The following is a 66,043-nucleotide window of genomic DNA, read 5'->3' on the forward strand; positions in this document are numbered from 1 at the left end:
AAGTTTTCCTCGGGGCACGGTTAAATCAGCGTTACGTTGCAAGTACTGTACTAGCAAGTGAAAGTACAGTTTAAAGTTAAACCGTCATGAATATACTCACACCAGTACATCTGCTCAGGCTGAGCCTCCTAAATTATCTACTCCGTAAAAGGATTGTATTTGCTCTGAATGTGGAAAGCAATATAAAACGGGTGAAGGTCTTCGACAACATATCAATCGAGACCACAAACAGCAGATTCGCTTTACATGCGGGGTATACCAAACAAAGCTATAATAGTCTTTAGAAATACAGAGGACACCTTCCGGCACACGATAAGGCCCTAGAAGAAAGTTGTCCCAAATGCAAGGCAACTTTCAGGTTCAAAAGCAGCTCAATTAGTCACTCAAAGCTGTATGGAAGTACCGAACAAAGAGAGAAATTTAACTGCACTGTCTGTTGAACGAAGTATCTGTTCGTTGATAAATTTTGGATGTGTCGGCCGATTTCAACTCCACTTTTGTTATATTTGGTTTGGTTATTCCTGATAAACGTTGATAGTTGCTTTGGTTTCCTAAGTCACCCACCCTGCCGGTGCAATATAGGGAAGAAACATTATGTAGAATGGCAACAATGCGTCCCAAATCGTCAATAAGGTTCAGTGTGCGTGCAAAACACGATTCCAGTCGATACATGTTTGTTTTGAAAGCACTTGCAAATGAATAGTTATTCTTTGTTGTATCATTGATACACATTTTTCCAGCTTTTCCAAGGATATAACGCTTTTGTATTTGATAGGTCTTAGTTCTTTCAACCGATGACTAAGAGTTGTAATTATCTTTTGGGCATTTGTGACGACATTTTCTTTTATATCTTCTGATGAATCTGTTAAACTACACAATTCTCTACATTCACATGATAAAACAATAGTCTCCAATTCTTAAACAAGTTTCATGTCATCGTTGAAAGCCATTTGTTTATGTGATAATGTCGGAGGACCTTCGTATTTCCACAAATTGATATATCCCATATCCCCACTGTGAATGCCACCTTCTTGCCATCAAAACACACTTCGTTTTCAGCAGCTGTTCGTACAAAAACGCCCATTATTTCAACAGCTGCCCGTACAACTTTCTGTCGCATGAGCATGTTTTTGATATCTTAATACTCATATTTTAAATCACAACATGCATGCACTTTTTTGTTAAATATATCTTAACATAATTACGGAACGGATTCCGGTGTTTATGAATGTCTAAAATCATTCGTTCTTTTCTCAATATGAGCTGTTCCCTGGTATGAGTGGTTTTTGGCCATGAGTTTTTTGGGTCAGAAGAGATACATGTATTTTATGTGAGATACATAACTTACGTGGCTAAGAACTAAGTAAGTGATACATACATTATCTATCTTCATACTATGATAAGCTTTTTTAATTGGTACACAAGAAGTCATATAATAAGCGTTTAACTTGCCTGTGTCCATCTTTTCACCGCTTCTTAACTCACAGCTACGCATACAAGCGTACACACTCAAATTTCGTAGCTTATACACTGTTCGTCAAATTAAAGCTGTAACTGATTAAATGTACGTCATAGCGGTTGATGATTAAAGGTCTGGCATAGCGTTCAATCGTTAAAAGATTGACATAGCAGTTTTGCCATATCAGGTAATGATTAAAGGTCTGTCATAGCAATTCATGAGTAATGGTCCGTAATAGCGGTCAATAATCAATGGTCTGTAATAGCGGTTAGTGTTTCATAGTTAATGAGTCTTGCATTTTTTTCCTCAGAATAGCATGTCATATCGGTTCTATGGCAAACTTGCTGACTACATTTTCTCTGTAGTGCATAAATAAAGCTGGACAATGATTAACTATATATATTAAAATATTCACATTATTTGTCATTATTTGAAGTAAATGGTACATTTTTGTAACTGATATGAAATCGGACAAAAAATATCTGGGGGACTATTTTTGCCAAATTATACCAAGATAATGTTTAGCGCTATTTCAACATACGAAGATTTCCTACACTAGCGAGCATGGGTCCCCATCGTAGTTTTGCTGACGTCGAGGACGCATATCGGAAACAGACACCTATTTCTTTCTTGTCATAACAGAAGGCTATGACTGAGTGAACAGTTTGGTGGTCGTGGTGCCGGTATTCTCTCCTTTACATGAACATCTAGACTCATTGTCAAAATCAAAATATATTAGTTTATAATCGGTCTTGGAGTTATAAACGTGCTAAGCACCTATGTGTTAACATTAACCGTTGCGACTACACAACAACTGGATATTTATATATATATTGACATAAGTAGGTGATCTGACCACGCATGGACAATGTACAATACTTACTTGCCAAAATATATGCAATTCAATTTCCAATCCCAGCCACCAGCGGCACCTTCCAGACGTCATGTTTGTTGTTTACATCACTAGAATTAGAGCAAATGCGCGTTTAAAAAAGCTAGTACTGCGAAGCTTCAAAACGATCATGCCCAAAATCACACTCTCTAAGGCAGAGTTAGTTGATAAATTCTGTATCAATTGTTTCCTTCCGTTTCTTTTCTATACCACGATGATTTAATCATAAAGAATTAAATTGAATTTTCCCCTTCAAAAAAAAATCTTCCAAAAGTCAAAACACTATTTTGGGGGAAAATAACATGCTGGTTTTGAGGTTATGTTAAAACGTCGTCTGCCTCGCAAACATGTAGATATCTAGATTAAGAATTTTTTTTCGCAATATGTTTTTAAAGAAAAATCTAGATTTCATGGCACAGTGTATTGAAACATGCATGATATAGATGTCTATATGGAAGATGAAAAGATAGGCCGGTTTTGTTGATAAATTTCGAGTGGATGGAGCGCAGATGTTTTGTTGAGAGTTGACCAGTTCGATCCTAGCATCATATTTTGATTTATCTATGTATTTTGATTTATCTATGTATATATATTCTTATGTAAACTCGGTATTCGCAATATATGTACACATGTTACATGCAAATGAAGTACAAAAACAAAATTTTAAATTATGGCACGGGAAGGATGTCATAATTAAATAGTTTTGCCTTAGCAAAAATAAAATAATGCCTAGGCAGAAATATTTCAGCCTAGGCAATATTCGATTTTTGCCTAGGCAAAAATAATTTTGTTTCGATTATTACCTAGGCAGAATGTTTAATTATGACATCCTTCTTGCGCCACAATAAATTTCCATTTAACGTCCATTCACGGTTCTATTCATCTAGTTTCTTTTTTAGTAGAAGTATATGTTTATACGTAAACGTTGATTAAGAAGAAAATTAAATATAATATTTCCTATACACTGTAATTATTTATCTGAAACACATTAAAAAGCTCTAAAAATTAAGTCACTGTTAGCACTGTGGAACTTTATATAAATTGACATGTACACTTATCAGGCGCGGATCCAGGAACTTGAAAAAGTGTGTGTGTGTGGGTGGGGGGGGGGGGGTGTCCAGAATTGTTTTGGCGAGGGGTTTGAGAGCAAAATTTTCGGAAAATGAAAATCATTTTAGCAAATGCAATATTTTCGATAAGAAGGGGGGGGGGGTTGTTTGGCATATATAGGTTTACAGGCTTTTAGGGTTTTTTTAAGGTTATAAAAAAAAATTCCTCGTCCCAAAAGTGTGTGGGGGGGGGGGGGGGGGGGGGGGGTCCTCACTCTATTTCAAATGTTACACAATGTACAGAACATATAAAACGACATGTTGCCTCGAGCAGTTAGATGACAATGTGTACAGGACGACTACTCTAAAACACTCTAAAAAGCACACACAAACACGTGAGTTTTGACCTTATGAAGCTGGCCAGGGTTTTAGACTTCTAGGCTTAAGATGTTCCACAAAGTCACTGATACATTTCCAAAGCAACGGTTACCGTATGTCACAGTACGAGAGCTTTGAACAAATTTTCCTGATTGGTTTAGAATTCAGACAGTATTTTCTGAGTCCCAGTACGGACCCCTGAGGAACCCGAAGTCTAAAGTTTTGTCGTCCTAAACAATGGCCACCCCGTCGTTGTTCTCCGAGGAAGGACCGGATCCAACGGAGTGCATCACCAGACTGGAGGACTTAACATTTCGCAGAATTTTTGGAAGCTGGCCTCCTTACAAGTTTTGGTTTACTACAATTTAGTGGCCGTGGCATAGATAGCAAGATGATCACCAGATGGGTTTCCCTTAACATGCTAATGATCTTTTAAAGAATGTTTTAACCCTAGTTGTATCACGATTTCTGTTTAAAATGCCTATGGATGCACCGAAAAAATATACAGTACATGACATCAGAGGTTACAGGTTGATTATTAACATGGGGGCGTTTTTGGTAGACACCATTATCTCATTTGGAAATGTTCTCATTCCCCGTGCGGTATAAAGTTAGGCATGTTCGGCGCCCATTGATATGCCTAGTGCCTGGCGTTACCGGTGTCACGACCCGTCTCTCCCTTTGAGGACGTTACATCCTGCATTTGACCTACATTTGTATGGCGGGTGTCGAAGACGGGACAGAAGACGCTTTCCCTTCTCGAACATCCGTGTCTTGTTCTTCTGGATTTCATTGTGTGGGTTTCATCTGTTTTAAGATGGTATTCTCGGTTTGTCAGCTGTTGTTTCATAAGCGAATACCAAAACGTGCTTTGTTGAGCACCGTGCTCTGTATCCAGGGGAAAGCACGCCAATGTACTATGTGTGATAAGTACTTTTGTCAACAACATCACTGTTGAGTTTGGGGTAAAAACATTTTCACAGACAATGCTTGTGGTGATTACACAAATGTACTCTGGCTTTTTTGAAAACAGGATTTGAACAAATGATAATAAAGAAAATGTGTAGAATACAATTTGGTTTTATCCACTCTATTCATTTTAAGGTGTCATTCTCTCCTTCCATAACGAGAGTAGAACTCATTAACTTAACTTAGACATGAAGACCTCCTGGTCAGTTTCCGGACTTCATATATATCAGTGTTGTATGGCCACTTCTTCACCAGCCGCATGACAGCTGTCATTAACTTACCTTTTCACAGCAGCAACACAACTTATCTGACTTACAGAATTTAAGTAAGTCATTACTGAGTCACTACTGAGTTGCTATTGAGTTTGTGTAAACGCTATATGTGTACTACCTGCTTTGTAAGTCAACCTAACAATGTAGTTACATCAGTCAGTCATAAGCATTATAGAATATATAACCTACTTTATGATGTACTCCAAATTTTATTTCAGCAAGATTCTGCCTCTCTTTGAATCATGCTATTTCCATATATTTGTATTGAAGGCCACATTGCATAACATCACAGCAACTGCCATATTCCTTTGTCATATACATTTTGTACAAGTAGTTGTATTCTGCACTCACATATATTTATCAAGATAATCGTTATCCCACGTCGTCCAACGTTTCCTAAAAACGGCTATTAGTCATAAATAACTCGGTGGAGTTTGACAAAAGGCGAAAGCATCCTTGGGTGAAAGAGATGGCGCCACCGAAATTTGCTAAAATCATTGCATTTTCTGAAATTTTGGACCCCAAACCCCTCGCCAAAAAAATGTGGCACTCGCATTACCACTAAATTACTAAATTCCTTTTCAAATCCTGGATCCGCGCCTGCCTTGGATGAAAGGTAACTAAAGTTTGTATATAATGTAGGCTGCCCCTAGGGGCCTGAGGGGCAGGAATGGATTGGGGAAATTTTGCAAATTCTTCAAAAAAAATTCTGTAGAATTGTAGAATGTTGTGAAATGTCCAGGTGAGCATTTTTTTTTAAAATTATTACTACTTAAGAAATTTTACTGGCAATTTGTATGGCTAAATGCAGTGTTCAAAACTGAAGGTCCTCCTTATCCGTTCAAAATAAAGAGGGCTGGCAAGTATGGATGAGGGATTGCAGTTACTTGTTCAATTATTGTGTTCAAGAACTGTTGAGGAATCATAATAGTAATGGAACGACAAAAGTTTGAAATAATAACAAGCAAATCATTCAAATGATTCACTCAATATTTTAATGAAACGCAGATGCAGTCAGCATTTGTGGAAACACACAACAAAATATAGGTAACATAACATTTAAAACATGTGTACATTCTCTCCCTCCCTCCCTCCCTCTTTCTCTCATATCTTCTTCACCTCTTACATCTCTCTTTACCTCCTCTCTACCTTTCTATCATTATTTTACACCCGCCATCTCCACCACATTGTATCGCGCCTATATAATCTCAATAACAGTCATGTCGGACAGTTTTACACATATAAATAATTTAGCTACTTACAATCAATTATCAAAAAAAAACTTGATACTTGACAAGAGGCCTAGAGGGCCTGTATCACTCACCTGGCTTATTTGAGCAAACATCAAAATAATGTTCATGTTCCATTTGCTAATAGATTTATTTGTTGTTGTATGATTATGTTGTGGGGATCTCAACTGCTTCAAAGACATGATAACCCAGAAATGAAGTCAAGATTCAATATGATTGTATTTAAAGAAAATATAAGTCCCTTGGGGTGGGGAAAGAACCCTGAGCCTATTTCTACATCAGAATTGGGTTCATCTCTTGATGCCCTGAGTGAGCAAGGCTATATAGGATTATGGGGTAGTTTAAACAAAAGAAAGATGTCTTCATGGGTGGAGAGAGACCCCAAACCAATGGGGTTGGGGGTGGGGGGTGTTGACCTCACTATTCGTATAAATTTGAATCCCAACCTCCAGGGGATGTTACCACTAAATATCAATGTCATACATTGCTTAGTCCCAGAGAAGAAGACATTAATATCAATATTGCCAGTTGGACCCCTTTTGGCGCCGGAGGCCCCCAAAGGGGTCAGCTCCACCATTCGTACAATTTTGAATCCCTACCCCATAATTATAATATAAGGATGCTACCAGTCAAATAGGAGTGATATTAATTGCTTAGTTCCATAAAGAAGAAGTTGTTTACATGAATCTAGCCAAACTGACCCCTTTTGGCCCCACCCTCTGGCCCCTGGGGAGTCACCATTTGTACAATTTCTAATCCCCACCCCATAATGATGCTAGTCAAATTTTGTTCAATTCTGATCAGCTGTTATGAAAAAGAAGTCGATTGTTGATGGACGGACAACAGACGACGGACGCCACGGTATGGCATGAGCCATTACAAGTCTTTTTTTTACCCACCAAACTTTGTTTTAGGAACACCTGCATTCATCATTATAATGATGACAGTATTTATACATAGGTGACTTAACAATTGTATTTAGGAAACTTGTATAAACAAGTTTGATAAATTTAATATCACATCAGCACAACTCTTAGATTTTAGCTATCATATAACTTGAGAAAAAATATGCTGACAAATTTATCTTCATTGTTTCTCTATAAACGACAAAATTTGACACTAGACCCAGATGCCATATACACAATACTTTGACATCATGTAGTATATGAGATCAGAGGTTAATCCAGACCGAAATTACGTAGTGTTCCCCATTGATGGTGTTTTCCCCTTTGACCAAAAACGAATTCCCCATCAAGAAAAAAATCACATAAAAACAGGCGTAAATACTCCCAAACAGGGGAATTCCCCTGTATTTTGATGAAATATGTAAGAATTATAGCAAAGAATAGCTGCAAAATGTTGAAATTTAAAGAATAATTCAAGACCATTCATTTCCCCTTAATTTCATAATGGATAGTATTCCCTACATCCTAGATTAACCCCTGGAGAAAAACACATCAAAAAGCATCGGTTATATATTCAAAAAGCAAAACAAGAGGCCCATTGGGCCTGTATCGCTCACCTGGTTGGATTTGACCAAATGTCAAAATAATGTTCATGTTCAATTTGTTAATACATATACAAAAATGTACTCTCTGAAAGACCATATGGATGATTTTTACACCATAATGGTGTTTAAAGAAACTAAGATGGATTATTTTTACACCATAATGGTGTTTAAAGAAACTAAGTCCCTTAGGGTGGGGAAAACCCTTTGGCCTATTTTTACATAAGAATTGTGTTTATCCCTTAATGCCCAGCGATACTATACATATTTATGGGATTGAGGGTCACAGTAACCATTTATGCAAAATCTGTTCCCCCATCACCACGGATGTTTCTGACCAAATTGGGTTCAAATCCATTTATAACTTTATGACTAGTAGCGATTTAAAGGATTAACCCTATTTCCCCTATTTGGCCCCGCCCCTCAGGCCCCTGGGGGTTCAGAGTAAAAATGTATACAAACTCTGTTCACCCTCTGCCAAGGATGTTCCTGACCAAATTTGGTTTAAATTCATTCAAAACTTTAAGACTAGTAGCAATTTAAAGAAAAAGACGCCGGACGACGGACGGACGACAGACGCTGCACCATGGCATAAGCTCACCGGCCCTTCGGGCCAGGTGAGCTAAAAATGCAAACTGAGTATCGCTAGACCAATACATGTCCCGGCCCCTACCAGCCCCCGCTTATAATAACAGTGACCTTGACCTTGAGCCAAAAACCCTGATACTTGAATTTGTCTAAGATATCATGGTCCTCTATCAATGTATGTAGTTTTATTAAAACAAGGAATGAAGCCGTTAAAGTGATCACAAACTTTGTCGTTACGACTATAGGGCAACAGAGAGGAAACCTATAGTCCCCACCAGTTTATACACACTTATTTAACAAGGGAGATTCATGCCTCCTCCAGTTCCACCAGAACACCATTACAATCCTTAGGATGTAGAAACACTACAAGTTTACCGTGCGCCCCTATCTTGGCTTCTGAACTCAACAGTCTAATTCCTTTGGCTTTCACATCCTTCATCGCCTCGGTTATGTTGTCCACCTTTAAAACATACAAAAAAAACACAAGTGAAAAGAACCTCTAAATCTTAATTAATAAAAGATATGATATGGGCCAGACAATGGGACACCTGCATCGTATAGCTGTTATGTGGGTTTTTTTTTTTTTTTTTTTAATACACATTTGCATGTAATGTCCCTGAAAATTGATATATCAAAGCCTTAGCATTTTGATATAATTCTGATGAAAGTAAAAGTTCTTGTTTGTGAATATATTGTGTATGGTGGCTATATTAGAATGCTGACCTTGTGATTTAGATGACCTATAGTTTATATATGGTATATGTTTTACCTCAATACAGATGTGGTGCATTCCTCCATTTTTGTTTTTATCCAAGAAGTTCTGTATCGGGCTGTTGTCTCCCATAGGATTCAGTAACTAGGTACAAAATATAAAGATATTGTCATTGGTATATAATACAGTTCATGGAAATATAGTTCTATCCTAGCATAGAAGCGCTCTCTGAAAGTAAGGGGATGGTAGTGTTGGGTCACACTATGACAAGAAATCAAAATAGAAGAAAATTGGACCAAACTTAAATTTTAACAAATCAGAGATTACAATAGCCATCTAAGAAGTGAAACGTCGTCTGTGACTCTTTAAAGCTTTATCTGACTTTGGAAAGAAGATAGTTTGACTCGATCACAAAGGAAATTCAGAAAAGCTTGACACGATCACAACGGAAATTCAGACAAGCTTGACTATAGAGCAAAAAGAAAATTCAGACAAGCTTGACTATAGAGCAAAAAGAAAATTCAGAAAAGCTTGATTCGATCAAAAAAACAGAACAACATTAAATTCAACAAATTTGAAAACAGAAGCAAAAAATAAATCCACAAAAAGTACTTAAATGATAATGAACTTGTTTACAGATCCTGCAGCAATATTAGATATAACATTAAATTAACTGCTGCTAGTATAATGTAATGAATTTAAATTTTTGGTATTGCTGTATATAATGTACAAACCTCTAATTTTGTATCTCCAAGTTCAATAAATACTGTATACACACCGTGGTCAGGTTGGGGCTGTAAGAACCACATAAAAACATAAACAATAAACAAATTACAAGAGAGAAATCTTGGCACCCATCATTGAATGATCTTTATCAGTTCTATGTCTGACTGATCTTCTCTCTACTTTTCCCTTTTGTCTTTTTCCTAGGGTTAATATTCTGATAACAAGAACAAGTGGAACCTACATGTGAAGTATGAGAAACATCCCTTCCGTTCTTTTAAAGAATAAAGTGAAAAGTAACTTCAATTCCCAAAATCTAAGATAGCCGTCTTTTAGGGACCAAGGGCAACCTGCTCAGTACTCCTGTTTGAGAAATATCCCTCCACTTTTTTTTCAAGAAATAGTGATATCAGACTTCAAGTCTCAAAATCCAAGATGGCTGCCTGTCAGCCATTTTGTTTTCCTGATCAATAATCTAAATTAAATTTGCACAACTAAGGACTAAGGGGAGCTTACTCATCATATTTTAGAAATATCCCTCTTGAACTTTTCAAGAAATAGAGATAACAAACATCAATTCTCAAAATAGAAGATGACTGACTGCCATATTTCATTTCCTTACCAGATGAAAAATCTCCAATTTGCACAACTAGGGACCAAGGGTAACTTACATATGGAGTTTGAGGAATATCCCTCCAGCACTTTTCAAGAAAAAACAATAACAATGATTGTTTCCAGACAGGCAGATGAAAGACGGACCACAGACCATGGACGCAGGGCAATTTAAATAGCCCACCATCTGATGATCATAGGCTCATTAACATTACAGGTTACATTAGATTGACTGCCAAATTTGTTTTCAATTCACCATCTGGCTTCACTTCAAAAATGAACAAGAAATGGTCTTAATTAAGTTACCTGGGTAGGTAATCCAGTCTAATGATAAATAACATTAAATATCTGATTCTGGTGATGAAAATTTGTTCAATGTCCAATAGAATCCTGATGACATCATGTTTGGGGTGAATTCTATGTCTAAGGCTGTAGAGTGGTCTTAATGGTATGCCTTCAGCCAAAACAAAGAAACTAAATTTAATAGCACCAGTGATTCAATTAACCAAAATAAGACAGATTATATTTTTTAACCGAGACAGAAAACATGCTCGATTTGCTTGACTATCTGTACCAACTCACATGCTTATCACTGACGTTGGCTCCCAGGACATCCCTGAACAGTGCAGTGGCCTTGTCCATGTCAGGAACAGCTACAGCCACATGGTTTATTTTACCAATCTTCCAGTTCTGACAAAGATTCAAATGCAAATTATGTTACTCTGGTATTTAAAGCATTTTGATACATTATGTGATCTTAAATTTATAGATTACACAAACAGAGTATATAATTTTATTCTTTATAATTTCTAAATGCTACCATTATAATCCCTATATAGATAAGACTGATCATATATATGGTTCTAGGGGAGGAGGAGGGAGGAAGAGTGAGGAGAGGAGAAAGAAGGAGGGAGGGAGGAGGATATGGAGTGAGGGAGGAGAAGGAAAGAGGGAAGGAGGGGAGGAGAATGAAGGAGGGAGAGAGGAGGAGAGGGAGGAGAATGAGGGAAGGGGAGAATGAAGGAGGCAGGGAGGAGGATATGGAGTGAGGGAGGAGAGGGAGAGAAGGAAGGAGGGGAAACGGAGAATAAAAGAGGGAGGGAGGAGGATATGGAAGGAAGGAGGGAGGGAGAAGGATAAGGAGTGAGGGAGGAGAGGGAGGGAAGGAAGGAGGTGAAGAAGGAGTAAGAGGGAGAAGATAAATGGAGAGAGGGAAGAGGAGTGAAGGAAGGAGGAAAAGGGGAGAAAGGAGAGTCAATCATCCCCTCCTTATAGAAATAATATACGTACTGCTGCATATGCTGCCCTCCCTGTATGCAACAGCTTGTCTTGTGTCCTTACCTACAATTTACAATTTGCAGACAAATCAAAACATCATTAGGCAAATAACATCATTTTAAATATTTAACCATTACGTCTTGCGGTACGCTACATGGTTCAATACATGGTGCAAAATTATAAATCGTCACAATCAAACGTTCCTGAATATTACAGTGTTGACACCAAATATCACATTTGTCATTTTAACCGAAAGTGATCAATCAAAGGTAAAGTGAAAGTAGAAATGTCAAAATAGATGAAGCAGAGGCATAAACTGCATACAATAAATAAATGAAGACAACCTGCTGACAATTTTCTGCTCATCTTACCAATGTAAAGGCCCGTCTTGATATGTGTTTTAGCAAGCAAGTCATTGTGGTATTGCTACAGTATAAGGCAGATTAATGTTGACCTTAACAATCTAAACATGTTACAAGTGTTTGCGCATGCGTCGAATAATTGTTGGAACTAGATAACTCTCTCTGTTAGGCTATATCATGTAACTGAAATCACATAATAAACAAACAATGAAACAAAAGAATGACACTTGGTAAAGATTTCTTTCTTTTCGAACCATTGCCTTGCCTGTTTCTGCGTATCGTTGACCCGAAAGTTTTAATCGAACGCACCGGAACTCAAACCGGAAGCTGTGATAAAATTCACACATGTGTTGCAACAGATCAAAATGGCCTTTCATGCTTTAAGAGCCGGTACGCGACAGAAAGCGGCAATACAACAGGTATGTATGCTATTCATTTCCACATCAATGATGCAATATAGTTTTGAATATTAGCATCGCACGTTGTCAATTTGAATGCCAAAACACTTCGTTCAGAGTGCGAAAAATGACAAGGTTACCGAAATCAACGGAGCAAGTGTGGCAGAAGGTTAAAATTATCCAGTTATAAAACAACGGTTATCTGTTAATAATGAATGCAAACCTGGCTTAAAACAATGTGTAATACGTGTATCATACTGGCAATGATCCCCGGATGTGGTGTGAACTCTCACGTACACCTCTTTATTGATGGGAAATCTTTTTTGCTTCGAATTTAGGCACAGCAATGTTTCGGAAAAGGGGAGGGCCTTGTCAAATATATATATATAATGTTTTCACTACCATTTGTCAATGTTCCTTGGACTTTTTTTGACAGAAAATCTCTATTATTGAAATTCGATTGGATGATTATAATATTCAATCAGGTTGGGGAAAAACACCTTCGATATCGAGGTATAGTTTTGTTACTAAAAATAGCCAAAATCACTCTAAAGTTAACTTTTTGAAAATATCCGTCCAAGTCGCATATATTTAGTCTACTCCAACAATGTAAGTGGATAACATGGCGAGAAACTTATGACAGGCGCCGTGTAACCTCTAACTTCAATTCCCAAGGCAGATTTACACCGGCAGAACGATTTACCCAAAAACATCCAAAAACTACACAAAAACATCTGACAACATCAACACATTACATGAAATCGTCATTAGAAATTGATATGTATATATTACATATCAAATACAGCTATTGATACCTTCTTTTGTTGACTTATCGGTGAGTAGGGTTTTGACGGTGAGGGAGATAACTCTGTATTGTGATCTTGACCGATATCTACATAATAATTATGAGTAACTATATTTGTGCCAATTCATTGGCAATTCACCTATGTCATAATTGTTGTGACATATTATGTACTGAATAAACATGATATCAACTGGCCCATGGATATATATAGTTCTTTCCGCGTGGTCGGTTTTATTGTATGACTGTTTGTAAGAGTTATCTCCCTCGCCGTCAAAACCCTACTCACCGATAAGTCATTGAATGAAGCTACAATCAGCTGTATTTGATATTTAATATATACATATCAATTTCTAACATTGTTTCTATGTAATGTGTTGATGTTGTGAGATGTTTTTGGGTGTTTTTGGGTAGTTTCTGGGTTAATCGTTACACTGCACAGAATATGTCAAATTTTTAAAGTCAGGATTTTGATCATGTCAAGCAGCTAATCCACAAAAATAGCACTCAATGACAGACAATCACGATTATTTACATTTCCAGGCTTCATTCCGGTAACAACTCGGATTTAAAATAGCAGCCTGGTAAATGCAAAACTGCAATATAAAGTGCAAAAATAAACAAAAGCTATTTGCTTTGCGCTTTATATTTGCTCCGCTTGGTACACACATTCCGTATTTTTTACAACCAATACGGCCATGTTCGAAACAGGTTACGGGGAAGCGATGACCCGGTGCAGTAAAGTGTTTTGTGTAAAAGTAAAATTTGGTGTGAATTAGTGATTTGACTTTTTAAATGGGATATATAATACCTAAACTGTAAGTACACACCGTTGTCACCAAGTTTATTAGCTCACCTGGTCCGAAGGACCAAGGTGAGCTTATGCCATACTGTGGCGTCCGTCGTCCGCCGTCCGTCCGTCCATCAACAATTGACTTCTTCTTCATAACCAATGATCAGAATTTGATGAAATTTTGTCAGAAGCATCCCTATGGGGTGTGCACTCAAAATATTTGTAGTGGGGCTGACCACTTTGGAACCAAGCAAAGGATATCGCTCTTATTTGCCTGGTAGCATCACTATGGGGTGAGGATTCAAAATTGTACAAATGGTGGGGCTGACCCCCTGGGGGCCTGAGGGCGGGGCCAAAATGGGTCAATATACCTATATTTATATTAACGACTTCTTCTCTGAAACCAAGCAATGTATATCAGTCATATTTGCCTGGTAGCATCACTATGCGGTGGGAATTAAAAAATTGTACAAATTATGGGGCTGACCCCCTGGGGGCCTGAGGGGCGGGGCCAAATGTGGTCAATTGGGCTATATTGATATTTAATAAACGACTTCTTCTCTGAAACAGAGCAATGTATATTGCTTATATTTGCCTGGTACCATCACTATTGAGTGGGGATTCAAAATTGTACAAATGACTGGGCTAACCCCCAAGGGGCCTGAGGGGCGGGGCCAAATGTGGTCAATTGGGCTATATTGATATAAACGACTTCTTCTCTGAAACCGAGCAATGGATATTGCTCATATTTGCCTGGTAGCATCACTATGGGGTGGGGATTGAAAATTGTAAAAATGGTGTCTATTGGTGAGGCTGACCCCACGGGGGCCTGAGGGGCGGGGCCAAGAGGGGTCAATTTGGCTAAATTGATATGAACAACTTCTCCTCTGAAATCAAGCGATGGATATTGCTCGTATTTGACTGTGAGCATCTCTTTGGGGGTCAGGGTTTAAAATTGTACAAATGGTGGGGCCGACCTCCATGGCTGCTGAGGGGCGGGGCCATAAGGGGTCAATTTGGCTAAATTGATATGAACAATTTCTCCTCTGAAACCAAGCAATAGATATTGCTCATATTTGACTGAGCATCCCTTTGGGGCCAAGATTCAAAATTGTACAAATGATGGGGCCGACCTACCTGGGGCCTGAGGGGCGGGGTCAATTTGGCTAAATTGATATAAACAACTTCTCTGAAACTAAGCTAAGGATATCGTTCATATTTGCCTGGTACAACCACCTGGGTAGGGATTCAAAACTGTATACCGGGGGTATATAACAGAGCTGACCCCGGGGAGCTAAGAGGCAGGGCCAAAAGGGGTCATTTTGGCAGAATTGATATAAACAACTTCTTCTCTGAAACTAAGCAATGGATATCACTCACATTTGTATGGTAGCATGGTCATGGGGTGGGGATTCAAAATTGTACAAATTTTGGGGTTGACCCCCCTTCCACCCCCCCCCCCCCCCCCCCCGCCCCCACCCCCCCCCCGCCCCCAGGGGACTAAGGGGTGGGGTCAAAAAGGGTCAATTTGGCTAAATTGATATGAACAACATCTTCTTCTATGAAACAGCTCATATTTGACTGGTAGCATCCTTTTGGGTAGGGATTCAAAATTTTACAACGGAAGGAACTGACCCCTGGGTGCAGAGGGTACCCCGGGGTCAAAAGGGGTCAGTTGGTTTAAACAACTTCTTTTCTGAAACTAAGCAATGGATATCACTCACATTTGTGTGGTAGCATCTAGGATTGCGCCAAAAGTCAATTTCATTTCATGAATTATTGCATTTTTTGGCATAAAAACCTCATGTACCCATATAAAATGACTATGATATATTGACATAGCAATACCAGTGACAAATTATATACTTAGTCATCATTCTTGTTTCATATCTCATGAAATCCAGGTGAGCGATACAGACCCTCTGGGCCTCTTGTATATATATACTTATACAAATGTATGAATACCGATATTTTTAGCCCACCATCATCAGATGGTGGGCTATTCAAATCGCCCTGCGTCCGTGGTCCGTCGTCCGTCCGTCCGTCCCTCCGTCCGTCCGTAAACAATTCTTGTTATCGCTAATCCTCAGAAAGTACTGAAGGGATCTTTCTCAAATTTCATATGTGGGTTCCCCTTGGTGCCTAGTTATGCATATTGCATTTTGAGACCAATCGTAAAACAACATGGCCGACAGGCAGCCATCTTGGATTTTGACAATTGAAGTTTGTTATCGCTATTTCTGAGAAAGTACTCAAGGGATCTTTCTCAAATTTCATCTGTAGATTCCTTGGTGCCTAGTTATGCATATTGCATTTTGAGACCAATCGGAAAACAACATGGCCGACAGGCAGCCATCTTGGATTTTGACAATTAAAGTTTGTTATCGCTATTTCTGAGAAGGTACTGAAGGGATCTTTCTCAAATTTCATATGTAGGTTTCCCTTAGTGCTTAGTTATGCATATTGCATTTTGAGACCAATCGGAAAACAACATGGCCGACAGGCAGCCATCTTGGATTTTGACAATTGAAGTTTGTTATCACTATTTCTGAGAAAGTACTGAAGGGATCTTTCTCAGATTTCGTATGTAGATTCCCCTTGGTGCCTAGTTATGCATATTGCATTTTGAGACCAATTAGAAAACAACATGGCCGACAGGCAGCCATCTTGGATTTTGACAATTGAAGTTTGTTATCGCTATTTCTGAGAAAGTACTGAATGGATCTTTCTCAAATTTCATATGTTGGTTTCCCTTGGTGCCTAGTTATGCATATTGCATTTTGAGACCTATCAGAAAACAACATGGCCGACAGGCAGCCATCTTGGATTTTGACAATTGAAGTTTGTTATCGCTATTTCTCAGAAAGTGCTGAAGGGATCTTTCTCAAATTTCATATATAGGTTCCCCTTGGTGCCTAGTTATGCATATTACATTTTAAGACCTATCAGAAAACAACATGGCCGACAGGCAGCCATCTTAGATTTTGACAATTGAAGTTTGTTATCGCTATTTCTCAGAAAGTAATGAAGGGATCTTTCTCAAATTTCATATTGAGGTTCCCCTCGGTGCCTAGTTATGCATATTGCATTTTGAGACTAATCGTAAAACAACATGGCCGACAGGCAGCCATCTTAGATTTTGACAATTGAAACTTATTATCGCTATTTTTCAGAAAGTACTGAAGGGATCTTTCTCAAACATTTTTATAAGTTCCCCTTGGTCTGTAGTTCTGCATATTGCATCTTGGGACCAATAGGAAAACAACATGGCCGACAGGCAGCCATCTTGTATTTTGACAATTGAAGTTTGTTATCGCTATTTTACAGAAGGTACTGAAGGGATCTTTCTCAAATTTCATATGTAGGTTCCCCTTGGTCCCTGGTGTTGCATTTTGGGACCAATCCAAAAACAACAGACAGCCACTATTGCTAAATCTTAAATTTTATATATAGGTTCCCCTTGTTTGAAAAGTACTAGAGGGCTGTTTCTGAATTTACACAGATTAGTAAGACTTAGAGGAAGGGAAAAGTAGAGAAAAGATCAATCTGACATGGAACCTATAAAGATCATTCAATGGTGGGCGCCAAGATCCCTCTGGGATCTCTTGTTGTCTCTTTCTGCCCTAAAAAGGGGCGTCAGAACAAAAAAATAGTCAAGAGTCCTTTTGCTAGCCGAAGTAATATATATATATATACAGTGTACCGGTAGTCATGAAATATCACACAAATGTAAAAATAAAATTATTACATGTTGGAAAGTACCAAAAATTAATGATACTTCCAGAAGTGTAACATCAAGCTTCTAGGTAGACACAAGTTGGTGGTTTTTCCCAACCTGTGAATTGATAAGCAGAAAATATGCACCTCTACACAATACATTCAATATGACAATTAGATCCATTATAGTAGGTTTAATTTAATACTACTGGTATTTCAGCTAATCAAATGTCAGTTATGTCAAGCATCATCGGAGAGCCAACCAATGAGGACACCTCTACAAAGGGCCGGATATCTGGACTGCCGGATTCATCAACAGCAGGTGATTACTGAAAACTACCAAGTACTTTTCAAATCTACATTTCACAGAGATTAGGAAATGTTGCAGAATTATACTAGGTATAGATCATGATTATCAATGGCAATCTTTTTACTGTCTTTGAAAAACAGAATACAAAAAATAAGTATTGTGTAGAAAATGAACAAATAGAACTAGAAAATATAGTATCAGAAAGCTAAGGCTATAATGATTCAACCTGCTAACACTAAGACCTTTTATTAGGGAGACTTGATACACTTATTGAAAATTCTAAATCACATCTGGCTATCTATCATATATATGTTTCAGATGTCAAAGTTGACAAAGGGCCATACACAGAAAATATTCCAAGAAACTTTTTGATTAGAGATAAGAAAATCTAAGTGGTATCTTGAATGGATTATCATAAAGTGTAGATTTCAGTTCATTTCAATAAATCTAATATACATGTATCTATTACAGGTTAGACATATGTCAGGCCAACCACCAAACTTCTTCAAAAATGTTTGGAATGAAATAAAGGAAGGTTTACAAAAAGACCAAGAGATGAAGGTAAATTTAATTCCAAGTCTTAAATTTTTGTCATTTTACAGATCATTGTAATGATATATGCTTCACAGATTATTGGATACAAGCAGTAATTTTTTTATGTTTCACAGATTTTAGCAATAATGTTATATTTCACAGATTAAAGCAGTACACAGATTGTAGAGTGTTTTTATATTTCACAAATGACCACAATAATGTTGTTTACATATTACAGATAAATATTATAGTAATAATTTATAGATGAATATTACAGATAAATATTATAGCAATAATTTGAACTTGTTTTCTATTGGTTTTGTTCACAGAAAAACTTGAAAAAATTTCGAGAAGAAACAAAGAAATTAGAAGAATCTGATGCACTACAAAAGGCTAAGGAAAAATATGTAAGTATAAACACTTACATTTGTATGTTTTATAAAACATTTACATTTGTATGTTTAAACATTTACATTTGTAAGTATAAACATTTACATTTGTAAGTATGAAATTTAAAAATTACATTTGTAAATACAATGTATAAACATTTACCGTTGTAAGTATTTGTATATTTGTATGTATATCAACATTTACATTAAATTTTGTAGGTATAAGCGTTTATATGAATACCCCTTATTGTGCCCCATAATCACAGAGCAGAACCGCAGGGGGCGGGGTGCTAACAACAAACGTGTGAAATGATATAATTATGATATACGTTTGCTATCATTATTATATTTTATTGAATTAGTTTGATTTTTGTACTGTATTCTATACTATGTATTAATTACTTCCATAAAATTAACACTGCTTTAAAGATACAAAACTTATCCTATCAATGTCATTCCTGGACCCTGACCAGTCAAAATGGAACACTTCTCTAGACCAAACCCTCTCTAAACCACCGAATATCCATGAACCGTACATTATCTGTTTCGGGAAGTTCTACTGAACCATCATAAGTGATACATTTACCAACATTTGTGATCTATTTTCAGATGAATATCCAGAAAGAAACTGGTGAAGAGTTTGGAAAAAAGTTTGGTGAGGTCAAAGACAAATTGAGTGGTGTAAGTAATGAGATTAAGTTAATATCAGTCTACATTTATTTATGTGTGTTCATAAGTAAGTAATATAGAACAATCTTAGAAATACAAAATATATATAGAGGGTGATGCATGAGAGGCTCCGAACTCCATGTCTGGGCTATCTCAGAAATATATAGAGGGTGATGCATGAGAGGTTCCGAACACCATGTCTGGACTATCACAGAATATATATAGAGGGGAGAGGCTACAAACACCATGTCTGGACTATCACAGAGTATATATAGAGGGGAGAGGTTACAAACACCATGTCTGGACTATCTCAGTATATATATAGAGGGGAGAGGCTACAAACACCATGTCTGGACTATCTCAGTATATATATAGAGGGGAGAGGCTACAAACACCATGTCTGGACTATCACAGAGTATATATAGAGGGGAGAGGCTACAAACACCATGTCTGGACTATCTCAGTATATATATAGAGGGGAGAGGCTACAAACACCATGTCTGGACTATCTCAGAATATATATAGAGGGGAGAGGTTACAAACACCATGTCTGGACTATCTCAGTATATATATAGAGGGGAGAGGCTACAAACACCATGTCTGGACTATCACAGAATATATATAGAGGGGAGAGGCTTTGAACACCATGTCTGGACTATCTCAGTATATATATAGAGAGGAGAGGCTACAAACACCATGTCTGGGCTATCTCATAATATATATAGAGGGGAGAGGTTACAAACACCATGTCTGGACTATCACAGAATATATATAGAGGGGAGAGGCTTTGAACACCATGTCTGGACTATCTCAGTATATATATAGAGAGGAGAGGCTACAAACACCATGTCTGGGCTATCTCATAATATATATAGAGGGGAGAGGTTACAAACACCATGTCTGGACTATCACAGAATATATATAGAGGGGAGAGGCTTTGAACACCATGTCTGGACTATCTCAGAATATATATAGAGGGGAGAGGCTACAAACACCATGTCTGGGCTATCTCATAATATATATAGAGGGGAGAGGTTACAAACACCATGTCTGGACTATCACAGAATATATATATAGAGGGGTGAGGCTACAAACACCATGTCTGGACTATCACAGTATATATATAGAGGGGAGAGGTTACAAACACCATGTCTGGACTATCTCAGAATATATATAGAGGGGAGAGGCCACAAACACCATGTCCGGACTATCTCATAATATATATAGAGGGGAGAGGCTACAAACACCATGTCTGGACTATCTCAGTATATATATAGAGGGGAGAGGTTACAAACACCATGTCTGGACTATCTCAGTATATATATAGAGGGGAGAGGCTACAAACACCATGTCTGCACTATCTCAGTATATACATGTATATAGAGGGGAGAGGTTACAAACACCATGTCTGGACTATCACAGTATATATATAGAGGGGAGAGGCTACAAACACCATGTCTGGGCTATCTCAGTATATATATAGAGGGGTGAGGTTACAAACACCATGTCTGGGCTATCTCAGTATATATATATAGAGGGGTGAGGTTACAAACACCATGTCTGGACTATCTCAGTATATATATAGAGGGGAGAGGCTCCAAACACCTTGTCTGGGCTATCTCAGTATATATATAGAGGGGAGAGGTTACAAACACCATGTCTGGACTATCACAGTATATATATAGAGGGGTGAGGCTACAAACACCATGTCTGGGCTATCTCAGTATATATATAGAGGGGAGAGGTTACAAACACCATGTCTGGACTATCACAGAATATATATAGAGGGGAGAGGCTTTGAACACCATGTCTGGACTATCTCAGTATATATATAGAGAGGAGAGGCTACAAACACCATGTCTGGGCTATCTCATAATATATATAGAGGGGAGAGGTTACAAACACCATGTCTGGACTATCACAGAATATATATATAGAGGGGTGAGGCTACAAACACCATGTCTGGACTATCACAGTATATATATAGAGGGGAGAGGTTACAAACACCATGTCTGGACTATCTCAGAATATATATAGAGGGGAGAGGCCACAAACACCATGTCCGGACTATCTCATAATATATATAGAGGGGAGAGGCTACAAACACCATGTCTGCACTATCTCAGTATATACATGTATATAGAGGGGAGAGGTTACAAACACCATGTCTGGACTATCACAGTATATATATAGAGGGGTGAGGCTACAAACACCATGTCTGGGCTATCTCAGTATATATATAGAGGGGTGAGGTTACAAACACCATGTCTGGGCTATCTCAGTATATATATAGAGGGGTGAGGTTACAAACACCATGTCTGGGCTATCTCAGTATATATATATAGAGGGGTGAGGTTACAAACACCATGTCTGGACTATCTCAGTATATATATAGAGGGGAGAGGCTCCAAACACCTTGTCTGGGCTATCTCAGTATATATATAGAGGGGAGAGGTTACAAACACCATGTCTGGACTATCACAGTATATATATAGAGGGGTGAGGCTACAAACACCATGTCTGGGCTATCTCAGTATATATATAGAGGGGAGAGGTTACAAACACCATGTCTGGACTATCACAGTATATATATAGAGGGGAGAGGTTACAAACACCATGTCTGGACTATCTCATAATATATATAGAGGGGAGAGGCTACAAACACCATGTCTGGACTATCACAGTATATATATAGAGGGGTGAGGTTACAAACACCATGTCTGGACTATCTCATAATATATATAGAGGGGAGAGGTTACAAACACCATGTCTGGACTATCTCAGTATATATATAGAGGGGAGAGGTTACAAACACCATGTCTGGACTATCTCAGAATATATATAGAGGGGAGAGGCTACAAACACCATGTCTGGACTATCTCAGAATATATATAGAGGGGAGAGGCTGCAAACACCTTGTCTGGACTATCTCAGTATATATATAGAAGGTAGAGGCTCTGAACACCATGTCTGGACTATCTCAGTATATACATGTATATAGATGGGTGAGGCTACAAACATCATGTCTGGGCTGTCTGAAAGAGGCTCAAAACTCAATTTTAACATACAATTTTTAGTTAGATTTTTGTCTTTTGTTAACTTTCAGTTGATTTTTTCTTCATTTACTGTGAGTATATTCATAGTTATTTTTTATACCCATTTGCATAATATTCGTTATTTCAGACTTTGCATGAATTGTCTGAGCATGAAATGGCCAAAAAAGGGAAGGAATTCACGAAAGAAACATTCAAGTCTGCTGGTAACTTGGCGGAAACCGTGTCAAAAGGAGTTTCAAAAGGCGGACAACAATTAGGCCAGTCAAAACCTATACAAACCATATCAGAGGTAAGAAATGAAAAATAAAGTACAAAATAAGTAAAGTTGTGATGTTAAAGGATGATAATACAGTTAAACATTTAAGGAATTTCTGGTAATTTTACCTAAAAAAATGATAATTGATTTTGTTTAATGTAGCTTTGCTTAACAAATAACGGGAATTTAAGTATGTAAATAAGTGGTATTAAGTGGTTACCAAAGTGACTAAGTGCTTATCAGGTAAATTTGGTTACTTGTCATATTTCCTTTAAACTGTCAGATGAAACATTTGAAAATATGAATAAATATGCATTACAAATGATCAAATTGAGAATGAGAAAAAAAAATTCTTCCTGATTGTCAGTAAACATCATGTTTGAAAACAGGATACATTTACATGACTGTTTAATCTGATACAGGCTGTGAAAAACGAATTGAAAGACATAGATACAACTAGAGCACAATCCTACAAAAAACCAGGTAGGTTTACAAACAGGTGTCACCAGCCCAGAATATCATCAGGTCAGCCTAATACACACCATATCATATTACTCGCTGATATCATAGGGAAATGCTGGAATCTGATGTCATTTTGTTAAATTTGATAAAAAATGAATGTTTCTTTATATCGAGGCTAAAATGATGTTTAAACAATAGTATAATATCTATCAACAATAAAAGTGATTAGGGCTTTTCCAGTAAAACATCTACCCCACCCCAGGACTCCAGGTTTTGTTACAAGGGGTACCACCTATAGCATTTATTTTAACAAATTGATTAGCGGTAATAGGAAGGAAATCCAACCATGGATAGAAGTGATTTATTGTGGAATCCTGGGGTCAGGTACCAGGTAGACATTTAAATGGAATAGCCCTTAGGATATAAGAACTTTTTTTTATTCATTTACTGTTAACAACATCCTTCCACCATTGACTTCCATTGAAGGCTATGGACAGGTCAAAAAAAGGGGTTGGCAAACCTGCTACTTGTGTACACAAATTATCAAACCTTGAACTGAATTTTTACAAGCTTAAGACAAAATCTGTTTAATTTTTGGAGTTTTGATGTCCGAGAAGTTATTTTAAAAATTGATAAACTGCATTACTGAGAGAAATAGCGGGATCACAAAATGTGGACACGTTCTGGAGGAAAACCTTTGGTCCAGGATAAAATACATGTATCTCCATATCAAACATCAATGTATTGATTAACTTATCAAATAAAGGAATGTGATTCGGACTTCTAATTCATATTAGGCAGGTACTTGCACTGTGTGTGGTCATTTCATTTGATTTTTTCAGAGGTGCTTCGCATGCGAACTGAAGATTCTGTTAGCTTCACAAGGAAAGATGAAGTGGAGATAAATGAGTAAGATAGTTATTACGTCATTAATTCATGCTGCTCTGACTAAACTCCAGCTTGTCATCAATGATATTCAAAATCATGTATTTGTCACCAAAAACTATCCCTGCTTTAAATTTTACTTTTTTCTAAATTTTTTTTTTTTTTTTTAATACAATGTATTCATCTGTTATAAAAAAAAAATTTAAAAATCAATGTATTGTCTTTCATAAAAATAACGCTCTCATGTAATAAAGATAAGAATGTAACATAGTTTTGAGATTTTAGTTTAAACATTGACCTAATCACACAATGATGCTTTAATTGTGATAATGTACACTTCTTATTTTTGTCAAAATAAAAAATAAAAATGTTATGAATTGTTTCTAGAGAAGACACGGGGATGGTTCTACATAAAGACTCTAAATTCTATCAGAGTTGGACAAACTTTAAGGATAACAACCAGTATGTCAATAGTAAGTACACTGTGTTATATTTACATTTACACTGCAGCCCCACTATATAACTTTACCAAGCTCACTTGGAAGTTACGAGTCCATAACTTCCAAATCTTTATTATGACGTCATTAATATAGTGACGTCATAATTGTCACGTCGGCAATAACGAAAGATGGCTGTTGAAAAGGCTGTTCTGTCTTTGACGATAATAATTTGTTCATTCGTCGTTGGAGCAAAATTCCTGGATATAGTCTTTAAAAATCGTTGTCAAATGTAAATACAGTATAAGTATTGAACTGCTTTTAGTTGGAAGTTATGGGCTGATGAATACCAACTGGACAAAGGCAAATTCAACATGAAGCGCTAGCGCCCTTCATTAAATTTGCCTTTGTCCAGTTGGCATTAATCAGCCCATAACTTCCAACTGAAAGCAGTTCAATACTTAAATAAACTCACTGGAACTGAAAGAAATTGGTCAATTTCATAGATTGTTTCTCTACATAATAAAGCTGTTGGATCTATTAGTAGAGACAATAAATATCTCAGGAGGTAACTTTAAGTGACTTTCAACTCGAATGAAATTTGAATCATAAACCAGATCATTTGGAAACTTCCTTTATAGTCAATAGATACCATTGATACTTGTTCTGAAGAGTCAGATACACTTCTTAGCAAAGCTAATAATACTAAAAAGTTCAAAACCTGTCCCTGGTTACTGATAAGGGCTTCTCCTTGGTTACCACCTGCAGCATTCATGTATGTCCAATACTTAATATTGATAAAATAATCTTTCAAGCTTCTTTTGAACATAGATTTTTTTTTTTTTTTATGTTTTGATGTACATGTATATGTAATATGTTGCAGAAATGTTTGAGCTGAAAATGAAATACGACGAGAGTGATAATGTGATGGTACGAGTTACTCGGACATTTACAGACAAAGTTGGCAGTGTACTTGGTGAGTATTTACTGTAACGAGGCTTTATCACAAGAAAGTGAACCAGTTTGTAAATATGACATGTATTTTTTTATTTATTTTTTTTTACCTTACCTGGACCAAATTTGTCAGAAAGATCTTTGGGGTAAGGGAAACAGATTTTGCATTATTGACGATGTTGACCCCCCAAGGGGCCAGAGGAGCAGGGCCCAATAGGGGAAATAGAGAGAAATTCCTTTAAATTGCTACTTGTCATAAAGTTATGAATGGATTTGAACCCAATTCAGTCAGAAGCATCCTTGGGGAAAGGGGAACAAATTTTGCATGGATGGTGACTGACACCCACTAGTGGAGTCCCTAAGGGAATCCCGTGGGCTTTTTTTGAAGGAAGCTGGAGGTAATGATTTTATGAAAGCATATGATGTCCTTAATCAAAAAATGTTTGTTGTCATTCTGACTTCCGCGTCTAGTCGATTTAATGACGTCATCAATATGGCGGCCATAGCAACCAGATTTTTACAATAAAGGTCTGGTTTAGCAAATGAGTTTCAGACAGACATATCACAAAATACGTTTTATTAAAATATCAATTGGCGATTACATGATAGGAACTTAATTATTTGAGAGTTTTCGTCACCGGATGTGAATTCAATTAAGAAATGGACAAAATGGCGGCCATAGCAACCGATTTTTTAATCCCAATAATGACAAAAATGATACATTATGTGTTCATGCATACGGTTTTTTGCCGAAATATCTCCATAAATTGGTTGCTGTCAAATCAGGTTCAATGTAAATCCTGCAGTTTGTCATTTTTGTTAAAGTTTAGAATAAGTTAAAATGGCTGCCATAGCAACCAGCGGTACCAAAAGAACAACAAATACAAATACACAGATGTTTCGTAGAATTTGTTGATAAATGTCATATTGTGGCTTTGTGATGCAACTTATTTGAAATTATATAGCTTTCCTTCATAATTTACAAAAGTAGCAAAGATTCATATTTAGGGCAAAATGGCGTCAATTCCAAAAACAAATATTTAAAGCTAACAAAAAGGCATGACAAACACATTACCTCAATGTCCGTCTCTATTCACAACGTTATTTCTTCCATATCATTGTTTTCATACAACAAATGGCCCAATGGTGTGTTTTCACATGCCTCATCATCTGCTTCACACGCGCAAAGTTCTGTACAAACCAAATTGTTTGTTTTGCATTTGCACTTATTTGACGAGCATTGTGTTGTTTTGCACTTACAAAAAAATAAGTTCAAGCATTGCAGTTGGTGCAGGAGGTAGGGATGTCATGACTGGGACATATATATCGTGTTCCTCTTTCCATCCAAACAAAGTAGGAGATGGAAGCACGGGACAGGCAACGTCATCGTTGAACCAAATTATAGCCTGAAGCTGGGTTCGCAGGATTGACTGTTTGAGTGCTGCCCTTGTAGGCGGAAGCTTTTCAGCTTCAGCTTGCTTTTGTTTAAACATCCACCAGCGTAGATGACCAATATCCGTCAGGGATGTTTTCGGACAATATAGAGAGCATGTGAAATGTTCGATCTTCTTTTCCATGTCTTCTGTTAGTTCCAGTTGTCCAAGGTCTGCGAAAACACGCCTTATTGATTCGTCTGCAATTTGAAACACCTTCCAAAATGAGAGTTTACCTTTACCGGAAAACGTCCCAGTATTATCGGCTCCTGAAAACGCATGGAATCCAGGTAGGGCCTCTATTTCCAAAGACGAAAGACTGTGATATACTTGACCCAAATCTATTTCCCGTTGCCTATTTCCTGTTCCAGTGCAAAACTTGGTACATTTTGGAAGTCATGGGTACCTTCTCAGAAAAAGGATGAACACGTCGGTGTCGAGGGAGTGGATGGCTAGGGTAGATGTTCCTCTTTGAGTTGCGTCAAGAGCATGCAGGACGAGTTTTGTGTCCGCTTCTTCTTGAGTACTTGCCAAATGTTCAGCATCAAAAAAAGTTGACCTTACTTGATCTCTCCATGTACATACCAGGTGCAAGTTCCTTTCAGTTGCATACGCAAGTGATTGACAGGTATGTTGACAATTCATCCTTTGTAGATGAATGTGAAAGGAACTTTGCCATGGATATATTGGTGATATTGGTTTGGTCAGTCACGTGGTAAGCCACCGATTCCTTTTTACCGAGTCTTCTTTGTCTTGTGCCATCCTTCAGAGATTTCGTAACATCATACCTATCGAAAACCAGATGTACTTCGTTATATCTAAGTAGATATTTTCTTGAAATAACTTGTATGAAGTGCTCTGCTAGGTCACTGCAATCTTTTACCTAATGCGGTTTTCCATCGCTTGTACCTCCACCATACCATCTACAATCGCTGAGGCATTGTCTCCTGCGAATGGTTCGTCTGTGTTGTTAATGGCGCTATCAGTTGCTGTGTTTTCTAGGATGTTCATTAGCGGACTCTTCACTGAGCAATGCAATAAGTGACCGTCTGATGAAAATAAGGCCCTGGGAATCACAGACAATTCGTAGGTGGCAATGATGTCCTGAGCGTTCACCTCTGGTCGGGATCTTGCAGCAATTATAATCCGAGCGAACAATCCCCGATCTTCGCGGAGTTCTAATACGGTTTTATTTGCTGTAAATTCTCACTTTCTTGCAGCTTTCTTTCCATGTTTTGAGTTTGTTCTTTTTCAATACAGCCCATAAACCAACTTCGTTTGTCCTGATGCGTTCATTCAAAAATTGCTCATGCAGATGGTGTCCTTTCTCTGAAAGTGTCATCAAATCTGTCTTCACCCCTTCTGTCATAACCTCCTTGGTGACGATGTTGATGACATCTTCTCCTTCATAGGTAAACGGATTGGTAAATGTCCTCATGACTTCAGTGAGAGCCGCAACATTTTTTTCCTGTCTCGAAAGGCATGGTCAATTGTCCTGGTGATGACGAGTCTTGATAGCGTCTCGGTTTCCAGAGTCACTCGCATCGTTTACCAAATGTGTAAGCTGTGGGGAAACGAGAAAGAACCTTGACCGAGCTGTATCATTCAGTGTTATACCAACGATGCCACCGGAAACATTCATCCATCTGTTAATATACTGGTCTGGTCTAAAATGCTATTTGCCTGATAACTGACACTGTAAAATTCAATTGAACTTGAAGAGGAGCGTATTATGCATTTAGAAAATATTGTTTTTGAATCAAAATGGAATAAAAACAAGAATTACGCGTAATCATATGTCTCGCCTTTCCCGCTTTGTTAATATTTTTCTCCAAATCATGGATAGGTGTTCAGTATGATGGTATCAGTAGCCTTACCAAGTTTCAAATCAATCGGATTGCAATAACACTGTTTAAAGTGGACTTTAACGCAAATTCTCAAAATTCACTGTTTTTCCCAAAAAATAGGTGAACCTGATAATAAATCACTTCCGAATCTTGCATAGGTGTTTAGTAGGTTAGTATCAGTCACCTCACCAAGTTTCAATTCAATCGGATAACATTAACACTGTCAAAAGTGGACTTTAACGTAAATGTTGACGCCGCCTTCGCCGTCGGAAAAGCAACACCTTAGTCTCGCCTACCTCGACTATCGTCGAAGGCGAGACAAAAACAACCATTGTTTCATGGATTTCAAAGCAAATATAGCGATTAAGGCTGTATGCAGCATTGATTAGACCCGTTTATTAATTAACCTTTTTGTCCGGTGATTTTAACAATTTAATGAAAAAAATCATCAATATAAGAACATTCATAATATATACCTGATGAAGAGGGAATCGCTTTGTTCCACATTTTTGACAGAAGATGCATACATCTTTATCATATGGTCTTGTGAAACTTTTGTCGAGATCATTGTCCTCATCAAACACCACTCCTTGTCTTTTAGAAATGTCTTTTTTATATCGTTCTTTCGCTCTGTTGATTAGTGTTTTATTCACAGTGTTCTGATAGCACGAACGATGCCATGTTGCGTTGTTATCACATAGAGAATATGGAGTTTCTGATGACAGCCTGGAATAAACTTCGGGGTATATACAATCAGAGTATCCAGCTCTTTCTCTGATAACATCCAAAACTTTCTCGTGGTTTTTTGGTGCTTCTATCAAGGGCTCTTCTGTATCACTTTGACATATTATGCAAGATGTATAGTCAACTAATCGTTGCTGTTTAGAAATGACCAGATTGTCTTCAAATAGTCGTCTTTTTGACTAAAACAAAAAAAAATATTTAAAAAAAAAACCGTTATCATACGTTTTTATACTACGTTAATTACAAATGAATATACAGCTACAATCCCGATAATTTCTTTAAAACATTTAAAGAAATCCGGAATTTTATCATCTCTGACCATAATTGCTTTAATTTTACAATATCCCGGAAAATTTATTATGTGGCGCAAAGCGACATTGTAACATATGTATATTCTGTAAATGAAGTAAAATAATGCTTTTATGTAAAATAAATATGTAAACTACATCCATACAGACTTAATTTACTGAATTTATTCACAATCATATGATATTTGAGGACGTATAAAATCAAGATAGTGAGTAAACACACGGTAACATTATGGGACTGTTTCAAGTGTTATAAGCTGTATTTAATACGAATTTTTAGAAGAAAACATCAAAAATGCATTACCATTGTGTCTGCTGAGATGATCAAACTGAAGAATAGAAGTAGAAAAAGCATTCCTGGTCTGGATTTTCATATTTTCCCCGCTGAAAAACTTTGACTGGAAGTTATACTAATAAAATTTCTCGGTTGAAAAACGGTACCCGCAGTTCCGGAATTTTAATCGAAATGATTTTGTCCTTTTGATTTATTACCAATTTATATCGACAAACTCTATTTAATATGTGACATATTGATATAAATAAATAATAGATCTTTTCCTGTCCACATTTTATTGATTTAACTTGTGAATACGCCGTTTGTTTCATATTTAATCGTGCGTTTTTACAGAAATTTTAGTCCTTAAAATGTTAAAATAACCATAAACTTACACAAATAAATTTTTTTAAAGAGCAAAATATATTTTACAGTGTGCAAATACATATTTATTAACATTAATTCGTATTTAATGTTTGTTACAACAATCAAACTAATGATATAACCCAGAAAAATAGGCGAGTTTATACATGGACAGAACATTTTGACCGCCATTTTGATGACGTCATAAAAACGATAAGACGCGCATGCGCGACTGACAACAAACATTTTTTTGAAGTATACTATTTATACTATCAATTTATCATGGTCTCTTGCTTCCTTCATGAAGTGCCCACGGGAGTAAAATTTCTGCCCTTGGGGACTCCACTACACCCTAAGGGACTTAGTTTCTTTAAACACAATCATGTTGTAAAAACAATCCCTGGGGTCTTTTCACACCCCTAGGGAGTCTGGACTTCATTTCTGGGTAATATCTTTAAGTTAGGTCCCCAAGCCAAGCGATAACCATATAAAGCATTGTTCGACATCAATAAATGAAGCTATTAACAAATTGAACATGAACATTATTTTGATGTTTGGTCAAATCCAACCAGGTGAGCTATTACAATCTCTCTTGTTTTAAGATATACCATATAGCATTACACTCCATGAATTATTCCTTCAAAAAATTGTGTTATTCTGTGAAAGTGTGCTTTCAGTTTAACTAAATTACTGAAAAGTCATGATATTGCAAAAATGTTCAATCTTGAGGATTTGTAGATCATCAGCAACTATATCGACAACTGATAGACTATAAAAGCATTACTGTAAGAATAAAAAATACAATACACAATATTTTTATGATATTTAATGAATTTCTAAAAAAAAAAAAATTGCAATGTGTATTGGAACATTTGTATGCCAGTTTACAACAAGTTACCAGTCTGAAGAGAGACATGAAAGTTACCCTGGACAAAATCTACAGCTGAGCTTAGTTTCTTCTGTGCTGTTTTTAGGTTTTCAGTTTGTTCATTATAACCAATGTGTTGTCGTTTCAGGTGGTATGTTTACAACAACAGAAATGTCCGAAGTTTTAACAGAAATCTGTAAAATAGATCCAACGTTTGATAAAGAAAACTTCATCAAAATGTGCCAGTTAGATTTCATTCCAAACATATTAGAAGTAAGTAAATATTTCTCCTTGCTAATGTCTCCCTTGACAATGCCTCAATTTTTGGCGTTTGTTGAATGTTTACCCCTGTGTGGAAGGCCTTGGGTTCTGTCCCCTGGCCGAGACATACCAGAGTCTATAAAAAACCAAGTTGCTACTTCTGCTCAATAAAGTCAGCCTCAGTACCGTGTTATCACAAGGAGACAAACAATAACGTACCACAGCCTCCCACAACACACATTCACTACAAACAAGAACGTACCATAGCCTCCCACAACACACATTCACTACAAACAAGAACATATCACAGCCTCCCAAAACACACATTAACTACAAACAAGGACGTACCACAGCCTCCCAAAACACACATTCACTACAAACAAGGACATACCACAGCCTCCCAAAACACACATTTACTACAAACAAGGACATACCACAGCCTCCCAAAACACACATTCACTACAAACAAGGACATACCACAGCCTCCCAAAACACACATTCACTACAAACAAAAACATACCACAGCCTCCCAAAACACACATTCACTACAAACAAGGACATACCACAGCCTCCCAAAACACACATTCACTACAAACAAGGACATACCACAGCCTCCCAAAACACACATTAACTACAAACAAGGACATACCACAGCCTCCCAAAACACACATTAACTACAAACAAGGACGTACCACAGCCTCCCAAAACACACATTCACTACAAACAAGAACATACCACAGCCTCCCAAAACACACATTCACTACAAACAAGGACATACCACAGCCTCCCAAAACACACATTCACTACAAACAAGGACATACCACAGCCTCCCAAAACACACATTCACTACAAACAAGGACATACCACAGCCTCCCAAAACACACATTCACTACAAACAAGAACATACCACAGCCTCCCAAAACACACATTCACTACAAACAAGAACATACCACAGCCTCCCAAAACACACATTAACTACAAACAAGAACATACCACAGCCTCCCAAAACACACATTAACTACAAACAAGAACATACCACAGCCTCCCAAAACACACATTCACTACAAACAAGAACGTATCACAGCCTCCCACAACACACATTCACCACACACATGACTCTTGCACGCATGGAAGACTGACCTTAAATGACCTCAGCTGTCAGTAGGACGTTAAACTATTCAGAACCAAACCAAACATTATATTGTAGTGACTGGAGTTACCTCCCATTGTGGTCGATTTAAGAGTGGTTTTTAAATGAATAGGTAACATGATTGTAAGGGCTATTCCAGTAGATTATCTACCCAACAAACTCCAGATGTGTGAAACAGGAACCGCCAAATATTAATTTTACTGGAATAAATTTAAGTCACTAATATTGACTATTGATAGTTTATTATGATAAAAGTTGATGTCTGTTAACTTGAAAATGTGCAGTTGTCAGTCTATTAAAACTATGCATATGTAACAAAGTTCATCCTAGGAGAGGATAACAGTCTGTTTTACCGTAATTCACTTCCGGTTGAATGATTTCTCTACAACTGCTGTAGGCCTATAATATTCATATTTTTGGCTATCTTTTTGATGCTGAATTCAAATTTCTTTCAGGCAACCCTCAGTGGTAATCTTGAAATCTTAAAGGATTGGTGTTTTGAAGGGGTAAGTTCAATGATAAAGTCAAGAAAAATGCTAATGTTATTAACAAGTATGAATTTGTGTATAAATCACCAACCAGTTTTTAAAAATTGGGCCACCGTTACTATAAATAAAGTTTTGGTGTCTATGCCCTACAGACTATATTTTATCTCTGATTGCTATGATGTTACATTAAAAGTTAGATCCTTGTTACATTAAAAGTTAGATCCTTGTTACATTAAAAGTTAGATCCTTGTTACATTAAAAGTTAGATCCTAAGGTGTGGAGGTTTGTATCAGATGTCCTGTTTAACTTGGATATTAAATTACACAGACTATAATCCACATTCCTTGCACGATGATCATATGTCTATGTGACCCCATAAAATCAAATTTACATAAAAAGATTTGTATATTTGTGATCACCTGCTGAAATCTCTATTATCTAGCTGTATGTATGTATTGATGTTCAGTCTGTCCTCGATTAATCATACGCTGTATTACTTGTATCATTTTTGCAGGCTTTCAACACTTTAGCACATACAACTAAACAGAGACAGACAGTCGGTCTTAAGTTAGATCACAAAGTACTCGACATCAATAATATTGAGGTATAAATTTGTGATAATCAGATTCCAAGAGCTATGTTTACTATGGAGAATTGTTCAATTCATTTGTATCACATTGAAAGTTTTTATTGTCAATCAAATCATTTGACTTACCAATATCTAGTATCTTAATATACACTGTTTATACATACTGTATAATTTTCAAATCATCGTAATAAATATGAATTTTTACTTGTCAATACTGCTAAACTGAGAAGATGTTGTTTTTTTTTCCCCAAGAACAGCTTATAAATTGCAGTATATCATAAACATATTACATTTTTACCAATGAAATATTGAAAATTATTCATTCTATAACAGTGATATTTTTCACTTTTTCTGATATGACCAATCAGAACACTGCTTACGAATGACAATGGGGAAAATTAAGATTTAAAGTTTATGTCTTTAATTTCGAAACACATCAACATGTTAACATCCAGTTTGTGTTTTAAAGATTGTTGCTGCAAAGATGATGGAACAGGGCCCAGTGTTGATAATTTCCTTCCGTTCACAAGAAATTCGGGTCATCCGAGACATGAAGGGAAAAATTGTAGAAGGAGATCTAGTGAGTAGTTTTGGTTGAATTATCCACTATATACAGAAAACACAAAACGATCTTCAAGAATTTGTTCAATACTGTAAAAGCAATAATTTAAAACAAATTCTTTTCTTTTGCTTTGATAAATAAATAATTCTTTGATAAAAGTCTGTATATCTACTTCCTGTCGACTCTGTTTCAGGACACCGTTAGCCGGATCACGTACGTGTGGGCGCTGTGTAGGGACCAAGAGGAGTACAACCCCAGGGCTGCATGGAAACTGCTGGATGTCTCCGAACAAATCGGGGAAATGTGGCTCTGAAAGCATTTCTAGTCATTGTTTAGGAGGACCTCTGATCACTCAACAGACAGCAGGAGTCATGGGTACCAAACATCACAACAAATATCCCAGTATACAGAAGTCATTTACGACATCAGAAGTTGGTGACACAGAACACCTGACATTATCCACGACAGAGACTTCGGAAATAATCACATTATGATGAATGTCTGTTGCTGATCTTGCCTGTGGTGTTTCCAGTCTTCTGTACCGATTAAACGCTGAGTTTAGTTTTGGGAGATGTTTTTCCACCCACAGTTTTAAAGATTAGACTACCTTACAGTTCTCCGGTAATGGTTTACGATGGCATGTTTCCAGCCGATACTGACCGATATTTCTCAGCTATAGGTAGTTCAAAGGAAACATTTCAGTCCGGAAAAATAAAATTGTACAGCAGCGAACAACAAAAATAAAATGAAGGCAACTTATTTTGTTCAAATACAAAATTCGTAAGTATTTATAGCTAATGTAATTTACACAATACAAAACAATTGTAATTGTTAATATCATCAAGGGACATAACTCTGTTTAGACTAGTCATTTGATCAAATCCCAGCATTTCCTAATCATGATGCCTTTGCCTGGGAATGAAGATGTCCAGATTAATATTTATATTTTGGATTTCAGTTTGTGTTAATTTTAAAACTACAGCAACAAATTAAACAGTATGCTCAAACGAAAGTCATTTTTAATATTGAGTTAATTCTACATAATATTGACACATGTGGATTATCCTACCTCATTTTAACTATGTTTGCCGATTTTCTTTGGTACAATATGAAGTTATGAAGAGTTATAATTGATGGTGTTTCAGAGCTGATCAAAACAGTCGTTACAAGTTTTCAAAAGGGAAAGTTAAACAGTAGGAAATGCTACTAAAGATAATACACGACCATTAATAGTACATGTACTGTGATACTATTTTAAAATATTTCTTACCAGGTATGATTTAAAAAACAGCTGTTATACGTATGTTCAGTATGTACTACAGAATGAAAACTATTTATGTTAAGGAGAAATAACAGTGTGTTCATTATGTAGTTTGGATAAAAATATTGATGATTTTAAATGTTGGCCTGAAAGAAAATAAAATATCTTTTACATTCTGTAGGTGTTTGATTATATGTAATATAGAAATGAGAATGCTTATCTATAGTTATTGACTCATTAGCATGTCATGAAGATAGTTCTGGTGAGATAGGACTCGGTGTTTAACCATAAGTCTATAATCATTGACTAGATAGCATAACATGAAGATCGTTGTTCTGGTCAGAATAGACTCAAGTGTTTAACCCAAAGTCTTGGATATTTGTCCAATGTACATGTAATCAACAAACCCCCATAATAATTATCCCTTTGGCGACCACCAGGGATATTATTAGTATACGTCACTTATTTTCAGTGGTGGGGCAGAATTCAGATCAGATAAGATAGATTACTTTACCAGTGCAGGACCTTTAGATCCTCTATATCGGACTCCAAAATATGATTATTACAAAAAAATAAAATCAATCCATTGTGACAACAGTTCCAATTCCTATATAATTTCACATTAGTTTCTGATTTTTTCAATGATTATCTCGTCTGTTATCTAGTCTGTTTTTGAAAGAATTTGTTGTTTGTGCTAAGACAACATGTTCTGGGAGATCGTTCCATATTCTAACAACGCGCAGACCAAAAAAGTGTTTCCTTATATCTAGCCAAGGATGCTGCGGAGATAACTTTTTATCATGTCCTCTTGTTCCGCGTCTTTGAACCTCGTCGCTACAGAGCTTGAGAAAGTCTGCAGCTTTGATATCGCTAATATTGCTAGTCAATTTGTACACTTCTATCACATTTGCCCGTCATCTGTCTGAAAGCGAGTGTATGTAATTTGAGCCTTTTCAGTCTATCGGAATAGGACATGTCCCTAAAGTCCCCAAAATGACAACTCAGTCGTACCACCATTTTCACCATCCCTAAACACCAATTTTCATTGAAATCGAATAATATTTAAATTTCGACAAATTTGTGCCTAGAAATTATATAAATGACAACCATTTTGCTAAAATGTGAAAGTGAGGTTACAAGAGTGACCGGTGTCCCAGCAAAATCTGACAATATCTGAAGAAGAATGTTTTCTCGTAGTTACATTGTTAACTTATCATCCATGTGTCATTATTAGTTATTAGCAGTTATTTTTTCCCCTATCATACTATGTCTGGGTAGTCTGGTATTTTCGGATTAGACTTGAAGCTACTTCCCGCCGGATTAGGCTTGAAGCTACTTCTCGTTGGCGCGGGGGCTATTTCCATAACAGGATCCAACAAAAATGTGTCAGAAATACAAAGAAAATCTCTTTGACTAGCTTAAAAAAGCTATCTTACTTTTAGACTATCTTTTGGCTAGTACCTGCCCCTTTCTTCATTTTCAAATTATTTCTACATGTTTACTTTCTAAATGCATTTGTACTCGGTATTCTTAAACAAACAAAAAAACAATGCAAAAAAACAGCCATGACAATCAAAGCTTCTGGATTTTATATTTTATTTATTTTTTTAAATTATGTGTATATGTGTATGCACTTGCGTACCCGCATATAGGGAGCTACGCCCCTGATTACATTATAGATACGCATAAGCTATATGTTAAGATCCAGATGACCATTTGTTTATAGGTTGTTATCATTGTTATTCTGTTGCTAACCAAATCATTCAAAATATTTAAATAACAATGGATGACATCACAGCTGTGTTTTGTTTTGGGTCAATCATTGTACCTTTAACAAACAGGTATTGTATAGTTCAATCCTGCTTTACTTTAGTAATAGTGAGTAATGTTATTTGTTGACTTTATGCATGAAAGTGGGTCACTCTACCAAAATCCTCTCAAGTACATGGATTTTGTCATTACAAAACAAATTTCCAAGTTCTATCACAGTCCTTATCATGAAACAGTTGTTTCCTTGTCTATCTGAAGTTTATTCATGTCCACATCACACAACTTTTCTGCAGGTTTTATCCCCTCCAGTAAATCGTCATCTTCATCATCGTCATCATTTTCATCATCATCACCTTCATCAGAGTCATCATCACAGTCGTTTTCTTTCAGGTGCTTCAAGCTTTCACTTGTCAACTGTCCACTGGCTTGTAACCGTAAAAACTGCCCTAGAAAATCAACAAAGCATGAACAATGTAAATGTAGTGATCCTGTTTATCTGTTGTAGTTTTTTGTTTGTTTGTTGTTGTTTTTTTTGATAGATTGAACAATTTGAATATCTGAAGTACACTTTTTTTGTTATATAAAATCATTTTTTTCTTTTTCTTTGATGTAGGTCAAAGGTCAAAATGCAGATCAGTGATCTAATTTTGATACAAAACCCACCAGCCTTAACCCCATGTATAACATTTCAAGTTCCACTGACATGTACTTTGGTTTGTTTGGTTTGTTTTTGTTTAACATCCTATTATTTAACAGCCAGGGACATTTAAGGACGTGCCAGGTTTTGGAGGTGGAGGAAAGCCAAAGTACCCAGAGTACCTGGCAACTGCCCCACGTAGGTTCGAACTCGCAACCCAGAGGTGGAGGGCTAGCGTTAAAGCGTCAGGACACCTTAACCACTCGGCCACCGCAGCCCACCCACTGACATGTATATGTAGTAGATACAGCTCTTGCAAGATTGTATATCAGAAGGATGGGTACACAACTTACATGTACTTTAGTCTTCTCCCAGTCCCCAGTGGGGGACTAATGGGGGGTTATAATTATAAGAATACACCTTGAATAAGGAAACATTGCCGTGCTTGTCCAGTCCAACATAAAAAGCCACTAATTTTCATATTATGATTGAATTGTATCTGCACCAAAAGGCCCTATGTGCCTGTAATGCTCCCATGTTCTGCAGTATTTGAAGAGAAGAATTTGTTGACAATTAACATCAAATATCATAACACTGAGATTTTGATATTGTGGAACACATTTTACGAGACGATTTTAGAACAAAACATCTGGGTCCATATTCATGAAAAAAAAGTTAATACAAGTATTTCACTTTAATAAGAAATTTTTACTTATTATGGAAAAAGTTTTTACTAAAAGTACAGTAATGTTAAGAGGGTGTTTATCTTCTTATAAAATACTTCAGAAAGAATAAGAGGACATAAAATTAATCTTGCATATTCCGAGAAAGAACCCGCTACACTTCCTTTATAAATTATTATTGCAAATGACAACGACAATGATTCAATTTTTGCTGACTGACACCCTGTAAAGAATTATATACAAGACATGTACAAAGACTGAGTATTAACAATGTAATGCGTGTACGAGACAGATCGAGAGAAAACCTATAGTCTCCTATTCCCCATACTCCAACGTTAACAATGTTAGAGGTTTTACACGGCCACTACAGTTTCACCACTAGGGGACTAAGAAATCATAGTAATTTGAATGTTTGTATTTATCCTTTATCCAAACATTTTTGTGACTTCGGAGTTTGGATACTAATTTTTTTCATCATATTTACAACAAAATTAGCAATACGCCACCTTTAAATGAGATGAGCCTGAGAACCAGGTATCAGTTATAATTTGTTTGCCTTCAGTAAAATTTAGGTACAAACTTTTTTATCTATATGGGCTCTGGTCTTAAAAGTCTTAAAAGAACATATTCCTATACATCAAGTCATTCATTTGAATTAAGCTAATAGGCCTCCATTCCATCATGCTTTTGGCCTATCAACATTACCCATGGACCTAAGATATTAAAGTCACTTAAGTAATTAAACTCATTCGTCCCGTAAATAAAAGTACAGGTCATGCTATCAAGGTCATTTGTATGCCATTTACTGTAAATCACTTATATTTCGTGTGGGATTTATTTTCGCGTTAATTCGCGAGGAGAGTCAAACGCGAATTCAAATCCCTCGCGAATATTTGTATAAGAATGACAAGAATACTAAGTGGCGTCCATTTTGAATCTACCGTAATCTTTAGTTGGTGAGCAAACATCGCCGTTAAAATACTGATAGAATGATAAATTATATACTTATATCAGAGTGTGTTTTTATATTACAAAACACCAACATTTCACACACACAAAAAAAAACCCACTGAACACTGATATTGTGGTTGAACTCCGACTTTATTAACTACATGTAAAACGTAGTCTAGAAGTTAATTTAAGTTTAAAAATTACGGTCCCGATGATCCCTGATGGTCACCCGGAATACGTCGTACGTTATTACCCACGCTGTTGTAAGTTATGTAAGGTTACATGTATACATAGAACTTCACATCGCTTGATTCTCAAAAAGATATTTACCATAACAAAGTTGAAATCAAACAAATTATTTATTTGATTCAAACATTCAGAGCAAATAATCACCTGGAGTATAAATCATTCACAATAGACTGTCCCAAGAACTGTTCATCGGTATCACTGTATACACACTACGTTAATTACAATGTACGTTAACTCACAACCTATTGTAGTCCCGTCATCTTCCAGGCACCATTTAGCATGTATACAGCATAATACAGGTATGGTAAATACAATTCAGTATAACCAGACACCGATATCACATGAATGAATCACATGACTTTTCTTGTACTGTCACATGACTCTCATAAACAAAATGGCTACCAACATGGAAAAATCGCCGATCTGTTAACGTCATTCGCGAATTTATAGTCATTATGAGATCAGAATTCGCGAAATTATGTATTCGCGAATAAGTCAAATTAGGTGAGTTCGCGAAATTAAGTACTCGCGAAATATAAGTGATTTACAGTATACTTCATGCTACTTGTGCAATATAACCCTGGACCACTTGGTTTTTTTTCAAGATTTTTGTTTTTATGATCATTGTGATTTTGAAAGTTGGTCAAGGTCTTTCATTTGAACAAACTTAGTAGTCCTTCTGTTACAAAAAAAATCTCCCTCAATCGATGTATGCATAGGATTTGATAAGAGATATGAAATTGTCACCATACTTTAGATTAGAGCTGTAACGAGTACCCGGGTGACCTGTCACGGGTCGGTTTTGATCCTGACCCGGGTTTGAAATTGTGTATCCGAACCCCGAAACTTTGTAATAACATACTAACATATAGTAATAACTATGTTAGTTCACCAAAATACACATATATTTCAAAGAACACAGTATAGCTTTGACACACTTGAGTCATCACATAAAGATAATTAATGATAATCATTGTTTTTAGTGTTCTGTAAACATGTCTGCTGTATGAACAATTACATTGTTGCATCGTCTGTTGACACTTTATCATGGCCGCGAAATGTGCTGCCTCGCCACAGATTTTTCTTGTAACACTCGGAACTCCCCTGATTTACGCAAGGCAAAACACACACATTAGAGAAACCTCGAATTTACACCAAATAAACATTTACTGTAATAACCATACACAAGCCTCGCACAAGTCATGGACGATAATGATAGTATAAAACTGCTCACTTTCATCATGTTGTTTTTGTGTGTTCTCTTTACATGAGCTATTACAGTAGAGCTGTGTTTCTGGTCATGCGCAAAACAGTCTGCACGTATATCAACCAAACAACATGGCTTCCTTGATTGAAGTGCGACTCAATATGATGTCTTTTCATCAATTCATATCATGACTTCATCAGTAATGTTCTACTAAGAAGTAATTAGAGCTATTCAAAGTATTCATTTAACACAAACAAATTCATGTTCATAATATCGAAGGCCTCTCCTGTTCTAGTTCTAAACGTCCGTACAGGGCTACAACTTACAAGTCTACAGCCAACAGGTAACCAGGTAGGGGTCGGGTTGTAAAGACCGAGTACAAGGGGCAAAAAAATTGTACCCGTGACAGCCCTAATTTAGATACATACAATTTATATAAAAACTACAATATGCAGCATAAATTAAAAACAAAAAAAGGCATCTAATTCCCAAACCACAACTTCATGACTCAGCACAGGTTATAAAAACAAATACATTGTACACCACAATGACCAATTTATTTATCTTGGCTTCGACTGGAAAAATCGACAAGTTTAAATGTATCTAATGTCTAAATTACAATCATTTTCCTTTGTGATTGACTTTACATACCAATACAGGTTAAATAATTACAACAATTATTAAAATTTACCTACCTCCTAAATATAACTAAAAGGAAATATGATAAATTAGTTTCTTCTGAGTCTGACTCAGCATCTTGTTAGCTAATGAAGTATTTATCATATATATATATATATATATATATAGGTGTTCCTGAATAAATTTTCTGGAAAGCTATATACTCGTTTTCTCATTTTCCTCATACTTATACTGATAAATATATATATATGTTTATCCCAGTAAATAAGTACATACTTCTCTGTCTTTCTGTCAGAAGTTCTAATTCTGCATCAGACTGGCTCTGTTGTGACATCTGTTCTGCCTCTGATAGACCCGGTCTGGAAAAAAAACAAAGATCTCATTATGTAACCAAATTCAGTAAGCAATTATCATTATAGTACATAGGAAAATAAACATTGGTGAAATTATCATGGATCAGCACGAAGCATTTAATGATAAACAAAAGCCAGGGTAATGAAAAATCAGACTTTGTAATGGACCTAAGTACAGAAAATGGTATCAGGGATCCCGATTGTATAACAAATGTTTCTCTATAATCATTTAATTTTGTGTAATTTCAATATAAAGAGCATGATATTATATATCCAGACGGAGTTCATTTAACAAGACATTCAACCTGGCAAATTACAATGTACTATCCCCTACCTGATCAGATGTAGGTCAATGGTCAAAATGGTGTGGCCTTCTTATATTATGATGCATGACTCACTGTTTCACCTGAACTTGTGTCACAAGTATCAAGTTCCAGTTAAAAGTCGGAAGGAGTCTGGACAAGCTTTTCTTTGATGTAGGTTAAAGCTCATAAAGGTGAACTCATGCCCAATGAATAAAATCCACTGACAAGTTGTATATGTATATATGAGATTAAACTCAGGCTTGCTAAAGTGCAGAAGGATTATAGTTCCCCCACCCCATAGTGGGGGACTAGATCAAAGATTGCTATATATCTCCAATAAATATAAACGTTCCCCCACCCCATAGTGGGGGACTAGATCAAAGATTGCTATATATCTCCAATAAATATAAACGTTCCCCCACCCCATAGTGGGGGACTAGATCAAAGATTGCTATATATCTACAATAAATATAAACGTTCCCCCACCCCATAGTGGGGGACTAGATCAAAGATTGCTATATATCTCCAATAAATATAAACGTTCCCCCACCCCATAGTGGGGGACTAGATCAAAGATTGCTATATGTATATCTCCATTAAATATAAACATATGACCATGGACATGTGCACCATACACAACTAACAAAGAACATGACATTGTGTCCCTTTGATTTGGATCCTTTCATGTAAACCTAGATTAAATAATTGCTAAAGCAATACATGTCCCCTACAGCTGGCCCCGACTAAAATAGTAACAGTGTTGACGTCAACCTTGACCCAAAAACACAGAAACTCGAACTCTGTAGCTACTCATACTGGAGTAACATATATACCATTCACCAAATACCTTGAAGCATGGATGAGAAAAATGTGGAAAACTGATGAGTGGACAAACTGACAGAATGACAGACAGACGGAGAGGAAACCTATACCCCATTAGTTTTAGACTAATAAATAACTTACTGTTCTGTTATATCCTTCTTCTGTCCAGAATGACAGACAGATGGACGGACAGAATGACAGACAGACGGAGAGGAAACCTATACCCCATTAGTTTTAGACTAATAAATAACTTACTGTTCTGTTATATCCTTCTTCTGTCCACATTTTCCACAAACTTGAAGTTTCGTCATACAAGGAACACATATGATGAAGTAGGACTGCTTAACAGCTTTTTGCAGACATTTTGTACTACAAATAAAATGATACAAATTAGACTCTTTGAACAGTCGATATAGTATCAACAGACACACTCATATATATGAGGTTTGCAGCAACCAGTAAGAACAGTCATGATCATGTAAACTTCAGTTTTGTGACAAAGTGTTACACATGGAAGAGGTATACGTTTTTTTATTTTTGAAATTTCCAGCATCTTTTAATAATTTCCGTTAACTTTTCTACTTCTTTATACAATATACATGTCAATAAATGTTCTGCTTGTGATGTTCAGCCAGCATTTCTGCCTTATTTATTTCATATTCAGTGCCACCTGGTATCATCATGTAAAGGGTTTCCCCTAATTATAAGTTATAACTATGTATAACCCAACAGACATCACCCTGAGTAAGAGATGAACACTACTGAAGCAAGCATTTAGCAGCCTACACTGTCACAACTACCGTGGCATCCAATTTTTGAATGGACAACTTTAGGTTAAATCAGTGATTTTTTTTGGCCAGATCTACAGCCGACTTCAGGCTGTTTCCCCTTGCCAAAAAAAGTTGTATTTTCCTAATTTTGAAACATCATTTTTCCCAATTTAAAAAAAAAAAAAATTGTATTGAATTTCTATCTGGTTATCTGTATTGTATTTCATTCCTAGAATATGTGAATATTATGGTACGATAGTTGATCATCATACACGTGAACTGTAGACTGACAAATTTACTTCCGCAATAGGCAAGTTGGCCTCAATTAGTCGTATAAACGGTATAAGGGAGGTAACTTGAATCCTGATCACTGTTGCGCTTTCCACAAATGACATGCAGGCAAGCGTTTCTGAGAGTCCGTAGACAAACACCAAGATGAAAACAAGGAAACTTCCTTTGTTTTGTAGTCTAAGTAATAACCCAGGATGCTTGCTACTGACTCTTCATATCATGAGGCAGACTAGAAAAGCCAATAGTACATTGTATTTTGTCATTATTTGCTATTTTCCCAAATTCACTAAACACCGCAATTATTTTCCCAATCGAAAAGGCATAGGCTGTTGAAAAAATTACCTGAAAAAAACACTGGGTTTTGTCCAAAATCAGAGTTACTACACACAGAACTGAAACATTATTGTTAGTGCTGTGTTTTTCGGCATAGCCGTATAATATTCTTTTCAAGTTTTGGCCCGGATACGACGCGACAGGTGGCATTACTGGTCAAGATGAAGTATCGTGATTGGTCAATGTAGCAGTAAATGAAAAATGCAGAAATACAGTTAAAACGAAACAATGCAGTTAAAAACGAAACAAAGTTAAGATTGAATGCAAGCTGAATAAGTGGATGTTTCTTTTCAAATGACACATTAACAAAATTATATTTCCAATTCAAATGCAATCTTATTATCACCAAACATGATTCAAACTGATATAATTTTGTTATCCCTGCTGAAACACATTAATTTGTAAATTTATTTCACCAGCAGTTTTGCATTATAACCACCAGCATTAAAACTACCGTATGCTGTTATCTTTTTAAAGATATTATATAATTACTTGACAAAAACTTGTTAACCTTTAATTTCATTTTCGTTATTTTTATTTTGTACTTACAGCAGCCACCATAGTACATTACGTATACCAGTGCCAATGATTTTTATGGATATTAATATCATTTGAGTGGTATATATATATCAAACAACGATTTCTACATGATGGGTTAATATATTATCAACAAGAAAGTTTATCAGTTCTATATCATTTTATTGTTTTAGATCATCAATTTTTTTCTTCTTCTTTGTACAGGGGGGCATCAATCCTGATGAGTTGCTTAAAATAATAGTGGATATTATGATATTTTTTTCATTATTTACCAAGATAATTTTTTTTAACTTGGTAGCCCTTCACCCCAGCATGCTACAGGCCCAATGTCAAGTTCCTGGGCTTCTTGGTTATTGAAAAGAAGTCGTTTGAACTTTTAAGCCTATTTGACATACAGGGTATCCAGTCCGGATCCCTTAGCTTGCATTTAAGCAATTTCAGTAGTCAAATGACTATTTCCTGGAAAAACTTTTGAAACAAGACGAATGGCAGGATATGAGTGATTGGTCGTATAATGACATAACAATTAAGATGATTACCATTTCTTGGGTGTAGTCAAAGGCTTAAATTTTCTGTACTTGATCTTCCATTCTATCACATCTTTACAGTGTTGACAAGCCCCTGTGACTTGGACTTTCTTAATTTGTTCCATTTTTGGTGTACGATCGTGCAAGTCATTTTTAAAAGCTGTTTTGTTTTGATATTTCTGTGGTCTTTTCTTCGCGTTTCCTCGCTGTGTACTCATTATTCAGATGGTGTATTGTGAAAAAATATACAACTAGACCAATACATGTGTCCAATATTACCGGAAATTGCATATACACGCACTTTTCGTTCCGCAGAGAATGATGTAAAAAGTCAAAGCCGTACAAACGCTTGTACGGCATGCATTATTTTAAATTATAAAATAAATGTCTACGAATATTATACTATATGAAATCATTCAACAAATTTATCTTAAATATTCATGATGAGTTGATATAATTTTACAATTATTTGTGAACGTCAAAAGTTATGATAATATGATACTAATTCTATTTGTCACTTCCGGTTGATATGACAAAGTGACGTCACGCTGTATTATTAGAGGAAAGAAAGAACAGAAAGTGTATGTCAATATTGTGTGTTAAATCACCTACACATGACAGCGTTTGGTATCTCAGAACTGTTGTTAATGGTAGCTTGATTTCTGCTACATCGTTTTGGTTATATTTCAGTTAACTTTTCGTTTGACATCATGAACAGCCTGTCGTTCAGCGAGTTGTGTTGCTTGTTCTGTTGTCCGCCATGTCCATCAAGAATAGCAGCAAAACTGGCCTTTCTTCCTCCAGAACCAACATATTCACTGATATCCGATGAAACAGGTTCGAAATACAGCCTCCATCTAACTGACAGGGCCGAATGGCAGTACACCCAGCGAGAACTAGACTGTATTGAAGTGTTTATGACAAGGACTTCTAGGGGAAACAGGATACCATGCATGTTTGCAAGGTGTTCCCCAAATGCTAAATACACTCTTCTCTTCAGTCACGGCAATGCAGTAGATTTGGGCCAAATGAGCAGCTTCTACATAGGACTAGGATCCAGAATCAACTGCAACATTTTCAGCTATGACTATTCAGGCTATGGTGCCAGCTCGGGTAAACCATCAGAGAAAAATCTCTATGCAGACATTGATGCTGCTTGGCAAGCTCTGCGAACAAGATATGGTATAAGTCCACAGAATGTAGTTTTGTATGGACAGAGTATCGGCACAGTGCCTACTGTAGATCTTGCGTCCAGATATGAAGTTGGTGCAGCTATTCTCCATTCTCCACTGATGTCCGGCATGAGAGTGGCATTCCCAGATACAAAGAGGACATGGTTCTTCGATGCTTTCCCTAGGTATGCTATGTAAAATATCATATGTTAATGATTTTATATAAAGAACATGTGTCTTTATTGGACACGGTACAATGTAATTTACAGACCTTCATTACTTTTCAATTGTGGCTAGGTTGGGATAATTAATGAAGTCAGCGCATCTAAACGATCACCTAAAAGGTCATGACCGCTGATCATGATCAGGGTCTCAATTACTGTCTTACAGTCAAGGGTATGGTCAGGTTTAAGTCCAGTTATCCCATCCCATTTTACCTCGATACCATGCTGGGTTTTTCGATGACATGTGACATTTAGCAATTTTAAATAGTGTTGTCACGATTATCAATTGTAACTAATATATATCTAAATAAAGAATCAGAAAGGCAACCGATTCTTTATCGATGATGAGATATGTACATGTCAACACAATGATATTTTACAAACCAGGAATTACAAGTTTTACTTTCATTTTCACTCAAGAGAGAACAGAAGTTCTGTGTCATCAGCTTATCAATCATGCTATTTAATTACTATAATTGCAAACAATATATATAACTGTTTATCAATAAAGATTGTAACATTGAAATATATACGTATGATAAAAAAATAGAACTACAAAACTACATGTTTTAAAGTTAGCATTAAATCAAAATGACCACAAACTCTAGCTGCTTTGGAGAAAGTAGGCCTATATATATCCTGGAGTTAAGAAATATATTTTTTAAAGGACTATGTATCGTTAATTATTGATCGGTTTAAATTTACACTAACTGATAAGTCTTTAGGGGTGGGGAAAGACCCCAGGGGCTATTTTGAATTTCGTTTATCTTTTGATCACCAGTAGGGTGGGATGGGGATCTCAACAGTTTCAAAAATACAAGTCATTTATAGTAATATTGATATAGTCAAATTGCTCTGTTTTGCCCTGCCGCTGCTCCTCGTGGCCTGAGGGGATCAATCCCATTATTTGTAGAGGTGAGACGGTTTACTGCGCATTGTAAATGAACCACAATATTTTTCTTTCGGTTTGGTACACAGTATAGCAACAGCAAATTATGGTACATGCACTGTGAGCCTTAAAATTTTTATATTGGTGTCTATTTCACTATGCACCGGCGCAAGGTAGACCGACAATATATATTAAAGCTGGTTTCTGATTGGTCAAGCGAATTTGATGAGTCCCAATCAGAAGATGCCTTGCATTAAAACAAAGTTTTGACCGGAAAATGGCGCTAGTGCTAAGAGATTCCCTGGCTTCCTATTGAGTTGAGATCCCCCCATAACCATATAGCACTGCTAGACATTAAAAAGTAAAGCTACTAATGAATTGAAAATGAACATTATTTTGACGTTTGCTAAATTCAACCAGGTGAGAGATACATGTCCTCTGGGCCTCTTGTCCTTTAGGCCATTATATACTCCCATATAGGATCAGCTGAAAGCCCAGTATTTCAAACCAAAGTCAAAATGCAGTTGATGAGGGAATCGGAAATATAGCCTCAAGGTCATATTCCTAAAAGTTTGATTTTAAGCAAAATTGATGTGGTTTACATTTCTTTTTTTGACTAGTGATAGAAATTAATGTGCGTTTTGTGATAGACTTATAGAAGCTTAAGGCATAGACTGGATTCGTAGATTTTAACCTCATTGCAGGATATTAGACTAGAAAAGTATATATTGTTCTAACTCCTTTAAGAACCTCGATCTCTGACCTTTCTTTTAGAAAGTCATATCATTCTTATGCTTATTCAAGCTTATATACATGTGTATTTGTAGTTTGACTCCAAAATTCCAGTAAAGCTTTTGTTTGGCTTCTGAAATTAAAGTAATTATAATATAATGGGCCAACTGAAATCCTGATAATCTATTGTTTGAATGGAAAAAATAACACAAAGAGGCAGTGGCATCCTTTGTGTAGAAATCGAAGGGGGATACAATTAACAAGAATATTTTTACTAAGGTCGCAACTTACAACATTGAAAATTATTAGCTCTGTTTTGCTATAATTACATAAGACATGCAGCATCAGCACCAGGGATTATGTTAGTTAGTGGGCCACTAACTCGGAGACTTTGGAGCATCAATACTACCCAGCTAGGCTTCCTTGAGTTATACTGGACTAATTAGTGAACTACACGTTGCGTATACACATGTGTTGATGCTCCATTCTTGTACTAGTGTACCCAACATCTGAATTTTAGTGATAAGGCCACCTTCCAATTGCCTTTTTTGGGGAAGCCCAGTCCCATAATTTGACATGCATGCATATATATTTTAACTTCCTTGAAATTTTTAAGAGCTGATTTCCTATATTTTCTATACATAACAAGATACAAGAATTCTAATTTTAACCAGGAAGTTGGAATATTGATGACTTCAATTTTATATATATGATACCTATACGTGAGCCCAGGTCGGACATTTTTAGTTATTTATTATACTGCTGCAAAAAAGTTAGGAGGGGTATACTGGAATTGGGTTGCAATTGTCTGTCTGTCCGTCAGTCTGTCTGTAGACACATCAAGTCCGGACAACTTCTCCTAAACTGCCAGGCTGATTTCAGTGACACTTCACACAAATAGAGAGGACCATGTGTAGATGTGTATGCAGCGGTTTAATGTTTGGTTGTCGTGGTTACTGGTCACTAATAACTATTCATAGGTTTTTCTTTTCTGGACAACTTCTCCTAAACTTGTGAACCGCATTTTGAAAAACTTCACGTAAATGTTTGGGAACATATATACAACCTCGTGAATGTTCGGGAACATGTGTATGCAGCTATTTAATTTAAATCCCTTTTTTTTTTTTGCCAAGGTAACTGGTCACTATAAACAGGTTTTTATTGACCAGACAACTCTTCCAAAACCAGTTGACTAATTTCAACAAAACTTATGACTAAATTCTCTTTATTACCGGTATGAACAACACATATTCAAGCCATTCTTAATTTCAGAAATAGGGACATGCACAGGTTATCTGAGTTAGTTCCAGTTCATTGATTCATGCGGATTGCAGAGGTAGTGGTCAGCCAGCCTGTCGACAGTTCTATAGTTTATCATTACTTAATTTGTTATCATTTAGTTGTTATAACTTATTTCATTATTTGTTATTTTATAAATAAGACAAAATATGGAAAAGCTGGTCTGCGCTAACAGACATGAAAAGGAATTTATTCGAATATTTGCTGTTGGTAAATGCCGACCTAATTTAATTAAAAGTGAATATTTTACTGAATGGAGGTTGCCTGCTTGATTAGAAATAAGAAAAAAAGGAATAAGTATACGTATTAACAATTAAGTAATTAACAAAAAGGTTATAAAAAATAAGTACTTAATATGGAGAGTGGGAGATCCAACATCCATGCAAAAAGTTCTGTAGAGTTCTGTGATACCTAGCAGACAGATTTGACAAGTGTAATACAAGAGTTGGGCCGTAGTACTAGATGAATAATTATAAGTATAACAACACAACGTTTTGCTGGGTAGCTCTGCTTTAATAGAAAAAGTGTTAATAGGTATCAAGCAAAAATTTAACACAATTGAAAGTTATAACAAAGTGGGATTTAAATAGTTTCCAGGTAATGAAAATAAAAGATGAAAACTAAAGAAAAATATAAATAGTATATCTGATCAAAAAATATCAATAATAATATTAAAAACATAATGAATAATTATCATAATATATAAATACAATATTATTGTTTGATAACGATAAATAATAAATAAGGAATTTGAATAACAATTAAGCAGTAATTAACAAATAATTGCTAACGAATAAGTGGTAACTATAAAAATATCCCTCCAGGACTTCTGTACATATATCAGTTTATGCAGTTCATACCCAGATATACCGGGTATGTGTTAAATAAACATGTGTGTATTATATTTATCATTTAGAAATAATCTTGATGCTTTTTGCATCAGAGGGTGCCAAAATGTTTTGAACCATTTTAGGGCTTGCAATTTGTTCTTGACTTTTAGTTTTTTCAGATCTAGAAGTCATGGTCTGTTCATATATAATTGTCAGAATAAATCTATGTATCGAGTATACGTAATGTACAGATCTTCGATTTCAGATACATACATTTCCATGTTACTTCAATTCAAGTGTAGGTCTGAGGTGTGTGCCCGTTTGTGTTTCTCAGGAAGCATGAGAAATAGACTGGTCTGTGCTGTCGTGGCTATATGTCCTTGGGAGTTTGAGATATCTGTCTTAAATTACATGTATATAAATATATATATATATATATAGGGTCTAGTAAGTAATAACGACGGTATAAACCAATATAGGTACTGGATCCTAACAAACAAAAGTGTAACTGTTCCATGTTCTATGTCTATATGTGATCGTATGTAATTTACCTGTGTCTTGATAAAGGGGCAGATCTAGATTGCCTCGGAAAATCGACAATTTACTTTTCTGTACTGTCGTTATTAATACTTGACATATATATATATATATATATTAGTAATATATAGCATATAGAATGAATAAGAATTTGTCAACTTTTATCAGTAAATTGAAAATAAGTAAACATGGTTTATTGGTCATAGTATGCGAGAGAAAATTGAGTCTGTACATTAAATGTTTGCTATCCTTATGTTTGTTAAAGTTGCCTACAACATTCCTGTATTATTTTACTTACAGTATCGACAAAGTACCAAAGATAACCTCTCCAGTTCTAGTGATACACGGGACAGAGGACGAGGTGATAGACTTTTCCCATGGACTAGCTATACATGAGCGTTGTCCACGCGCTGTGGAACCACTATGGGTAGAGGGAGCTGGGCACAACGATGTCGAACTCTATGGACAATATTTAGACCGACTTAAACAATTCATAAATGTTGAATTGGCAGTCAATTGACCCGCGGAGAACTTAACGCAGCCAGTTCAGGAAGAGTTGATATAATCACTACCTGATATCATTTGGATCTGTGTTGTGGATTGTCTACACCGGTACCTGGACAGCAATGGGAATAGCCATATCAAGAATTCATTACACAAATTGATTTGTTGTTGTTGTTGTCATAACTTTAAATTGTTTGTTCCTACAATGTGTAATAATGTATTTCCACCAAACTGTAACACCTCAAGTTTTTTTTTTTTTTTTTTTTTTCTTATCAGTAGTTTATTTTTCATTTAGATTTTTTGTGTTCATATATGTAAGTAGGTTTTCATGAAGTGATAATGATTGAGCATGCTGGAGGGACTCAAACATCTGTACCAGTATGCATACAAATATACATTATCCTTTTTTGTCATTGTGTGATTGGAAGAATGCTATCTAAATAATGGAGTCTCATCTATCTCATTTATCTTCTAATTTTTACAGACAAACATAAAATTTGAATGTTTCCATTTTAATGTTTGTGTTGGTACATTTTTACAGCAGCATCAAATTCAGTTAATATTTTCGAAATTTTTAGCTATTCATCCTTTCCTTTAAAAACTTGATATGCTCTATTTAATCTTTTGCTGTTTGTATGTTACAATTGTTTATCTGGATTTTTTTTTTATTATTTAAAGAAAAGAAAATGACTGACTGCTTCAATGTCACATTTTTTTTAAGTGTAAAACAATTCAGTAATACCATTGTTTGTCCAAACTACAATTTGTATGTAAATTTAACAGGTAAAGGAATCTCTATTACCATTATGATAATCAAGATTGCTAAAATCACTACTGAAGTGGAAACATCAGTCCAGCATTGACATATGCTAAGGTCAAGGTTGTTGACTTTGATATGGTTGTTTGCATTGACAATTATCACTGAAGACTTATACATAAGGGAACATAACACGCGTCATTACGCTGCTATTTATGGTGAGCGTATGTGAAGTAGCCTATCAATATCTACTAAATTATGATACCACAATACAGCAATGTCACATGTTTAACCGGTCATATAGGTAACATCAACTTTAGAGCAGCTCTAGATCTAGACATTGAAATATTTATGTATTAGATGGAAATGACATTTCCCTGATTCATTATTACTCTGGCATGTAGGTCACTTAGGTCATGACTTGACCTAGTTATACATGTATTAATGCTGATACTAGGGAAGCATTACACTAATGTATGTTAATTTGTGGTTACATGTATATGATGAATATTAATCTTTGTACAATTTTATTTTGACATCATTCTTCAAATATTAAGCTTGTCACAATCAGATAAAAAAAAACCTTGTTTCATTGTTTGTGTATCACAATGTACATGTATGCTTCTTCAAACGTGATATTGCTTGTTTTTGTTATAAATTTGATGTAAACTTCTGTCTAAGATTTTTTTTAATCTGTTACACTATCTACATGACTGTATATAATAAGTACATGTATATATGCCAGTCTGACACTGACGAGAAATCAAGGTTAGGTATGGTGTCTGGAGCACCTAGCTACTGTACATATATTTATGTTTTGATGTATTCATCTGAGATTGGAAAAAATACTTCGAAGAGGAAAGATTTTTATCAGCATAAAATGACAAAATATTTATTGGTGTTATAGAAGGTGTTGTGTAATGATAGATATGCTGAAGTTAAACAATTGAATCATCACTGTTCTCTTGTAGTTGGCTCTCCATTCTCTTCATCTTTCAATTATGTTTTGTAATTTTAAACTTATTTTGTAAGACTCTATAAGATTGATTGCAGTGAAGTTTTTTTTTTCTTTGCAACTACAGAGAAATATTCACCAGAACATTTCCGCCATTTTTGTAATGTTTCTGTTTTAATTTGACGACCAATATAATTCACAACTGCAATATGTAGCATTTCTCATCGCTTAAACTTGTTATGCTTATTTGGTAAACTTCTATGAAAATACAAAGTAATTTACTGAAAATAATTGGTTAATACGTGTAATTCCTCTATCAATATATAGCATATATATTGAGTTTTGGTACAGAGGATATTCAACTAATGATAGATCATTGTTTTTATTGATATGCTATACAATTCTAGGGAGTTAAAGGGATATTTCACACAAGCTAGGATTTCATATGATGCTTTTATAAAACAGACAAAAAACATTAACTAATGTTTTGTTAGAAATCATATTATTCAGTAATAGATCTAGCTATAAAGATTAATTTCAATTTTCAAACGTTTGCGTGACCCTGATTATGTCACAACAGGTTTGTGTTTCATTAGCAACACAGTGTGATATGTTTGTGTTTAAAGTTGGCAACAAATAAGATAGCCTTCAATGAAGCGTCTATGATTCAATATTCCCACTAATCTCACTTGTTCATCATGAAAGATATTTTGATGCTAGAGTTTTTTTAAGGTTAGGATCGAAACACATAGAAATTATCAATTTTGTGCAGTAGAATATCCCTTTAAATATAAAAATATAATAAAGTATAAATACAAACTGCATTGAGAACCTGTGTTTTATGATTTAATCTTACTTGTAACAAGCACTTTCATTGGCTTAAAATTGTATGTTATCAGCACAAAATGTATGAAATAACAATGTCTGTAATGTTGCATTTGAGTGGCAGAACAATTTCTAAGTCCATCAATAAAATTGGATTTTTACAGGGATCAATTGTGACATTAAATTTACTTATAAGTTAATAAGGATTAACTTAGATATATGTTTTATGGAGCTATAACAAAAAAATGGAGTTTACTCCCATCATAAATCACTTCAGTGTATGGTACACTTCATTTTTTGTTGTATCTCCACAACATCAAAAATATATTCAAATAAATCCCCAAATAATTAACTCATGGCATCAGAATAATATTAGAATCAACTCAAAATAGTTGAAAATTCAGGTTTATCCCATAAACCTTATATTGGATAAATATCTTCTCTACTAATGCTATTGTTTGACTGGAGATAATAAAACCCTGTGTTGTATTGAAACCTTGTATATGTGACATCACATTCAATTAACAGTTAAATGTTTAGAACTACAATAGTTGTAAGTGATCACTAATCTAGACAGTGATACTTATAACTACACCAGATTGTGACATCATATAATTTTTATTATATATAGTGCTTTGAATTGCAGTGCAATAGTTATATATTATATATATTATACAAAATGTTTACCAACAAGGAAGCTGTATAATTTGTTGAAGTGTTGATAATATTATCAGTAAGTACACACACACAGGACAATGTCTATACATTATTCTATTTTTTGTACCAGCAGGTTGATCCTGATTGTTGTCTTTTCTCATTTAGACCTTTCCCCACCTGTGTGGAATGGGACCTTTTGTTTTGCCACATTTTCAGAATAAAATAAATATGACTGCAAAATTTTGGAAGTTTAGCTTTGATATGAAATAAACTGAATATTGACAGGCCCTTTATCAGCACCTAAAAGGCTCACTCAAATCCTTGAAATAAAATCTGTAGGCATTAGGAACAATTCTACATCACATATACCTAAATCACCTGTGACTATAAGTGTAGTTTTTGATCTTCTTGACTGGAGAGCAACATGTGTAGCACAGGGACTTGTCACAAATTCCTTATCCCACAATATGTATATATTTAATATGCAACATAAAAGATGATTAGGTTCTGGAAGAAGTGACCAGTCCCTGTGGTATGTTATACATATGTTTACAACTAGTATTGATGACCTGAACCTCCCAGAGTTTTAATTACACAAACTTTAGAGATTTTTGAGAAATCTTGTTGACTCGGAATTGTTTTGGTTGCTCCGTCCATGTTTTACGTTCCCTCTATATACACTAAACTTATTTCTATATGTTTGTTTACGCATTTAATATACATAATTGTACTAGCACTGATACCTACTAGCATATATTGGGGCCCCTCGTCATGTAGGTGCTATGTAGTAATAGGTTCTCTGTCAGTATGTCTGTCTTTCTGTCTGTCTGGTTTTTTAGGTATAGGGAATGTCTGTAAAAATTCTATAAAAAGAAAGGATCCTAACACCTAGTTCTACACCTGACTTAGTTTTGATGGTCATTGGTCAAGGTTAAATGGTCAAAGGTCACAATTGATCTTGTCTGAAATAACATGCTCATGTACAATATATCTCATAAACCCCTCACCTGATTGAGTGTCTATTTACACTATATATTATCATCATAACACCAAGGTATTGATTAGGTATTGTGGTAAAACAACCATAATTTATCAATATGGTTCATCAGTTATATATTTAATTGGACCATATAAAAAATAAGCTGTTATCGATGTAATATTCTGGTTTAGAGTTCGATCATTCTGACGTATCAGTACTCTAGGTAAGAATGATTATTTGGATCAGGAAACAAAAAATTGCACAAGAATATGTTGCAGTGCATATATATATATTGCTCAATTGATAATCTATTGATGCGTTTCCCCATTAGGAGTTGCTGCCTATTGTATTGCTGAAACACACAGTATCTGCAGTTAGTGGTTATAGATCAACATAAAATGACATCAGAAATCAGACTTTCCCTCATGTCAAGGACGAATTTTAACATTTCTTGTTTTGCTGCATTTGTGAATGTAAAGTTGTGAATGAAGTCATTGATCTGCTTGTCGATATTTCATTAGAATTATTAGCCATGTTGATGCAGTGTTAAATGACACTGTATATATTTAGTTATCAGATGGATTGTGATGAATCTCTCTTTTGTATGTATGTAATAGGGTAGTCACAGATATCTTGAAGTGTAATCAAAAAATTTTCATCAAATTTTCTGACTTTTATATTAGCTTGGTATGCTTGATTTGATTGCAGTATTTTGTAAGAGTTGCTTCCCCTGGTACAGTTTTTCCTACAATAACTAGACCAAACCAGGTATTATAAACTCCATTCAAATCTCTTGTGGTTCTTTCGTTACAGCATTTTATTCTGCTTCTGGGATATTTACATGAAAGTGAGATGATGAGCAAGTTCTCTGAGCTGTTCATAAACAAAGCTTTAATCAATATTTATATAAATATTTCATTATATCTGCACGCTAACCTCACCATTCACAGTTGTAGAAAATCATATGAAATCATTTTGTTTACTTTTTCACTGTTTTCTTATAAATCATATATCATTTCACTGTATGCATGGTTGGGATTTGTTACCGTAATGTTGTTCAGACTCTGGTTGTTACATTACATAGATACTGCTGTTAGGTTCTGTCCTATCGGAAACTTACCCGCTGTTTGTAGAGATGGGGGGTAACATGGCTGTCACTTCACTCCGGTCTCCTATACAACACAAACAGTCTACCTGTTTCACGGTACATTGTTACTTACTGTTTCAACTTGGTGGCCACCTGTATTGTTATTTAGATAAACATCTTGAATTTAAGATTTATTCTTGTGTAATATTTTGTTTTAATCATTTCAGTAAGATTTTTGTAGAGGTAGTGGGGAATGTTTGTAGTGATTCTCTGTGTGGGTATGTTCTTCTACACATCCCTAGTCATATATATTAACTGTTCATCCTAAAACAGGACAGTCACTCGAGAACTGCAGTATTAATTTTTCGGCATTGCCAGATTATGCTCCTTAATATAATTATATCAAGGGGTTAATGTTAATTAAAAAGGGGTTGTTTTCAAGGGTGAATAAATTAGTATGCATACGTAACATTTGAAAACTTGGTAGCTGAATGTATTTCTTGTTGGTATCCAGTGTTGGACGGAATGACTGTAGGGAGCTTTGCAATGTAAATATCTGCAGTCTCGTGTGCTTGTCACTTGTTTAATATACACAACCCTATAGCCAGCATTGTTTGAACTTGTTTGGTAGGCCATTTATGCTACAAAGGGAGGTAACTTCACATCACCATGTATTTGTACTGCTTAGACAAGTCTCCGTTGTTAAACCTGTATTTCTGCCAACATGATTGCTAGCTGTTCTCAAAAATCTGCATATACAATTTGTAAATGTTCATGACTTGACAACATAGCCATGTTTGAAATTTCTTTGACCTTAGATTCTATTGGAAAAGAAAAAGTGTTTTTCTCTGTTAAATTTTTCACACCTCTGCAATATTAATAGAATATACTCGATCACTGACTTTCTCAAACATTATTTCAGATAAAAAACATCACCCCTGTGGAGATTAATTTGCCATTTGCTGGACACGATTTGATGTACAACCAGTCACAACTATTTTGTACTGTAGAATGAGTGTGTGTTGGTGTTAAAATGTTTGTGTTCACTCTGTAAATAAACAAAACTGTAACTATGTACAGATGTATACCTGGGATCATTATGATGAGAATTGTACACAGGTGTATCGCTACACAGGTGTGTCCCTACACAGGTGTGTCGCTACACATGTGTGTCCCTACACAGGTGTGTCGCTACACAGGTGTGTCCCTACACAGGTGTGTCCTTACACAGGTGTGTCGCTACACAGGTGTGTCACCACACATGTGTGAAGGGTTATAGAACAAGTGTAGTAGTACCTGGTTAGTATAACACCAACATCATCCTGCTTATCATTTAGGTACACATGAACTGGTTCACCTTGTGATGGGGGTTAAGTGCCTAATTACTAGGCTCTCTGTTTACCATGTCATTCTACTGTTTTAAAACAACCTAGTTTTTATCAGTTTTGGCCAAATGATACTTATTTCGGGTCTGAAAATAGTGTGGAGTCTTGTTAGTATAGTACAGATTTGCTCAAATATTTCACATAAACTGTTTTGCTTCAGATTTCCTCAACTAGGGAATAGAATTATATTCATAATTGTGATTGACCTTCTCAAAAATTTGTATTCATATTCAGGAATTAACCACTGGTATAACATTGATAATGGGAGTCGGTGTCCAGACTAGTAAGGTTCCACTGTTCGCTGAAATACAATGTCCAAACAAAAAGATACAAGGTGACCATCAATATATCATGTTTTACTGTGAGGACGCCACTGTTTATGAACCTAGGCATACTTTTTTTTCACTGATGTTAAAACTGTCCAATCCAGTTCTCAATGTAAAGGGGTCATACATTTGTCAGTTTAGACTGAAGGTCATAATACTCAGGTTGTCATGAGAAGAGGAGTAAATGATGTCACTAAACTCAGGTGTTTTGTTGGAACAGGTTTGGTTCTAGAGACAACTGTTGGTAAATTGTGGATTAAAAAAAAGCTATAGGCCAACCCTGTATCATCTGCAAGTTTGGATTCAAGATACAAATTTGGTTTGTTTTATTCTTATTTTATTCATACGTTTTCTGAAGATAAAATAAGAATGATTTATTTATCATAACAGTGTTAATATTTTTCAAACAAATAAAAATTGTAGTGAAAAACCAATCCCTTGTCTGTTCTTTTGTTTCCAGTGATTTGTTCGAATTACCGGAATAAAGTTTGTTATGAAATAGAAAAGAATGAAGAAATCGAGGCAAGTAGCATGCAAGAATACTGGATTATTTTTGCCGGATTTGATGTAGCAATAATAATTTTCTTGTTCTACAAATTTGAACCCACCATCATCAGATGGTGAGCTATTCAAATCGCGTTGCGTCCTTGGTCCGTCCTCCGTCCCTCCGTCCGTGCGTAAACAATTCTTGTTATCGCTATTTATCAGAAAATACTGAAGGGATCTTTCTCAAATTTCATATGTAGGTTCCCCTTGGTCTGTAGTTATGCATATTGCATTTTGGGACCGAGCGGAAAACAACATGGCTGACAGGCAGCCATCTTGGATTTTGACAATTGAAGTTTGTTATCACTTTTTCTGAGAAAGCACTGAAGGGATCTTTCTCAAATTTCGTATGTAGGTACCCCTTGATCCATAGTTATGCATATTGCATTTTGGGACCGATCGGAAAACAACATGGCCGATAGGCAGCCATCTTGGATTTTGACAATTGAAGTTTGTTATTGCTATTTCTCAGAAAGAGCTGAAAGGAACTTTCTGAAATTTCATATGTAGGTTGCCCTAGGTCCCAAGTTATGCATATTGCATTTTGGGACCGATTGAAAAACAACATGGCCGACAGGCAGCAATCTTGGATTTTGACAATTGAAGTTTGTTATTGCTATTTCTCAGAAAGTACCGAAGGGAACTTTCTGAAATTTCTTATGTAGGTTCCCCTTCATCCCTTATGCATATTGCGTTTTGGGACCAATCAGATAACAACATGGTGACAGGTAGCCATCTCGGATTTTGACAATTGAAGTTTGTTATCGCTATTTCTCCGAAAGACCTAAAGGGATCTTTCTTAAATTTGATATATAGGTTGCCCTGGGTCCTTAGTTATGCATATGTCATTTTGGGACTAGTCGGATAACAACATGACTGACAGGCAGCCATCTTGGATTTTGACAACTAGAGTTTGTTTTCGCTCTTTTACAGAAGCTACTGAAGGGATCTTTCTCAAATTTCATATGTAGGTTCCATTTGGTCCGTCGTATTGCATTTTTGGACCAATCTGAAAACATCGTCGACAGACAGCCATTATGATAAATCTCAAATTTCATATATAAGTTCCCCTTGTTTGAAAAGTACTGGAGGGATGTTTCTCAATTTACACAGATTAGTAAGAGGAAGGGAGAAAAGATCAATCTGACATGGAACCTATCAAGATCATTCAATGGTGGACGCCAAGATCCCTCTGGGATCTCTTGTTTAGCTTTACAGGAGTGCATGCATGTCACCCACCAGGTCACATGACACCCACCAGGTCACATGACGTTGGAAAGGGCCTTAAAACCAATACTGCCTGGTAAAGGCTTTGTTTTCGGTAAGGAGACACATGTCTAGTCTTTCTCGCGCCTTAACGGACGTTCTTCACAAGGTCCACATTAGTCGCCTCTATACATGTGCAGTTTGGTACATGTTACAACAAAACTTATTTTCTGAAACCCAGACCTGCAGCAAACGAGACTGTTACAAGAGAGTTCGAGTCTTGCTGAGTCTGATAAAATTCGATATCACAACATCACTTCGTTGTCCCTTTCCTCAATTTCCCCCCATTATAAATTTCGAGAAGTATAAATTTACGAATTTGTTAAATTCCCAGCATGTACATTTTAAACTACATGGATTCATGAACTTGATAATGTTATCATGTGAACTTATTTACATAGGAATTTATCCTCCATGATCTACTCTATAAATAATTCAACATTATCATTCAAAACACATTCTTCAATAAATCTACAACAATTTATTTCACTCTTTACTACAAGAGTTGAATATTAAGACACATTTTACCCGTACTGGGCGGAGCGATTTGAGATAAGTGATAGGGTTCACATGTTTGAGGAGAGGCTACCAGCTAGTATGACACAGATTTATCTCCGACAGGTTATTGTCACAAGATTAACACGACAAATGTGAGAAATTGGTGTAATTATACCCCGACATGTTATCTTACAGTTTTGGACCGACTCCAGACACATACTCTTCAAACTCGCACGGACACAAACCCTGTTCCAACTATTACCGACACAGTACTATTCCAACTATTACCGACACAGTACTATTCCAACTATTACCGACACAGTACTATTACCGACACATTACTATTACAACTATTACCGCCACAGTACCATTACCGACACAGTACTATTCCAACTATTACCGACACAGTACTATTACCCACACAGTACTATTACAACTATTACCGCCACAGTACCATTACCGACACAGTACTATTCCAACTATTACCGACACAGTACTATACCAACTATTACCGACACAGTACTATTACAACTATTACCGACACAGTACTATTACCCACACAGTACTATACCAACTATTACCACACAGTACTATTACAACTATTACCCCACACAGTACTATTACAACTATTACCGACACAGTACTATTACAACTATTACCGCCACAGTACTATTACCCACACAGTACTATTACCCACACAGTACTATACCAACTATTACCGACACAGTACTATTACAACTATTACCACACAGTACTATTACAACTATTACCCACACATTACTATTACAACTATTACCCACACAGTACTATTACAACTATTACCCACACAGTACTATTACAACTATTACCCACACAGTACTATTACAACTATTACCCACACAGTACTATTACAACTATTACCGCCACAGTACTATTACCCACACAGTACTATTACCCACACAGTACTATTACCTACACAGTACTATTACCCACACAGTACTATTACCCACACAGTACTATTACCCACACAGTACTATACCAACTATTACCGACACAGTACTATTACAACTATTACCCACACAGTACTATTACAACTATTACCCACACATTACTATACCAACTATTACCGACACAGTACTATTACAACTATTACCCACACAGTACTATTACAACTATTACCCACACAGTACTATTACAACTATTACCGACACAGTACTATTCCAACTATTACCGACACAGTACTATTCCAACTATTACCGACACAGTACTATTACCGACACATTACTATTACCGACACAGTACTATTACAACTATTACCGACACAGTACTATTACCCACACAGTACTATACCAACTATTACCGACACAGTACCATTACCGACACAGTACTATTCCAACTATTACCGACACAGTACTATTCCAACTATTACCGACACAGTACTATTACCGACACATTACTATTACCGACACAGTACTATACCAACTATTACCGACACAGTACTATTACAACTATTACCCACACAGTACTATTACAACTATTACCGACACAGTACTATTACAACTATTACCGACACAATACTATTACAACTATTACCCACACAGTACTATTACAACTATTACCGACACAGTACTATACCAACTATTACCGACACAGTACTATTCCAACTATTACCGACACAGTACTATACCAACTATTACCGACACAGTACTATTACCGACACAATACTATTACAACTATTACCGACACAGTACTATTACAACTATAACCGACACAGTACTATTACAACTATAACCGACACAGTACTATTCCAACTATTACCGACACAATACTATTACAACTATTACCGACACAGTACTATTACCGACACAATACTATTACAACTATTACCGACACAGTACTATACCAACTATTACCGACACAGTACTATTACAACTATTACCCACACAGTACTATTACAACTATTACCCACACAGTACTATACCAACTATTACCGACACAATACTATACCAACTATTACCCACACAATACTATACCAACTATTACCGACACAGTACTATTCCAACTATTACCGACAAAGTACTATTACAACTATTACCGACACAATACTATTCCAACTATTACCGACACAGTACTATTCCAACTATTACCGACACAATACTATTACAACTATTACCGACACAATACTATTACAACTATTACCGACACAATACTATTACAACTATTACCGACACAGTACTATTCCAACTATTACCGACACAGTACTATTACAACTATTACCGACACAATACTATTACAACTATTACCCACACAATACTATACCAACTATTACCGACACAATACTATATCAACTATTACCCACACAATACTATACCAACTATTACCGACACAGTACTATTCCAACTATTACCGACAAAGTACTATTCCAACTATTACCGACACAGTACTATTACAACTATTACCGACACAGTACTATTCCAACTATTACCCACACATTACTATTTCAACTATTACCGACACATAACTATTCCAACTATTACCGCCACAATACTATTCCAACTATTACCTACACATTACTATTTCAACTATTACCCACACAATACTATTCTAACTATTACGACACACTACTATTTCAACTATTACCTACACAGTACTATTCCAACTAATACCTACACATTACTATTTCAACTATTACCCACACAATACTATTCTAACTATTACGACACAATACTATTCAAACTATTACCACCACAATACTATTCCAACTATTACCGACACAATACTATTACAACTATTACCGCCACAGTACTATTCCAACTATTACCGACACATTACTATTCCAACTAATACCTACATATTTCTATTCTAACTATTACCCACACATTGCTATTTCAATTATTAGCCACACATTGCTATTTCAACTATTACCCACACATTACTATTACAACTATAACCCACACATTACTATTTCAACTATTACCCACATATTACTATTCCAACTATTACCGACACATTACTATTTCAACTATTACCCACACATTACTATTTCAACTATTACCCACACATTACTATTTCAACTATTACCCACACATTACTATTTCAACTATTACCCACACATTACTATTTCAACTATTACCCACACATTACTATTTCAACTATTACCCACATATTACTATTCCAACTATTACCGACACAGTACTATTACCGACACAGTACTATTACCGACACAGTACTATTACCGACACAGTACTATTACCGACACAATACTATACCAACTATTACCGACACAATACTATTCCAACTATTACCGACACAGTACTATTACAACTATTACCGACACAGTACTATTCCAACTATTACCGACACAGTACTATTACAACTATTACCGACACAGTACTATTACCGACACAGTACTATTACCGACACAATACTATACCAACTATTACCGACACAGTACTATTCCAACTATTACCGACACAGTACTATTACCGACACATTACTATTACAACTATTACCGACACAATACTATTACAACTATTACCCACACAATACTATACCAACTATTACCGACACAGTACTATTACAACTATTACCGACACAGTACTATTACAACTATTACCCACACAGTACTATACCAACTATTACCGACACAGTACTATTACAACTATTACCCACACAATACTATACCAACTATTACCGACACAGTACTATTCCAACTATTACCGACACAATACTATTTCAACTATTACCGACACAATACTATACCAACTATTACCGACACAATACTATTCCAACTATTACCGACAAAGTACTATTCCAACTATTACCGACACAGTACTATTCCAACTATTACCGACACAGTACTATTTCAACCATTACCGACACATTACTATTCCAACTATTACCACCACAATACTATTCCAACTATTACCTACACAGTACTATTTCAACTATTACCCACACAATACTATTCCAACTATTACCGACACAGTACTATTCCAACTAATACCTACACATTACTATTTCAACTATTACCCACACAATACTATTCTAACTATTACGACACAATACTATTTCAACTATTACCTACACAGTACTATTCCAACTAATACCTACACATTACTATTTCAACTATTACCCACACAATACTATTCTAACTATTACCGACACAGTACTATTCCAACTAATACCTACACATTTCTATTCTAACTATTACCCACACATTGCTATTTCAACTATTAGTCACACATTACCATTTCAACTATTACCGACACATAACTATTTCAACTATTACCCACATATTACTATTCCAACTATTACCCACACATTACTATTCCAACTATTACCGACACAATACTATTACAACTATTAACCACACAGTACTATTATCCACACAGTACAATTACCGACACAGTACTATTACCGACACAGTACTATTACAACTATTAACCACACAGTACTATTATCCACACAGTACAATTACCGACACAGTACTATTACCGACACAGTACTATTACCAACACAGTACTATACCAACTATTTAAAACCGCATAAGTTATATCAATTGAGAATAATCATCACATCAACATCAATGGATTTGTAGTCCTGAAGTACAGAAAGTAAAACGGACCCCCTCCCAAAGTTCTAAACCCCCCCATCCCCGC

At 35.9% G+C, this 66,043-nt stretch overlaps 4 protein-coding genes across 4 annotated transcripts; 2 read left to right on the top strand and 2 right to left on the bottom strand.

Annotated features, from left to right (window-relative positions):
* Positions 1–8,335: 8,335 nt before the first annotated feature.
* Positions 8,336–12,341, bottom strand: LOC117333859 (methylmalonyl-CoA epimerase, mitochondrial-like). The gene is made up of 6 exons (XM_033893274.1): positions 12,061–12,341; positions 11,702–11,752; positions 10,994–11,101; positions 9,811–9,870; positions 9,134–9,220; positions 8,336–8,824 (listed from the first exon to the last, which is right to left on the bottom strand). The coding sequence occupies exons 1-6, from the start codon at positions 12,103–12,105 to the stop codon at positions 8,672–8,674; spliced, it is 504 nt and encodes a 167-aa protein (XP_033749165.1). The 5' UTR covers positions 12,106–12,341; the 3' UTR covers positions 8,336–8,671.
* A 22-nt stretch (positions 12,342–12,363) lies between these two features.
* LOC117333855 (mitochondrial import inner membrane translocase subunit TIM44-like) lies at positions 12,364–36,037 on the top strand. Its single transcript, XM_033893271.1, has 15 exons — positions 12,364–12,470; positions 17,982–18,083; positions 18,543–18,632; positions 18,935–19,012; positions 19,604–19,675; positions 22,847–23,008; positions 23,398–23,458; positions 24,280–24,346; positions 24,710–24,795; positions 25,643–25,735; positions 31,699–31,823; positions 33,417–33,467; positions 33,964–34,053; positions 34,508–34,618; positions 34,794–36,037. Exons 1-15 carry the CDS (start codon positions 12,417–12,419, stop codon positions 34,911–34,913), a joined length of 1,362 nt encoding a protein of 453 aa, XP_033749162.1. The 5' UTR covers positions 12,364–12,416; the 3' UTR covers positions 34,914–36,037.
* A 1,401-nt stretch (positions 36,038–37,438) lies between these two features.
* On the bottom strand, positions 37,439–46,250 carry LOC117333857 (uncharacterized protein C9orf85 homolog). The gene is made up of 4 exons (XM_033893273.1): positions 45,948–46,250; positions 43,733–43,846; positions 42,274–42,356; positions 37,439–38,077 (listed from the first exon to the last, which is right to left on the bottom strand). The coding sequence occupies exons 1-4, from the start codon at positions 46,151–46,153 to the stop codon at positions 37,857–37,859; spliced, it is 624 nt and encodes a 207-aa protein (XP_033749164.1). The 5' UTR covers positions 46,154–46,250; the 3' UTR covers positions 37,439–37,856.
* Positions 46,251–46,460: 210 nt separating this feature from the next.
* On the top strand, positions 46,461–59,527 carry LOC117333856 (alpha/beta hydrolase domain-containing protein 17B-like). The gene is made up of 2 exons (XM_033893272.1): positions 46,461–47,292; positions 51,919–59,527. Exons 1-2 carry the CDS (start codon positions 46,646–46,648, stop codon positions 52,136–52,138), a joined length of 867 nt encoding a protein of 288 aa, XP_033749163.1. The 5' UTR covers positions 46,461–46,645; the 3' UTR covers positions 52,139–59,527.
* The last annotated feature ends 6,516 nt before the right edge of the window (positions 59,528–66,043 follow it).

This window comes from Pecten maximus, chromosome 9 (assembly GCF_902652985.1).
Source record: "Pecten maximus chromosome 9, xPecMax1.1, whole genome shotgun sequence".
In the NCBI taxonomy this organism is placed as follows: Eukaryota; Metazoa; Mollusca; class Bivalvia; order Pectinida; family Pectinidae; genus Pecten; species Pecten maximus.

What these genes read in the sequence shown, in the direction of transcription:
- LOC117333859 (XM_033893274.1), bottom strand. Translation starts at nt 12,105, where the DNA reads ATGACTTGCTTGCTAAAACACATATCAAGACGGGCCTTTACATTG. An exon ending in CCAACGTCAGTGATAAGCAT is followed by an intron (nt 9,871 to 10,993) that starts GTGAGTTGGTAC and finishes TGGTTCTTACAG; the next exon opens with CCCCAACCTGACCACGGTGT. An exon ending in TGCACCACATCTGTATTGAG is followed by an intron (nt 8,825 to 9,133) that starts GTAAAACATATA and finishes TATGTTTTAAAG; the next exon opens with GTGGACAACATAACCGAGGC.
- LOC117333855 (XM_033893271.1), top strand. Translation starts at nt 12,417, where the DNA reads ATGGCCTTTCATGCTTTAAGAGCCGGTACGCGACAGAAAGCGGCAATA. An exon ending in AAAAAGACCAAGAGATGAAG is followed by an intron (nt 18,633 to 18,934) that starts GTAAATTTAATT and finishes TTTTGTTCACAG; the next exon opens with AAAAACTTGAAAAAATTTCG. An exon ending in CAAAGTTGGCAGTGTACTTG is followed by an intron (nt 25,736 to 31,698) that starts GTGAGTATTTAC and finishes TTGTCGTTTCAG; the next exon opens with GTGGTATGTTTACAACAACA.
- LOC117333857 (XM_033893273.1), bottom strand. Translation starts at nt 46,153, where the DNA reads ATGAGTACACAGCGAGGAAACGCGAAGAAAAGACCACAGAAATATCAA. An exon ending in TTGACTACACCCAAGAAATG is followed by an intron (nt 43,847 to 45,947) that starts GTAATCATCTTA and finishes TTTTATTTGTAG; the next exon opens with TACAAAATGTCTGCAAAAAG. An exon ending in TCTGACAGAAAGACAGAGAA is followed by an intron (nt 38,078 to 42,273) that starts GTATGTACTTAT and finishes TTGATTTTCTAG; the next exon opens with GGCAGTTTTTACGGTTACAA.
- LOC117333856 (XM_033893272.1), top strand. Translation starts at nt 46,646, where the DNA reads ATGAACAGCCTGTCGTTCAGCGAGTTGTGTTGCTTGTTCTGTTGTCCG. An exon ending in TTCTTCGATGCTTTCCCTAG is followed by an intron (nt 47,293 to 51,918) that starts GTATGCTATGTA and finishes TTTTACTTACAG; the next exon opens with TATCGACAAAGTACCAAAGA.